General features: G+C 51.5%; 2 protein-coding genes and 1 long non-coding RNA gene across 13 annotated transcripts; 1 reads left to right on the top strand and 2 right to left on the bottom strand.

Annotated features, from left to right (window-relative positions):
- Positions 1-28,906: 28,906 nt before the first annotated feature.
- On the bottom strand, positions 28,907-46,764 carry KIF23 (kinesin family member 23; the record flags this gene model as incomplete). 9 transcript variants are annotated; one of them, XM_083850650.1, is made up of 24 exons in its annotated part: positions 46,719-46,764; positions 46,551-46,617; positions 45,995-46,123; positions 44,279-44,384; positions 43,454-43,590; positions 42,786-42,895; positions 42,024-42,197; positions 41,056-41,097; positions 40,526-40,638; positions 40,255-40,376; positions 39,655-39,757; positions 39,251-39,330; positions 39,046-39,165; positions 38,362-38,521; positions 37,634-37,801; positions 37,271-37,428; positions 36,631-36,804; positions 35,763-35,942; positions 35,083-35,388; positions 32,957-33,187; positions 31,829-31,911; positions 31,467-31,548; positions 31,274-31,344; positions 28,907-29,704 (listed from the first exon to the last, which is right to left on the bottom strand). In XM_083850650.1, the coding sequence occupies exons 1-24, from the start codon at positions 46,727-46,729 to the stop codon at positions 29,689-29,691; spliced, it is 2,943 nt and encodes a 980-aa protein (XP_083706776.1). In that variant the 5' UTR covers positions 46,730-46,764. The 9 variants fall into 9 exon arrangements, with proteins under 9 accessions (XP_083706776.1, XP_083706775.1, XP_083706774.1 ...); XM_083850649.1 differs by having other exon boundaries at positions 42,024-42,194; positions 46,551-46,620; positions 46,719-46,759; XM_083850648.1 differs by having other exon boundaries at positions 46,551-46,620; positions 46,719-46,759.
- A 2,274-nt stretch (positions 46,765-49,038) lies between these two features.
- On the bottom strand, positions 49,039-59,463 carry PAQR5 (progestin and adipoQ receptor family member 5). 3 transcript variants are annotated; one of them, XM_083850657.1, is made up of 11 exons: positions 59,390-59,463; positions 59,263-59,295; positions 58,798-59,098; positions 56,547-56,599; positions 55,975-56,145; positions 55,678-55,805; positions 55,405-55,610; positions 54,731-54,857; positions 51,712-51,808; positions 51,214-51,355; positions 49,039-51,046 (listed from the first exon to the last, which is right to left on the bottom strand). In XM_083850657.1, the coding sequence occupies exons 5-11, from the start codon at positions 56,023-56,025 to the stop codon at positions 50,799-50,801; spliced, it is 999 nt and encodes a 332-aa protein (XP_083706783.1). In that variant the 5' UTR covers positions 56,026-56,145; positions 56,547-56,599; positions 58,798-59,098; positions 59,263-59,295; positions 59,390-59,463; the 3' UTR covers positions 49,039-50,798. The 3 variants fall into 3 exon arrangements, with proteins under 3 accessions (XP_083706783.1, XP_083706785.1, XP_083706784.1); XM_083850659.1 differs by having other exon boundaries at positions 58,794-59,098; positions 59,263-59,403; XM_083850658.1 differs by lacking the exons at positions 58,798-59,098; positions 59,390-59,463 and having other exon boundaries at positions 59,263-59,345.
- A 166-nt stretch (positions 59,464-59,629) lies between these two features.
- LOC310905068 lies at positions 59,630-60,527 on the top strand. The gene is made up of 2 exons (XR_014588754.1): positions 59,630-59,770; positions 60,202-60,527. It is a non-coding gene; the product is annotated as an uncharacterized lncRNA (long non-coding RNA).
- Positions 60,528-60,948: the final 421 nt, after the last annotated feature.

Here is a 60,948-nt window from a genome sequence, read left to right on the forward strand (position 1 = left end):
TTTGTACCATGCAGTAAAAATAATGCTTCCTAAACACTGGTGGCATCGGTTCTTCATTAAACGAAATATCCTTCTGCTTTGATTGGAAAACCCTGGACGTGGGATTAAAAGTAACAGGGGAGGAGAGCAGAGAAAGTCCTTTATAGGTGCTGCTGCCGCAGAAGATAACACGGAACACGTTCTCGCCTGAAACGCGGGCTCGCTAATTAATATTGCGAATTCGGGCAGAAACCAGCGTGGGTTTTGGGCAGAGCTGGGTTTGGGGTGTGTGGGGCTGTGTGCTGTGCCCCCACACCTCCTCCGGCCGTGCCCCCAGACCCCCACGGAGAGCTCTGGCAGCACGAGCCAGATCATCGCACTGGCTGCCGCGTTTGGAGGCATAATTGGCTTTAGCTTTATCAGTGCAGATTTGATTATTTAAGAGATTTTTTTTTTTCATTGAGTAATTATGTTCTGCTGAATTAGATTTCATTAAACAATGCAGTCGTGATGACAGAAACAAATACATTATTAATTTCATAATCTGGTAGCTATTTCATTCAATTTGCAGCATCGATACCGAGGGTTGCAGTGGAAAACCAACCACAGACGTGCACAGAGGGAGACTTGGCCCAGCCAGGAGCTGCGGGACGTCGCACGCAGGTGACATCCAGACCCCAGATGTGCCGCGGCCACCGGGCACTTCTGGGGGATGCTGGTCTGCATCTCGGAGGCGTTGCTGGAGCTAGAGCTGGCTCAGCCAGCAGAGCCCTCCTGTCCCAAATCCTGCAGCCGTGCACATCGCTGCGAGCAGGCACAGCACCACCACAAAGCCCAGCGCTCCCATAACGCCCCAAGAACACTTGCCATCAGGGCTCGAGGTGTCCGAGACGACACCGCTCGAGAAGGACCAGAGGCGAGGGCTTCCCCAGAAGGGCTCAGCCCCAGAAGCCTTGAACACCAAGAGAAGCTATGAAGCTCCGGGTGCTGCTGTGTGCTGGCTGCACACGCACATGCAGACAGCCCAGTGCACTCCTGGCAGCCCACTGCCACATTTCCACCAGTTGCAGCCCACCCACTTCTCTTCTACAACTATTTACACCTCCTGAACGGGCTTTGGCAGCGGGGTGTAAACGGAGCATCCTCAAAAGGCAAAAGCCACATGTCAGAGAGGGCTGGAGATGTTTCTGGAAGGGGAAAGAAACATCCCTGGTGTGAGCCAGGAGCCCAGTCCCCGTGGCCATGAAGTTAGGATCCCGTGCTCGTTGTGCTCAGGTGGACGTCCCAGCCCACCGCTGCAGTGCGTGCTCCTGCTTGCTTGCCTTGGGCTCAGGCCATCATCATGCTGCATCGATCAATGCGCCTTCCTGCAATTAAAGGGAGCCAAAAAGAGGCATCCTACCCAAAAATGCAGTGTTTGCCTGAGCAGGGCTTTAGCTGCAGGTCTGCACCTTGAGACGAGCCGTGCTGCCCTACCTCCAGCCATTGGCATTCCTGGTAAAGCCACTACTAAAAAAAAACCAAGACACTTAAATTACATATTAATTTGATTTTCCACAGGGTTTCTAGGAAATGTTTTCAATCAAGAAGTAAATTCAGATTGTAATAAAATATTACATAAATATTTACATCAGCCCTGGCTTTACTTTAAAAGGAGGGATTTTTTTCCCCTTGCACATGCTGCCAAAGTAGTTAGCTGGCAAGCCTGTGAAAAAACAAGGTCTGAGAGTCACTTTTTCCCCTTGCAGATCCATCACGGAGCGATCAGGAGGTTTATTTTTCCCATGTCTCCCCCCAGATTCCATCATTTCCCTTCCTAAAAGATTCCATGTGTATCCCGAGCACGCGGTCGCCCAGGTAAGGCAGAGACATCAGCTATTTATACAGATTAGATGTGGGGAGGAGGGGAGGGAAAAACGTCTTCAAAGCTGCAGCACATTAAAAGGAATTTATTAGATGTGTTGTGTGGGCAGGATGCCAGCTAAATTTAATATGGATCTATATACAAAGAAACTGTCTAGTTACACAGAATGAATATTTAATCATGCATGGATCAAGCAATTTCACAGAAGTAATTAAAAGCAGGCTTTGTTTATTGCTAAAAATTATAGCTACCCTATTGACCTGGTGCTGGAGTTCTTTTGCCATATTGAACATGTTACCTGCTGATATTATGTTATTAAATGGGGATTAAGACTATTTTTTTTCCTTTGCAGATAAGAGCTCTTAAGCTATCTTGTCTGTTTGTGCACAGCGGAGGGGGGGAAGGAAAGCCCCACGATGGAAAAAACAAGCCCGCACGAATCAGTAGGGTTAGGAAAACACTCGTACCTACAAGGGGAAGGCAGAAAACGATGAACCAATTAAATACCCGATGGATTTAAGTCGGATGGAAGTCCGCAGGTCCTTGCCCTGCTTTCCATGGGAAGCGGCTTCCAATGACCCACCGGTGCGGCACCGCGCCACGCCGTGCCCGCGGCCGGCACCCGCTGCAGGTTTTGGGGATCCCGGCCTTGGGGCTGAGCCCAGGAGCAAGGCGAGGCAGAGCCGAGGGTGGGCACCTCCGCCACGGGGAGCAAAATCCTTGATGCTTCACCAGCCGCTTCCCCAGGGCGGTGCTCAGCAGGGCAGGATGCTGCTGCCCAGGCGCGTAGCGCAGGGGCTGCTGCGGCTCCAGCCCTCGCTGCTCCAGAAAGCCCTCCCTTACCTCTCCCCCTACCATGCGAGCAGCTTTTCCATAACAGAAGGAGGGCTTCCAACAGCTTGTAGACAAAATAGCTGCTAAAGCACAGCAGCTTCAGCAAGCTTCAATGTGAAAGTACCCCTCGAAATGCTAACTTCGCTTAAGAGCGTAAGAAAAACGAGGAGCTCAGGGTGCAAAGGACTGGAAAAACAAATGAAAGACGTTCATTGCCAAGGCTGAGAAATACAAGAAGCAAGGAAATACGCCCAAGTGGAGAAGTCTTAAACCTCGATTCGCTTTCAGAGCCCAGGCTGCCAGGCCTTGGGCGTTTTCAGGCTTCCTGCTCCTGATCCACCTCTCCCGCACCCCTGTGCAGCCGTTCCCCTCGACAAGCCGCTTGTAAGCTATTAGCAGATGAGGATATTACTATTTTACCCTTACTTTGCATAACTCTAAACGACAGAGCAAATTGCCGCTCTGTGAGAGAACAGGCCTGATGTATTTGGGCTGACAGCGTCTCTTTCCATTATGATTATTCATCGGGCACGGGCGGCTTCGCAGGGCGCTACCCGGGGCCGGCAGACGCGGCGCTCGCGGCCCGGAGCTGCTCCCCATCCCAATAAACCACCGCGTTTTCCTGCCTCAAAGAGTTCACGGAACAAAATAAAAGCCAGGGGTGATGACATTTATAAGCACTAAGATGTTAAAGACAGAAAAAATACTACCATGGGTGAAAGCTTTGAATCAAATTTTAATAAAAAGCTGGAATTCTGGCCAAGAGCTGCTCAGCTGGAATATTAAGAAAATTCACGCCCTCTACTAGCTCTATTTTTGCTGTGGGACACTTAAAGACACTTCCAATTACATAAATGCATACATATAGATATGTGTATCTATATCGAGGGACAGAGACAGAGATGGAGATGAGGGGAGAGTTTTATTCCCTATCCACCCGATCCCTATCCGAGCGTTACCCCGCAGCACTCCAGCTGACCCCACTAAATCCTGGAGCCTTAGACTAACTGCTTAACAGCTTTGTCAAATAAAACTGCAGCGTGATCCCAAACCCCTGGCTGCTTGTAGCCTGACCCTGCCCGTCCGCTGCCCGGTCCCCTCGCGCCCCGTGGTGACACGGTGGCTCTCGGCTTGGTGGCACCGCCGTGCCCACTGCGCTGCATCGGGGCAGGTCAGCGGCGTTTCTGATCCCTCGCCACGGCCAGAGGCTTCGGAGAAGGAGGATGAGGTGCCACCATCCCTGGGACGGCGGTGGGGCGGTGCTGGGATGCCGCAGGGCTGATGGCACGGAGCAGGAGGAGCTGGTGGCGGTTCGTTCTCCTGGGGCGGGGGGGGGGGATCCGAGCAGGGCAGAGGTACCCTGACCCGCAGGCGTTATCGTGTCTATCCCGCGTGTTAACATCCGCTAATCTGCACATATGAAAGGGAACTCGAATCACAGGGCGTAATTAAGATATGAATTCTGATTTGTGGGAAGAAGGGGGGGGGGGGGGACACGGCCTCTCAAGGTCAAAAAACAAACCTAGACAAAAGTGTTATCTCCAGTGTTGTGCAGTTGATTGCATTATCTGCATATGAAATGAAATATAATTAATATTTGTCATGCATAGACTGTTGCTGAACTCCCCTCACCCCCACCCTCTCTTCTTCATTAATCTCTTAGTAACATCCAGAAAGTTGTATGTGGTAATAAAATACGAAAAGCCATCTCCAGTGATCTGAATTGGAGATAAATCTATTCTCTTGTCAGCAAGCCTAGAAGGCAGAAACTGTAACTTCCCCAGGAGTCAGCGACCTAGCTTGCAACAATTTGCTTAATTAGGAGAAAACAATATTTTTCACTAAATTGGGTGGCTAATGTATATCATTATAATCTGCCAAGGAAGTGGATTTGCCCTTATCCGCTGTGCCAAGAAGACAGCTGAACGTTGTATTTACCTAGAAAGTATCCCTCAGCCCTGTGTTAAAGAGGATGAGAGACAAATTATTCCTTCATGTTAATGGCTGATGGTTCTCCTACGGCGCGTCTAGAGGCCTCTCAGGTCTTACTTCTCTAAGACATAAAACAATGATTTGTCCCAGGTATATTTTTCATCAACCCCATAAAAACTTCCAGTTGATGTTAATGGAGAAAGAGTTTATCTCCAACGGGCCCCAGACAGACTCGTACCAGGGATGTGCCAAGTACCCATTAAACAATAAGACATAACAGGGCATGTGTTGGAGGGCAATAAAGACACACCTAGCTGGGCTAGAGCGATTACACTGCTGACGAGAATGGCTCCTTTCAAGCAGTTTTACGCTGAAGATGGGCTTGGGGGAGGAGGGTTGCTCCTGCATGGATACAAAAAAGATTTCCCCAAACCCCTTTTCTGTAGGCACCAAATCTCTTATTCACAGTAACAGCTCCTGCAGCGAGACCTGCCAGCACAGCTCGGTGCCGCTGTCTTCAGCTCCTCCAAAACGAGAGCGGAAAAGGCACCAGCTCCACCCCAAGCGCTCGCAAGATCTCTTGAGTGCACACACCGAAGGTGCACAAAACCCAACAGCCAACGTAAGTGCTGAGCACGTGAGGAACTCAGGGCTGGGACTTATTTTAAAACCCAAACTTAAACGTGCCGCCGTGGCCCATCACCTGAAGGTGCACGGCTTTTTGCACAGACCACGAGCAGCTCAGAGGCTCCACGCACCATGCGGGCATGCACACGAGGCTCCCCTGAGGGACCACCCTGCCCACCACAACCCGCCCTCCCCATCCATCCACCCACCCACCCACCTACCCACCCATCCATCCATCCATCCACCCACCTACCCACCCGTCCGCCCCGAGGCATGCAGGAGATGTTGCTCCCGGCATGAGGAGCAGCAGGAGGGCGCTCAGCAGGTGCAGGGTGCTCAGCAGATCCCTCCCCTGCGAGCAGAACCAGCCTGTCCCCACCAGTGTGTTTGGGCTCTCTCTGCCCAGCTCAGCACCCGTCCGGTACCCAGACAGGGACTTTGGGGGCGAGCCAAGCCCAGCAGAAAGCCCTGCTCGAGGTCTCCAGCAAGCCCTCCATTCCTTCAGCCTCCCCGACCTGCCTGCTCACAGATGCTTTGCAGCACTAAATCCTGAATTTCTGCATGGGTTTGTGTTAAGATGAAGTTTAGCAGCTCTCATTAAAATTCCCTTGCCACCTCGATCCTGAGCACAGCTGAGTTTTACCTTTCATGCGGTGTTCCCTGGTGTGGTGTCTCTGCACTAATTAGCAACCTTCCCAAATATATGCAAAAGCCCCTTTTTTTTTTCCCAGGCTGTGATTTTTCCACCTCCTCTGCCTTCGTCTCTCCACCACAGCTCACTCTCCCCTTGCACGTCCCCAAGCACACACTGGTGCACCTTCTCTCAAAGGCAAAAAAAGAAAAAAAAAGAAAAAAAAAAAAGGAAAAAATTAAATGTGGATACATAGCCAAAAAACTGTAAAGACCTTGCAGGAAATCAGCTGGGGACTGAGCTACCCAGGGCCTGCCAGCCTCAACGCCCACCTTGGACTGCACGGCTTGGAGCAGCGTTCGCAGCACTGCACCTTGCCCATGCCTTGACTCCCCGGCTGGGCGTCGGTCTGCTTTATTTGGAGCTGAACGGATCTGAAGTTTCAGCTCAGGTCCTGGCTCTCCCGTGCCCTGATTCCACTACGTCTTTTCCCTCTCTTCTTAACAACTTTTATTAGCTCAGCAGAAACCGTTGAGGCTTGGAAAGCACCACTGTGTTCACCATGGCGCAGACCTCAGAGGAGACCGCACTTTCCTAAAGTTTACTTTTAACTGTAGCTTGCGGCTCAGAAAACTCCAACTTGATTACTAATTTCTCCTCACTAAACCAGTCAAACCCTGTTTTCCCTCCTGTTTTATAACAACTTTGTTTTTATGCTCCTTCCCTGCATTTACAGCCTGCACTGGCCTGGCTTCACAGTGTGCAAAGTGCCGCGTTTTTCTGGGGACGCTGGTGTGTAACCAGCACCTTGCAGGTCTCCAGCTGTTACCAAACCCAGCCCCGGCGCATCACTTACAGTGCTCATTGCTGGGTAGCGTGCAAAAACAAGGCTGGTGGCATGGGAGAAGAAATCTCCATGTCAGATACCCACAGCCAAATTCGCAGCCAGTCCTGGTCTTCGTGCACCCATGCTGGGGAGCTCGCCGAAGGCGGCCACCTCCAGGTGCCCCGCTCCATGCAGGGGCAGCCTGTCCCGAGCCTGTCCCCACGCTCCCAAGGTCAGAAAAACACCACACGCTGCCTCCAAGGCTAGTCACTGCCATACCGAACCACACAAAAGCAGCACAGGGGTCTTCAGGGGCTTGGTGTGAATGGAAACTAAGGATTTTCCATGGCAGACTGGAGAGCACATCCCTCTCGTGCCATCTGACATGGCTTGGAGAAGCGGCAACTCAAGAGCCTCTCGTTAAGAGCAAGCACCATGAGGGCTAGCTCTTCCTTTCCGCTGGGCTGTAGTTTTGTAAGGCTCTGTATTAAAGATAAATCAGCCCCAAAGAGCAGCCCTGGTCCTTGCGCCCATCATCCCATCTTCGAGCGCACGCCGTGAGGCACCTGGCTGCCAGCTCCACAGCCAGCACCACCACAGCTGGACGAAGTGAAAAGAAAATACCCAAGTTCGGGAGAGAAACCAACGTGAGAGCAAGGAGGGTTCACGCATGTGGATAAGCGGGATAATGAGGGAGGAAATTGGAGAGGAATTCCTTGGGATGGAGCGTGCTCCTAATGGGTTCCCTCTGCCCCGCCGGAGCGCAGCCTCTCCCCATCTGGATCCAATGCCGGTGCTATCGCAGCGCGGGGGTGCCAGAGGCAGCAAACGGTGCTGAACCACTTTGTTCTAGCAAAAAGAAGTGAACCGCACTAGCACAAGCCCAATTGGAAATTAATGAAGCTCCTGGATCCCTCCCTGTGTAACTGCAGCTTTCGGGCTGACGTCCCAGCGCAGCCGAGCCCGTGCAGCAGTGGGACCGCAGCCACGGAGCCTCCCCGCTGCCTCCGCTCCCCCGGCGCCCACCTCGGCAGAGCCCGTGGCCGCGCTGGAGGTGCTTTTGGGTGCCAAACGGCACCCGAAGGGGCTGCCTGGAGCAGGACGGGTGTCGCTGCCTGCTGGAGTCAGCCCAGCTGCAGCAGGGGGGGGGACGCGGGCCCCCCGCATGGCAGCAGGGACGGGCACGCGGCCGCTGTGCACCGCGCCGTGACATTCGTGATCCGGGCAGAGCCGAGCCTCTGCCAGAGGTAGGAACTTGGCATTTGCACAAGAGCAGCGTTTCTAGCAGCGAAGTGGCCATTTTCCAGAATGCCATTATTTCTATTTTATAATGTTGCACGGAGGCCAAAGAATGGATCCGCGGAGTCTCTTTGGCACCAGGGAGGTTAACATTTCCCTTTTGGCACTTGTGCATTGATAGCTGTTAAGTGCAGGCTGCTCCTAGGCCAGAGATACGCCTTTCAATAATCTCTTCCTTTACCATTTCAAAGCCTCGACAATAAGTATTGCTTCCTGGCAATTCACGTTAGCAAAGCAGTACGTGCTCTGCCTGGGAGACAATGCGCTCCGAGCAGGAGAAGGCTCTTTGCTGGAGCCTCGTTGTTGCTGCTTTTGTGGTAAAGGAGGAATTCATCTGCTATTATATTTTCATCTCTTTGTCATCTGTTGGTATTGGAAAGCATACTCCCCGGGCTTGCTGGACACCACATGAGCTAGTTAATGTTAATAAAAGATTAAATTAACTATGGGATCAGAAAGGCTTTCAAGAAACATATAACATTATATTAATCCCAGACACGCAGATTATTGCGTGTATTAGTGGATTTAAATACCGACTTGAAACTAGAGAAGGAAGAGGACTGCGCAATATCCGAGCCATCCAAGCATGCCCATTACCCGGGGAGGAAATAAATACCCCGGGCCCCCGGAGCCGTTGGGAGAGCGGGGCCAGGGCGCGCTGCTCCCAGCCCTTTGTCTGCCATTAGGCATCGATCCAGCTCTTAATGAGGTCAACAGGAGCCTCTCCACGGCTTCAGCAGCCTTTGGACCTGGCCCTTAATAGCGACCGCAGCCCCGAGGAGCGCTCCGGGCTCGGCCACGCGCTGCGACCAAGCCCCACAGCGGGCAGCGGGAGCGCAAGGGGTCGGGGCACGGGGGCTGCTGGTGCCGGGCTCCGTTCCCCAGCTCGGTCCCACGTCTGGAGCCAAACCCTGAAAACCTTCTCGTGCAGCAGCAGCGGCGCAGCCCCGCGCTCAATAAAGCTCCCCGCCGCGCCGCAGCCGCAGCCTGGTGTGGTGGCTCCTTACGGCTCGTGGCTCTGAGCCCTGGCCGTTTTTCTCAGCTCTGCCTTTCCTCCCTTTGCAAGAGCGAGGGATATTTCTCAAAACCACCCTGACTTCTTCCTCCAGGGTCAGCAGCAGCTCCGCCAGCAAAGCACCTGGCTCCGAGCACGGGGCTGGGAGAGGGCACCAGCCCACGCGAGGCCAGATCCTGCTTTCCCCACGCAGCCCCTGCAAAAGCCACAGAAAACATCGCCCAAATGCCCTCACTTGCCCACATTTACGGCACCCTTATGGCATTCTTTTCCTCTTGGACCAGTAAAGGCATATGGTAGCCAAAAGCATCACCAGTGTAATGGGCATTAATTGCTCCTAATTTTGATTATCTCTGCTGCACAAGAGATATGCAGAATACTGTTAAAATACCAACATTTTTTTCCAGCTTATTGTTTCATAGGCACAGAAAGGAGACAGCATTCGAGGCTCGATTTTTTGGGGCGTGAATCAGTCGGATGAAAGCGCTGAACGGGCAGAGGCAGGGAGAGGAGACCTCGGCCGGCAAGGCACATCTCACACCCATTTTCTGGTCCCTCAGCTTTTCCTTACCCCACTGAAAGCGAGCGATCATCTTTTCACGGTACGGGATCAGCGCAGCCATTCCCCTGCCTCTCCGCCAATGGAAAAATTAATGCTGCGAGCCGTAAATGAGCTGAAACTTGGTGACGGTCCAGAAGATGGCTTTCCATCATTTCCCCGTGATGGATTACTTGCACAAGCAACAAACAAGCATCTAAACTCCTGTGCCACACTGACATCTTATGGAAAAAGCATTTGTTACAATTGCAGGGCTGGAGGAGCAGGAGAGGCACCCGACCGGGCTCTCCTTGATGCCCCAGGTTCAGCACAAAGTGCCGAGGGGAATTTCAAAAAAAGGCCCTATTTTTCTCCTAAGAAAACTGTTTCTGGTTACCATAGCACAAGCTGTTCAAAACCCGAGCATTTTCTCTGCGGTTAAAGCAACGTGAGGCCACGGGAACGGTCACATCCTCGCACAACCTGGAGGAGGACTTGTAGCTGCAAATCTGGCGTTTAACCTCCGGCCTCACCCGTTTCCGATGGTTTTATGAAAAAAAAAAGGCCTTTGGTGGACTGATCTCTACAGCAAGGCACAAAATGGATTTGTTAGAAATTAATGAGGGAAGCAAGAGGGACTAATGAATCACCAGGCACGGCTAACGAGGAGCACAGGGACCGCTGGCGCACTGCAGCCTGCTGGCGATCGGCATGGATAGGAGGACGCACATCGTACAGAAGGGTGCTGAGGGTGCTGAGCACCGCTGGGCTGCCAGCTTCCCCAGCAAACTGCGCGGCCTGGAGCCTTCTCTTTTTTTTTTTTTTTTTTTTCTTTTTTTTTCCCCCTCTCCAGGAAGTAATCTCACTGCAAGTTTTTGGGAAGCGCATCTGAACCTCTTGGCTCGCTTGCAAGGTCACTGCTTGTGAGTAAACAGCAATAATCCCCGATGTTTAGCCAGATCACTGGTAACAAACATCACAGTGAGCAGATAAAACGGGGATGCGTCACCCCCGGGGGAGCCCTGCTGCCGCTCACCCAGCCAGCCACTGCCAGCCCCCCGGGCTTTAACGCCCGCCACCTGGAAGCCCCATCCCACCGGCCAGGCACGGAGGTGCCCTGGGAGCCAAAACTCCTTCAGACAAAAGCTGGCAATAAAACCTTTGTTAAAAAGCCTTCACCAGCTCAAACACCGCTCCCTTTTTTTTTTTTTCTTTTTCTTTTTTGCAAACGACTGCTGGGAATTAATCCTCCCTGTTACCTGCTGTGGCCACGAGCAACGCCATCACAAGTGTCCTCTAGATAAGGTTGCTGCCACTTAATTAGCTAATATTTGCACAGCGGTAGGAAGATGTAGACAGCTTCCTCGGCGCTAAGCGATGCCATTAGGCGATGATCCGTCCCTGGCTGGGTAGCAGCAACAGAGCAAGTGCCCACGGCATGGCCCGGGAGGCGCAGAGCCAGGGGACCCCCGCAGAAAGTCACCGCTGCCATCCCCAGGGGCTTCTCCTGTCCCCGAGCAGAAAGGACAAAGGGTGCAAGGGGAGATAAAACACAGGCACACGAAGCCGCTTCCACCTGCTCAGGCACCCGGTGCATTTCCCAAGGCACCTCCCGGGCTCTGGCTTAGAGACACGGACAGCGTGGGGAGGGAGCAGGGAGGCTGGACACGCTCACCCCCCGCTTGTCCTTCCCACCCCGCTGCTCCCAGCAGCCAGGGGCTTAATCCCCAAACCACTCCGTGCCTTCCCTTACACCACTGCAGGTCGAAACCTGGGGAGACTGCAGGCGCGTTGGAGAAGAGCTGCTCCCAGTGAGGCACTTATTAAAGGCATCCGCGGCGTTACCCAAATCGCAGGGAAGGCAGCAGATCCGAGGTGATGACCCGCGCCAGCTTGGTTGGTGCAGAAAATTGTGAACTGGGAGAACTCCCCGGGGCACCTGCAACAAGAGGAGATGCACCACAGAGGATGTCCCACGGGCTGAGCAAGGAGGGCACTGGTTTAATTAATCACACAATTCAGGTGTGAAACAGGACAGTGAAAAATCCTGAATTTTCCTCTGCGTTGGTCCAAAAGGAGGACCTGGGAGGGACTCACCGGTCTCGGTTTGCCTCCTCGACAGAGGGACGGCCGCCGGGAGCAGTGCCTGCTCCCAGCTCTCAGCCACGAGCAGCTCCAGGGCGCACGTGAGTCACTCCAGGGCCTGGCTCGTGACGCCTGCGGAGCACCGAGCGATCGCAGGAAAGCTCTTGCGAAAGCGTAATCAGGCAATCGTGTTTTTAATAAGAAATTAAACCAAACTTGCTCGCGGCTATCCGAGGTGGAAGGAGCTGTGCCAAACCTCGCCGCGGGTTTCTGCTGGGTTTTTTACCCCGGGTTCAGCAGGATCTGGTTCTCTCTGGAAATTTCAGAGCGCTGAAGCAAGCGGGTCTGGTTTTGGTTTTACGTAACGCGCAGCACTGGAGCAGGGCTGCCGCCCGCAGATGTGCGCGCTGGATGACTGAAGCCTCGCTGTAATTTATGCGCTGGTTTGGGAACCCGCAGCCCTCGAGGGAGCTTGTCAGAGCCGCATGATCCGCCCCAGCGCCAGACCTCGCGCTGGATCCCCGCCGCGTCCCGGGGCTGCGCAGCTGCAGGTTCCTGCGCTCGCCTCCGCCCCGCGCCCCCGGCCTGCCCCCAGGCTCGGCGCGGGTTGTGCGAGGCCAATTCCCAGCTATCGCTTCCAGGTCTCGCGCGAGACGTCTGTGGGCTTTACTTATTTATTTTTGCTAACTTCGGGATGGCCTCTTGACGCGATCAGCTCCTCACGTGCCACTTGGCACCGAGACGCGCTCGGCGCGTCCGGCTGCCAGCTGTGCGGGGACACAGCTCCCTAAAAGCCCCCAGGGCCAGGGGGCTGCTCTCCTGCTCCCCCCCAGCTGCAGCGCAGGCAGGACGCCGGCTCGCTGCACGTCCCACGTGTCCGAGTGCACCCTCATGGAGGTTTTCTGGAAAGCTGCACCTGGGCACGGCCAGCGAAGCTCCGCGCTGCTGCTCGCACGCCCGCAGCCCCTCCGGTGCAGCTCGGTCACCTTTTCCAAGTCACTGATGGGTAACCGTGAGTTCACCCAGCCTCTCCTGGCAAGCTCCCTCGGATCTCCGCTCCAGCCCTGGCGATGTGGCATGCAGGCTCTCGTCCATCTCAGAAGAGAAAAATAAAATAAAACCAGATTTCCATGGTGTTATGTGAAGGCACATCTTGGCCCCTGCCAGCGCGGATCCTTTTACAGCAACTTTGCTTCATCCGGGCTTCTTGGCAGGTCCAGCTGGGCTCAGTGTTTACACATCTGGATCCATTTGCAGCACCTCGATGGGACTCCAAGGAAAACAACAATAATTCAGCGTGGCACAGAGACAGGCTCCAGCACCACCACCTTCAACAGCCGGGGCAGGCAGCTCTGCGAGGAGGGTCCTGTGCTCGTGCCCAGAGCAGGCAGCAGCCTCTCGCCCCCCCCGGCTGCAGCATGGGACTTGTAGAAAATGCGTCCTGATACACGCACAGATCCACAGCACCGGAGAGCCCGGGTGCCTAACGGGACAGGGGATGCGATGTGCAGGACGATGCAGAACGTCCTGGCTGGACGAGCGCCCGCCGCCACGCTCCAGGAGGCGCAGGACAAGCAGCCCGTTCTCTCAGCTTGGTTTTTGCGGCTTTTGCTTGCACAAGGTGCTGGATTAACAGCCCTGAGTCTGAATTCCTGCAGCGGCCCGGAAAGGAAAGCAAAGAGTGCCAAGGCAATCCTTCCGCGGGCGCCGCCGCAGCCGGCCCGAAACCGCTCGGCTCGAGCGCAGGGGCAGGGGGCTGCTGCTCCCCGAGCTCTGGGCACCCAGCGGCAGCGAGGACGGGTGACAAAGCGCAGTGCCCTGCACCAGCGTCCTGCCCCCGGCACAGCCCAGGGCACCTGCCCAAATCCTGCATCTCCACCCGGTAATTCCCATCCTTTGGCACCTGGCTGCCAGGCAGGGACCCAACCCCCTCAGCCTTATTCCAGGTATTTTAGCGGGACACAGATTTAGGGGCACAGCCCCTTGCTCTCTCTCGATAGCTTTGCTCGCCTCACCGATGCCCCACAGCTCTCAGTCCCACGCAGCGGTTGTTATTTCTATATGAAACGCTGCGTGAGTTTTCTTGGTTTTGGCAGAATTTCCTCCCCGTAAAACAAACAAGCGTGCCAGTATTTACCAAAAGTGTCCTGAGCACCGTGTCCCCAGCAGGGCTGGCCGCAGCGCCTTGAATGAGAGCCAGCGCCGCTCGCTCGCTCCGGCTGACCGGCACGGCTCGTGCCTCCTCCCGAAAACCCGGGGACAGGTTTGGAGCTCAAAACCCCACAGCTGTGAGCAGTGCTGGCGCAGCGGGTCCCGGTGCCTGCTGCCTCTGCACCACAGACGGGGCAAGAGCAGCAGGGGTGAGCTATAACCCAAGCAGCAAGGCAGATCCCAAACAGCAACAGGTCTCTCTCCTCGGATGGCTTGTCCTTTGCCAGCATTTCTGATCGTCTAAGCTGGAGCTGGAAGACCACAAGATTGATTTACGAGACCCGGGGACCATAGAAACCCAAAGGCAAGCCCTGGAGCGGCTTGGCCAAGGCAGCCACTGACTGCATTAGCACCTCGCTCGCAGCCAGACCACACAAACCCAGGCCGCCGCATCTCCCCGGCCGATAACCCCAAGGGCCGTGGATGGCTGCAGGGCACAAATCCCTCCCTGTGCCAGGCCCACGGCACCGCCAAGTGTGGGGGCACCCTGCGGACCCCACACCCTCCAAAGGGGTCCCACGGCCGAGGGCAGCCTGCAGCGCAACGCCTCCCGAAAGGTGCAGAGGAGGCAGAACGGGAGCAGCCCCAGCGCGGAGGTGCCCGAGTTGCCGCAGCTCTGCCTCGCGCGGGGAAGGCTCGCCGAGTCGCAGTTTATTTGAGAGCGTGCTCCTTCAATGTCCTTTAAAGCACTTGCCTTCTGATTCGGAAGGGAGACTTTAAATAAAAATTAAAAGGCAAACAAAAGCAGTGTCTCCACTTAAAAGCCCTTTAAAGGCTTGGAAATGATTAATGTGTTTAAACTATAAACTGTAGCTGTTTTAAGAGGAGATAAATATGAGATCAAGACTTCTGACTACACAAACAGTGCGAAAGCGTAAGTAAACAGCCATGACAAGTTTAGCACTCTCGTGGCGACGGAGTTCTGCACAGAGCACGTGTGCTTCGTGCCACCGCGACCGCCGGGGCACGGCGAGAGGGAGCCGCAGGCGGACGCCAACACGAGCACCGCGCGGCCCCGCCGCCGTCCAGGAGCACCCGGACACCGGGGCTGGAGCAGCAGGGCAGCCGGGCACGGCTCCAGGCAAGAAGCAGAGAGCACCACCACCTACATCCACTGGACACGCCGATGGTTATTGCGCAGGGCTGGCACAGAGTGCCCCCGCTGCTCGCAGAGGTGCAGCGCCGGTTCCTCTCCCGCTGCCCAGGACAGGGCGACGTCGCGGTGCTGAGACAAATTCCTGCCCAAAGAGTAATTGCTGACAGCCAGCAGCTCCTCAACGCAAATCCAAACGCTGCCTGCCCCAGCCCTGCCTGCCCTGCGGCTGGCACCTGGTGCCACCGCGGCACCCACAGAGGTGGCCACCGGCACCTGCTCGGCCCCTCTGGGGAGCGAACAAAGCGTGCAAGAGCATCAGCACTTTTTGCACGACAGCGCACACCCGTCAGGATCGTGTCCTTAGAGTGCATGGAGCCCATCCTCAACAGCATCACACGAGCGTGATGTTTGATATGGGAGAAGGGGTGGTAAGGGGGACAGGCGGACACCCGCGACCCGTGCCAGGAAATGCCCACATGCCCAAAACACAAAACCCGAGGCACTGGTCGGCCTCTTTTGTATTAAAAATGCAGCGGGGACAGAAAGACCTGAGCGTCTTCCGCCCCCCTGGCAGGACCACGCTGCTCTGCTCCCCAGCCTGGCGATCAGGAACGTGTTCCTCCAGCCTCGGCAGGCGGTGAAACACTCCGTATGAGGAGGAAGGGAAAGCAGCAGTGACAAAGCCGTTTCTGCCACAGATGAGTAAAGATCCTTGAACTCCCTCCAGAACCGGGCACCGCGTCCTCCAGGGAGGCTCGCAGTGCTCCGCCTGGCAGCTGAGCGCGGAGCCCACTTCTGAAGCATCCGAATGCCATTAGCACGAGCTGCCTTGCTGCCCATCTCGTTCCGTAATTGAGAGCTGTGCCCTGGAAACACCAGGATTTACATTTGGGTCTTGCTAAATATCCCAGCACAGCGATGCCACGCTGTCCCTGGAGCTGCCGTGCCGGGCTGCTCGCTCTCCGGCTGCACAAAGCAATCCTCAGCGACCTTGTGAGCGCTGGACCTCCCTGTGGGGCTTGAAATCAATTTCTCCCCTCGATATAAGAACTCCTCACCCTCTGTTTTTCCCCAGGAGAAGCACTAAAGCTGCTCCATGTAACCAGATCCGCTCCCTAAGCCCGTTCTCTCCAAGCCCCTCCACGTGGAAGTCCACGCGCTGGAGACTCCCGCTCTGCTGGGCTCACCACGACCCAGACCCAGGCTCTCTGGTTTGCCGTATTTATCCTGGAAAGCCACACGCCGCTCGAGACAGAGCTGCTGGGGACAAACAAATGGCACAAGAGATGATGAACATCAGATCTGAGCGTGGGGAATCTCCTTTACCAGCTTTATCACAAAGAGCATCACGCAAGAGATGAAGGCTGGGAAGAGCTGCAGGTTTCTGGAAACCCTAGCATTATTTCTGCCGTGTAACACACAGCAAAATCCCCAAACAAGCCCAGCAGGAGTGTTTTGGGGAATTGTGCACAGAGGTGTGATGAAAGGGGCTGACACCGATGCCCTTCACTGTGCCCAGGAGTAATTGTGGAGAGGGAAGGGAAGGGAAGGGAAGGGAAGGGAAGGGAAGGGAAGGGAAGGGAAGGGAAGGGAAGGGAAGGGAAGGGAAGGGAAGGGAAGGGAAGGGAAGGGAAGGGAAGGGAAGGGAAGGGAAGGGAAGGGAAGGGAAGGGAAGGGAAGGGAAGGGGAAATGCATCGGACTTCTCTGCTGAAAGATTCCCGTGGAGTTCAACGGGCCATTTAGCAGGTAACTGTCACTTCAAACGCCACGGATTATGCAGACAACAGGAGACAAGCCAGGGTAATGCTGCTCGTAATCCTGTGTATGTTCAAACAAGTCGACGGCTAGATAAATAGACTATTTAATTAAACCAACAAGCCATCGTTTATTTTCACATCACAATAGGTTAAATGACTTTTTATTCCCATTTTCCATATCAACAGAGCAGACTTTTTGGTAATAAAAGCTAAACTCTAATTAACAGCTGGTGTGGTTGTACTTGGCAGCATTGTGAGTAATTCAGCACAAAGCAAACACATTTACTATAAATGGCTTTTGATTGCAGAGACCAAGGTAATAGATGTTACGCCAGTGAGCGCCAGCTACCTCCTGGTTATTGTTCGGAGGCCTTGCGACAGGACCAAGGGCGAGCTGAGAGCGGGCATTGTCCCGGCCGGGAGGATGGAAGGGGGAAGACGTCTAAATTAGGGCCCGGCCGACTTCAAAACCGGCCCTGGCACAGGGGCAGAGCCCGCAGACGGTGCCAAAATCCCCGTTTGCCCCTCGGGAAAGGCAACCCGCGCCGCGTCCCGCGCCCCGGCACCACCCGCGCACGCTGCCACCGACGGCTGCCCCCCCCCCTTCTTCTTGCTGCTGCTCGTTATTTATGCAGAAATATCGACAACAGCTTCGAGTCCCCAGCCAGGAAAATTATTTGAGATCAATCTCGCGTGCTCCCCCTCGCCGCTTCCCCAGCGGGCTGTCTCTGCGGTGATTTAAACGCCGCGTCCTCACCCAGGGCCGGTATCGATCCCCTGCTCCGACAGGCAGGGCGCACGCACCCGATGGCAGGAGACAGAGCGGGGGGCCCATGATTTGTCCGTCCCCCCTAACGTGGCAGCTTCCCCGTCAGACAAAGTCGCCCTTTATCACGTCGGAGCAGAGGGGAGGCTTTATCCTGGGGTGCCCCAGCAGGGCTTCGAGCCCCCATATCGTGGCGCTGGGGAGAGGTGGAGCCGCGTGTGGGGTTTTGGGCACCCCCCCGAGCTCCTCTCTGCTTTCTGCTGACCTTGAAGGCCGTGTAAAGGGGAACGTAATTCTGCGATATTTCACCGCGCTGAAGGGACAGCCGCCCCCGGATCAGGCTCGCTCCTCTCCTTCCTGCTAAACAAGCTCTTATTTCTCTTGTCACCTTGCATTTGCCCGGCTTGGCTTTGAGAACGTGCCAAGAGAGAATAGGGACCTGCATTCAGGAGAGATTACCCAGCCTCGACGAACAAGGCAATGCTTTTAGAGTGACATCCGCTCTGCTGATTCAGAAAGGCAAGCTCCGTGATGACAGTCAACCCGGAAAAAAAAAGGGGGGGGGGGAGAAAAAAAAACAAAACCAAAGCACCACCTGCATTTACTTTGTGCGACCTCTAGCTCCGTCTATCGCTCGTGCAGAATAAATACAGAGGGGAGAGAAAAACACCGTGTCCTAAAGCAAACAGCAAGGACAAGCCTGATGAGAGTATTTAAGCAGTTATTAGAGAGCGCTTGATTGCAAACCTTGTAGGAGCCCCACAGAACATGTGATGTTTGTTTTACCGGCACTTAGCAGCTGTCCTGTTAAGGAAGAGAACAAAGTGTAGGTGTTACAAAGTCAATATTGTTACAGGAAGGCGTGTGACAAAGGTCCACGGAGCTGCAGTTAAATGAAATCACTTTCTCATTGCGTTTATACAGCTTAGCTGAAGTTTATATTATTTCCCCGAATTACTTTTCCAGATGTGTACGACCTAAAAGATTAGGATCATAGACCCAACATGATTATTTCCACCGATGAGATTAACGTGGCTTTCTTTGTTGTTGTTTTTTTCTTTTTAAAAATCTTAAACAGAAGATTGATTTTTGGATTGATTCGCGTTCAAACAGCACAAGTTGCTGCCTCGGAGCCCAGCCCTGCGCCAGGCACGGAGCTGCTCTGCCCCCCTTCCATTTCATCCCCGCCCCAAGAAATGATCCTTTAAGCTGAAATTCATCCTGTTTATCACTGCCAAGAGGTGAACTGAAAAGGAAAGGCCACAAATCCCATTGGCACCTCCTTGGATGACCGGCCACTAAATAGCAACCCTAAGAGAAAAAGAAAAACTATTTTTTTGCAGCTGGACCCTTAGGGCCTTAAAGCCCCTACTCGCCTGCGACTCCAGGCCCTAAGGCAGAAATCGTCCCTAACCTACCTTGAGTTTTATTTTAACACTTCCCTTTGGATTGCCAAACTTTCAGTGGCCTTTGCCAGAAACGTAGGCTTGCAATAAAGAGAAACTCGCAGAAACACCCATGCCAATAAAATGAATATTTTTCCACTATTAAAATTTGTTATGGGACCGTGACTCCAACCACGTAGAAGGAAGCTTTCCTTGCCTTCGAGCACCCCGGGCAGGGCTCCTGCCCTGCAAGCAGCAGCTCCGCGAGGGACTGCGGAGTCCCGAAGCCATCACACAGCACCCAAGAACAAAAAAGCACAGCCCCCAGTTCCTGCTTCCTTCGTGGAAACCCCCATGGCAGGGCCCTTTGAGCTGTGTACACTTAAATTCTGCTCCGCTGCTGCAGCCCCAGCTTTGTGCTTCCAGGAGGGAGGATAAACTTTATCCTTATTGCAGCTATTAACCTCTGCTTGCGAGGACACCAGAGGTAAATGAGTAACTTTTCATTTCTTGGGTAACAAGAAAATACACAATACTGTCGCCAACGCACACTGAGAAGTGATTTTATTTCCATGTGTGAGGGTAAACACTTTTTTCCTTCTTTTAAACACGCTGGTTATTTTTTTAAGCAGTCTCCCAGTTTGCAAATTTTCACATTTTTATTAGGTACGTATATCCATCAGGGGCCTGGCACCCGCCCCAAAGCAGAGGCGCATGTTTTAATTGGTAAGTTTGCTCTCATTGTAAAACCCGGAGGTGTCAGAGGCAGAGCCCGGGAGGAAGGTGGAAAGCCAGCCTTGAAAGCGAGCACCACCCCCCGACCTCTCCTCTGTTCTGCACCTCTGGAAACGCCGTCAGCTAGAGGCTGCCTTCCCCTGCACGCATCATTCGGAGATGAAGCTGGCTGTAAGCGGTGCCTAGAACAACACCGAGGCTTTTCCAGCACCTGCCCTGCCCGCAGGGTGCTCGGCCCCCCGAGCACGTCTCACCTCCTTCTCCGTGCTCTGGGCACCGCAGCGAAGGGCGCCGAGATGTCAGGGAGCTGCTTCGAGAGACGCGGGAGGAGAACCGAGAGCCCGAGAAGCCGAGCGTTTGTTCTTTGTCCTGGCCTCGCTGCATTTTCCTCCTTTCCTCCAGCCTCCCCCCCCGGCCTCCGTAAAGAGCAGCTCTGCCTTGTTTATAAAGGCAGCGTTGACATTTTGTTATAAATGGTAATGTCAATTCGATAAAGTTAATTACTTATTATTTGGAATCTCGTTTGCATCGAAGGTTGGATTCATTAAAACAGCCCAACCTGTGTTTAAACAGGAGGGTTGGAAAGCACCTGGAGGGGCTGGGGCAGCGCGCGAGCCCAGCCCCGCCAGCCCAGCTCCCCGCGCTGCGCTGCAGCCCCTCTGCCAGAGTTTATTGCCACAACAGATGAAAGTATTAACGTACTAGAGCTAAGAATTCCCAATGCAATAATGCATTCAGCTAGTCCAAGCTCGAGTAAATATTTACTTTGTCTTATTTTTCAACTGAATTTCTTAAAGTGGCTGAGGAATTATGCTCTCCAACGCTGCTCGTTCCGACTCCACAGCAAAGCCCCCTTCCTGCCTGCACCCATTTTCATATCTGTATCGTTTAAGTAGTTTTATTATTGCAACACTTTTGCTATTGGTTTTTTGTATGGGTTCATTCTAACCGTATTTCTTCTAACGCCTGGAAACCCAAAGCCTCGGGGAGCGCTCACGCTGCCAGCTGCATTCTTCAATTCTCAGCCTCCTATCGCCCACCCCGTCCAACAGCCCTCAGGTGATTTGAGCCCCTGTATTTGGCATACACCGCACGTTCATCACACACGAAAGCACACGTCCAGCAGCAGCCCCAGCGCAAGGCCGGGGGCTGTGGCAACATCTCCCACAGCAGCGCAGGGCTGGGCCTGTGCCCTCCGCTCCGCACGAGGGCTGCGTTCGGCCCCTCCTGCCGTGCCCGTCCCTTTCCACAGCGGGCACCCGGGAGCAGGCCCCATCCAGGAGCGGGTCCTGTCGCACCTTTCAGCCTTCCTTCCTCAGAGAGAAGTCGCAGACGGAGGCCTGGGGGCCCTGAAGGGCCCCTGAAGCAGGATTCAAGCACAAGCGCCAAGCCCAGACCCTCACCCGGAGGCACCCTGCTCTCCTTCCCCTCCGGATCTAGGCACAACGCGTCTCCGAGTGAACACATCTTCTCCCCAAACCCTCCACGCTGAGCAGATGCCGTTACTAAACCACGGCCAGCAGCACATCCAGCAGCACACGTCCTTAGCAGGCACCCCTCTCTCCTCACACAGCTGTCTGAACAATTTGGAAGATTCCACGCTGGAAAAAGTCCGGAAACAGGGCACAAAAAGAGAATCGCCCTCGGTTTGCAGACCCAGGCAGGAGAGGTTAACGCCTGCGTAACTCGCTAGTGAGGGAATGGGATTCTCCTCGTGGCTCGGAGGCAGGAGCAGTCCCTTCATCCCTTCTCCATCAGCACCTAGAAAGGAACCCAGGGGAGGAGGATGCCCATCTGGGACCCCCGTGCTCCTCTTCCAGCTGCCCACGACAGAAGTTTTCCCGTTTCTCCCCTTTTTCCACGTCCTCCCCGCGAGGTGCATCAGCCTCGATGCACGCGTGCTGTCAGCAAAGGTCGCTGCTCTCGGTGCTCTGCGCGTAGGAGCCTCAGCACGCCAGGGAGGGCTGGATTCGGGCAGCCTCCGGGCAGACACGAACCCCACCAACGTCCCACGAGCCAGACCAGGACAGAAGCCAGCTAGCTCAGCACTGGGAGCCGCCTGCCTTCCCTCCCGTTTGTCCCTACGTGCTGCCAAGGCTGTCAGACCCGACGAGCCGGGCGCTCCACCGAGGAGACGCATTTTACTTTGGACACCTTCGGCTGTCAGCGGCTTCCACAAGAGCGGCTTTTTATCTTCTTGCGCCAGCCAGGAGCGTCGAACGCAAACGTTTAACCTGCAATAGCTGTGCGTTTCCAGCAGCACGGAACAGAGGCGCGATCCATCCCTCCTACATCCATGCCCCGGGGAATTGACGTGCTGGGCGCACCACCAGCACGCGATGAAGCACGTGGAAGGTCTTCGTCGTGCCGGTCTTCCCCGGCGTGGCACGAGGGCACGGCGTGCCAGGGGCAGGCAGGGTGCTCCCCGCAGCCCCCCTTTCCCTGCAGGATCTCCCAGCAGCCTCGTTAGCAGCTCCTGGCATTTTTCCCGTCGTTTTTTGAAGGTTTTGAAGGCCGAGTCCCCAGCTGCTGGCGGCAGCACAGCCCGGGCCAAGAGCACCATCTGCTGCCCCCCACCGGCTCCGCGCCACCGGTCACACCGGTGCTGATGGAAGCCACCAGGGTCACCCCACGGCCTCCTGCCCCAAACAGCCCCGGTTCGTCCTCGAGCTCTTGCTGCTTCCCTGGAACCCCTGGAGCCAGGCAGGAGGCAGCCCCCGGGCAGCGCTCACCCCCTGCGGGGCTGCTCCCACCCCGGCAGCCCCGAAGGATGGAGCAGCAGCGGGGGGCTCCCGCCGTGCCCCGAGCCCCCCACGCGCCCCTTTGCTGGGTGACGTGGCACAAACGGCTGCCAGGACTTGGCTCTGTGCAAGGGAAAGACAAATCCAAGCCCCAGAAGCTACCAAAGGCTGCGGAACCGTTTCCGAGCACAGCAGAAGGGCCACTTCGCTTAGAAACACCGCGGGATTCGAGATTTACCAGGCAAAGCTGACGTTACTTACCGTACGTGTTCTTTGTAAAGGTTAAAGCTCCTCGAGCCAATGAGGGTTTAGGGACTTCGCCACGACCCACTACTCCACATGCTCATTTAATTTAATTTCTCTGGCTTTTGTCTGCAGAACACCTTCTACCCCTTTCAACAGCAAAGAGCCAAAAGCCCAAAGCTAATATTTATGCCTTAGATCTCCTTGATGATGCAATCCAGTAACAAATCACTACTTAAATAATCCAGCCGTTTAATCATCCAGAAATGTGTAGAAATAAGAGGATTAGCCTTCTATCCTAGGGAATTGTATTTTATGGGCTCTAGGTTTTTCCTAATAAAACAACAAGAACAGCTCATGGCATTTTCAAAATAAATCCAAGAATCCAAAGCTACAGAATAAGCAAGCTGTTGGAGCAGGAAGGAGAGGCTTCTTCACTGCTGTCTGAAACAAAACTCCTGCTAACTAATTAAAGGAGTTTTCATCTGACTTGCAGATTAAGTTGTGCGTTTAACTCCTGTATTTCGTCTTGAGGAACCGAGCCGAACTCTTTGCAGGGGGCTAGCACGGCTAGGAACTGATCTGCTGCCTTCTCCCGGGCGCAGGCTGCCTGCCTCTGGGGCAGGGGAGAGCGGCTCCGGCCAAAGGAAAGGACAAAACTTCTTTCCTCCAGCAAACAGCCGACATTCTCCCGCCACCCCACCACGAGCTCTGTTCTGCTCATCTTTTTATAGGCGCTCCGTCCACAAAGCTGAATATAATCAGAGACGATATAATTTTAGCATGCGGGAGGATTATTTTTAACAGCATCTGAACTCCCCATAAATCAAAGAGAGACAGTGGAGGCAAACGCTATTTCTGGGAAGCAGGGAGCAGCTCGGTGGAAAAGCTCGTTCCTTATGTGCCGTTCGGGGTGGCGGAGCAGAGCCCCGGGCCCCACGGCTGCCTGCGGGGCAGCTCCTGCCCCGACGGGGATCGAGGGTCACCACTGAGGCTGCTGCGGGGAGGGAAGGTTCCACGGGGGGTGTCTGCGTGTTAGCATCTGTCCTGTTTGCAAGGGATAAAGCCCCGTCCTTCGGAGGCAGACGCTGCCAAGCAGTCCCAGACAGCAGCAGACACGGGCACCAGCCGTCTTTCAAGCCCGCTGCCCTCCCCAGAAGAGGAATGTTTTCGCCTGCAGCAGTAAGGTCAAAGGTGGTTTTCATCACCTGCCCCGGGAGGGGAGCACAGCAAGGCCTCGGGCGCTGTTCCCAGCGCTGCCCCCGTCCAACACCACCCCGCTTTACCAGCACAGGCGCTGCCGTTTGCCAGCAGTTCGTCTCCTTCTACAGTTTCAAGAGGGTTGCTCATGCCTGCCAGGATTATTGCTTATAATTATTCATGCTGCGCTACGAACAGCAAGCCTTCTCTCAGAAGAATAGCAACTCCAAGCCTCATTCCTTTGGGCAATCTACAGCTTATTGCTGCAGACTCTGAAGAGGCAGCTTTCCACCTTCGTACCCGGCCCCTAGGTACTAATCGCACACCCTCGCTGCCAGGGGGCAAGCCGGGGAGCTGGAGGCTGCCCCTCGGCCGTGGGCCACCGCAGGGCACCAAGCATCGCCTGCCCCACCAAAAAACAATAGAGGCCACACAGGCTCTGCAGCCATCTGAGTTAGACGCGACGGAGGAGACCACAAAAGGGAGTGGAAAACAGCTGAAAAAAAGAGAACAGTTCACTGAAAAAGCATGTTACAAGCAAAAATAAGCACTAGAAGTGGCTGCGTCTTGGGCACCCAGCAGTAGCCGCTCCCTGCTCCCAGCCTCTGTTCTGGGGACGCGCTGCTCGGAGCCAGGCGCCTGCATCCCTGTTGTAGCACATGGAGGAACAGCAGGGAGGTCTGATGGGGAACGGAGCACAACTCCGGGGTGATGTCTCAGCTCGGCGCCTGTCCCCGCAGCCCATCCTGCCTGCCCAGCACCGCAAGGACGAGGCAGCGGCACCCAGCGCCCGCTGCTCAGGCCGCAGCGCTTGTCAGACGCTGCCTCAGCGCGAATGTGCTGCGCTGACTTCCAAGCAAAGGAAGATTTCCACCTCAGACAACCCCCGTTAGTCCCCAAGCAGTCAGTTTTGTTGGCCATACCTTTGATCCCTGTCTGCAAATAGCTTCCACCAGGCAGCCCAGCAGATCTGCGGAATGACAGGCCCTGATTGAGAGGCCAGGCTGAGAACAGCTGTAGCCGCTCGGGTCAGGGTTGGAGCATGTTAGCATGCAAGTGTGAAGCACGCACAGGAGCTGCCAGGTCCAAAAGCAGACAGGCTCCTCCGTATCAGCTTTTTCATCCCCTGCTCGCTGGCAGGCTGCCTAGCGCGCGCAGGCTGAGTTCAGCCAGAACGCTTTTCACAGGAGCAGAGTGCAGGCACCTCTTTTTTTTTTTTTTTTGCAGAGCACTTGGCAAGAAGAGCCGGCAGGCTAGTGAGGTAGGCAGTAAAATCCTGTTAACTTCACTGGGAAGAGTTCAGCTAATCCTACAGGCTTCTGGTACTTACATGCTTAGCAGTGATTCACTGCCACAGACGCAAAGGGGCAGAACATGACCTGGAATGAGATTGGTGTCCTGAACTTTCATACCGTACCTTGACCTGTTTTGAGACAGCAGATTTCAGCCAGCCCTGGTTCAAGAACAGACCTACTCCAGCTCGCTGTGAGAAGTCTATGATTTCAGGGCTGAGCCTGCATATTATTCTTCTGCTTTTCATTACTCAGCAGAGGCTGCAGCCAATTAATGCCAAGAACATCCAAGCAACACAGGCAACAGAGCCCAGAGCCTTCACCTTTTGCCAGTAGGAAACTCTGACGTTTCAGAACTGGCAGGCAGAACGGGCAGCATTAACTGCAGACTTCAGCTTATTGTGGGAGCAATTTGTTACCTCAAAAGGTAAACACGAATTCAGTTGAGCGAACTGCATTTAAAACAGCATTTGTCAGTAATTCCAGGGAACTTAACTACACGCAAGCTGACCAAGATTCTCCTCTGACTCCGGGCTTGCTCACAGAAAGCACAGAGCATCCGCCGCTCATCAGTTCTCTCCCAGAGAGAAGCTGACTTGAAGTACTGAAATCCCACTAGCTTCTAGCTGCACAAAACAGAAATCACAGAAACAAGACTCGGAACAAAAGCATCGAAGAGCTGCTTTCACCAGCAGGCTACAAGCCCCTGCGAAACGGAGTGATGCATCCCACTGGAACACGCTCTGATCCTGCTTGCCAGTGGAAGGGCTGGCAGAAATAAGAGCCTGCAATAAAACCGAGAGCTCTAAGAGGAAGATCCTGGGGAAAATAAGTTACAGATTTTCCATTTAAATTACAAAAAAAAAAAAGGAACCTCAATTTATCATGGTTTTGCATCACACTGGCTGCTTTGTTTCCAAGTACAACTGAGCTCTCCTCGCAGCAGGTTCAAGTCTCCTAACACTGAGGCTAGTGGGGCAGCTGACTCCTGCGCGCACACAGCGAACGGAGCCAGAGCCCACCACCCTCCAGGCAGATATTCCTGCTGCCTACAGTTAGTGGCACCCTAAAAAGACGTCCTCAGCTTTGGAGCCCCTGCTTGGGCAACAAATTCAGGGCTACCCCCTCCAAATCTCACCCAACAGGAACTTGGGCTTCAAGTCTCACTCCATAGGGCTTACTTTCTTATCTGCTTTGGGTAATATTAGATGCAATCAGTGCAAAGCTTAAGGGAAAAGTAAAGGCAGGCATAAGTACGCAGCAAAACTGAACAAAAACACGGATTTCCAGAAGATTAAATTTTTTCCCAGAAGCCCACTTCCTACACAAAGGCTTCTCCAGCCTCGCTGACAGTAACTGGTAGAAGCTGGCTCTGGCCAACATCAAGCAGAAGGCCTCATTCAGCTATTTCACAGAGGAGCATTGGTACAGGCAACCCTCCTACTGTGTGCTGCTGTTTGTTTTAACGCTTCCCACTGAATGTCAACGGAGACTAAAGAATGACAAGTACACAAAGATACCCACAATAAATGCCAGCCCTTGTTAGCTGAGTAAATTGTGTGCTTAGCTGAGTCTTAGAGGAATCTTTGCAGAGTAAACACCGCCAGAGCTATGTACTAGAGTAAATATGTGAAGAAGACGCAAAGACATGAAGAACGACTTCAGAGGAATGCAATTGAGTGGCACTGAATGCGATTCCTCTGATGGAAAAGTGTTGCTAGAACTGGGCCAGGACACAGCTTGATATGCAATGAAATCCTACCGTCGTTGCTAGTGGATGAGCCCCTGTGTCTTCTCCTTCCCCCAAGCTGACAAGCCTCGAGTTCCACCCAGAGGAGCGCTCTGGGCTCTGCGAAGTTCTGCTTCTTCCCAAACACGAACCCAGAGCAGCTTGCAGAGACAGCCCTCACGCATCGTTAGGTTTTGCTCTTTAAAATTGCCCACTCTGCCCAGCACAGGCTGTAATACCAGCCTTCAGGTAATTAAAGATGCCACTATTTAAGACAGGAGGGATGTAGCGTGGCTGCGTTGGCTGCACAGGGGTGCGACTTGTCAAGACTTCAAGTAGCACAGCCCAGCCTTCGCCTCACCTTTGAATTCTGCTCAGGGGCACAACGCAGCGCTGTTAGCTCAGACCTCATGGGCAGCTTAGGTACATGAAGAACAAGTCACGGGCTTGACACAACTTGTTCCCACGCCGCCACCGGCCTCAGCACTGTCAAGGACACACATCCTCCTTTGCAAGGTCTTATATTTGCTGTTGATTAACCTTTATAATGGGGACAAGTTGGCTGCAGCAACTATTTCTTCGTGCTTAACAGCATCCTCATTCAAAACAAGAACTTTTGCTTTACAAGAGCTTTTCTCAGTACATTGTGTGTCAAGATACAGAACTCGGGAAGGACTCACACACTCCAGCCACACATCCTTTGCCACCAGATACAAAAGGCAACATTTGGAGAGCTAATTCTGAATGCCTCTTTCACATTGCTTTTGAAGCAACCTAAAAGAAGCCACGTTCTGCAGCTAAATATTTTATTTTACAAAGTTCTGAATATTCATTTCTCACGTCTCCCTCTCGGGTTTCCCCAGTAACACTTCAACGATTTATGCTGATGACAGAATGATTCAATCAAAGAGATAATGTCTTTGACAGCTTGCTCATCATTAATAGTAGATTAATTATTTTAGTGCTTGGGGAGGAGTTAATTTAAACACCAGAAATAGGAGCACGGGCCTTATTTAAGTTTCTTTCATTGTTACTGCTGTTGGCCGCCCTTCCCATCCTCCCACCGGGTTGCAGTGGATAAGGCAGGAGATGGGTGGCAGCAAGGACACACTGCACAGGTTAGCAGTATCCCAAAAACTCACCAGTGCCAAAAGCCAAAAGGAGGAATTTGTTGCCACGCAGCCCAGGCAAAAACCTCCCTCCCTGCGGGGCACAGGATTCAGGCACCAGCACCCGACAGCGGTTATTTCATACCACCTAGTGGCACCAGCTCACCATTACAGCTGCAGAGCTCCCCACTGCTCCCTTACTGATGCAACGTGGGATTCGCCTGTTAAAACACACAGAAACCTCTAAAACAAACCCACGCTTTTTCAAGCTGCTTTTCCCCCTTTTTCCTTATGTCATTTATGACTTAAATGACACGTCTTCGGATAGCGCTATTAACTAGTTACAAATTAAATCAAAGCAGGGCTGTACTCCAACCAGCATCCTGAACATGCATTTAATAGCTGTGTGCGTCAGGCATGCAGTTATCTCTGCTTGGAGCTCTTCTAGCTAAGACTTCTTGTTTCCCAGACCAAGGTGGAAACCCTCTGAAACCACTGCACAGCACTGCCTGCCCAAGACAACAGATGGCAGAACAACTCTGCTACACATTTTCTCAGAACAAGTACGATCAAGCCCGCTCTTAGCTACTTGAACATTAATACTACCATAGAGGACAGCATTAGCTCTAAACCACTACCAGTGCCGTACAGCTTTCTGCTCTAGCTGTGGGCCAAAAAGACCCGCGGAAAGGCTTCTTTTATCTTTCCAGGATAAAGCATTTCACAGACCACCTGAACATAAAGCTCAAAGTTTCGAGATCTTTTAACCAGGCAGTCATTCACTCAAAGCAACCAACTGCCCTTAAAAGCAGTTTGCAGACTCGAACATAAGCTTGTCCAAAACACATCTTGGGATCCAAGCAGATTCCTTGGTTTAAATTCCAGAAGCTTCCCAAAAGCTGCGTTCATTCATAGGTCTTTGCGTAAGATAGTCGTGATGCTGCAAAGCTTACCTTCGTTTCTGTAGCTTAGTGTACTCCTACGTAACAAGGTCATGGTTGGTAAGAGCCATTGAATAAAAGTATTTATTTTAATATGCTTGCAGAGCCACACATACAAAGTTCTCACCATGTCAGTGAGCACACTACCCTTTTACCCCACATCTACAGATGTAAAATATTTAATTACTAACTCGCACTACAAAATAAAGTAGCTATGATGTCAAGACATCATTACTCATCATCTCAATATTCTTGCTCTGTTACTACGAAGGCGGGAAAATTGAAATTGTTTTCACAAGCTGATTTGCATATTAAATAATCAAAGGTAACTCTTCCAAGAAGAGATTCATATTACCGAGCTGTTGCTAGCTAATAAAATATGAAATGGCATAGGAACACTCTTAAAGTGCATTACTGCATCTAAATAAATAGCAGCGTTTATGCCTCTTCAAAACAGAGGACCTGACAAGGAAGGGGTAGTGACCAGAAAAGAAGTAGATTATATAAAAAGCTGAAAAAATACCCAAGGCAAAAGCCTTGCGTCATTAGCCTATAAAGATACATCTTAATAACAAAAGCATCATACATACAAGACAGAAGGTGTTCTTCAGAAGTCCACAGCACATAATGGCAGGAGCCCTCCCACCCACCCCTTCTACTGAAGATATATGCACCCACTCATATGCTTCTTTGGGATTGCAGACAGTATTTCCCATTTAGCTACTGCCATTAGCACAGGCCGTTATAAAAATAGAAGCCTGCAGTGATAACAAACCAGTTAGTTTATCACTGGTAGCAGATAGCATCAGTCTGATAAAATCAACAGGACTCCAACGCAGCAGTACATTACGTTCATGGCTTTCTTCGCCTAAAAGAAAATAAAGTCAAGTAACTTTCAGATTTTCCACGGCAGTAGTTTTCCAGAACAGCAGCCTATTTACCTATCCTGTTGAACGTATACATATCAGACTTCCTATGCTAACAAATGCTACAAGCAAACAACTTATTTATCAAGAAGCAGTTGTTTTCACACACACACCCCCCAAAAATAGCCATGAGCTTAAAACAAAGCTTTATTTCAGTTTAATGAGTTTAAATAAACACAAGCCTCAAATCAATATGCAAACTAAGTGATTTACTACCACTTTACAAAGCTGTAGCAAGGCTGCAAGTAGTAGCAGCCAACCTGAACGGGTCCACTTTCCAGTGAGAAGTGGAATAGAGTATATACTAACACGGTGACAGCCACATTCATGACCTTAGCTCAGAGACTACTCCCATTTCAGGATACTCCCCGAAATACCTTTCCACTCTAGTTTTAAACTCTATATCCAAACAACACACACCGCACAAAGCAAGTGTAAGTTTTACTATTTCAATTCTAAATGCAATCAGTTTGGTTCATTTTGGCCTCGCAAATACCTCTTTGCCTCTCCAGCCCTCTCTCCTGCCCGTAAACATGTCTTGCAAAACTGCAAGTTTTCTTCCCCCGAGTTGAATAGGCGGCTTCCAGAGCACTGCCAGCACCTATCTGCAAGAGGCCAAGTCTGGATATCTTCTGTTCTGCAACACCTAGTTTAGCAAAACTATCATATCCAAAGCATTTCTTTTATAAGTGAAAGATTTTATTAGATGTGGGGCTCAAACGTTGTGCACTAGCTTTACAAACTGCATGACCATTTCAACTTTTACTAGAAACTGGGGCTTCTGATTTGGGACATGTGCTGCGTGATTGCCACTCTGACCCCACCATGTTAAGGAATGATAAGAGAGCCCTGAAAAATTCAGTGTTATCTACGCATTTGAAGAGGAAAATTTCTTCTAGCATGACTAAAACCTGTGCTTCCTTAGCAGATACCTTGGCAGTTGCACAGCAGGTAGCAACTGAAATATTAGCTACTTTCAAATATGCTGTTGGGTATATCCCATGATTGCCTCAGCTCCCTCTGTTCCTTCAAAATGAATGCTAGGGTATTCGTAACCTTTAATTTCAATTTATCTGAAGGTGCAAAAATGAGTACATTTTGCTACAGCAGCATCTGATACAGGCTAGAGAGACTAGAGGAGGATACAGCTTAGAATTTTGCCACTGCCATCGCCAAACCTGTACCAATTTTGGCCTGTCAGGCATGCTGCAGCCCCATTAGTGAACTCTGATTTGCTGCAGAAGGACAAGATCAAACCCTGATATCCTGCTCACTGCAATGAATATAGAGACCATGCAAGAACATGTCTTCTGGGTGACAGCCCCCTACAGATTCATACAGTCAGGGTTTCCAAGAACTGAACAAGCCTGTTCATCTTAAAGCATTAAAGGAATACAAATCCCAAACCTAAAGCAGGAAGGGCAGCAATGTCATGGGGGAAAAGTGTTATCTCACTTTAGATGTTGCCAGGGAAGAGCACAATACCCAAACTAGAGAGGAAAGACACTTACTTGGGCTGAGCATGATGCTGATACCCAGGTCCAAGGGCAGATCCTGCCCTCATCTCCACTGCGACGGAACACTGAGAAGACAAAGAGGCAGTTAGTCCTCTTGCTAACCCCACCCTAGCTCTCAACATTAAAAATCCTCATCCAGAGGAAACATGACACGTTCCATCCTTCCCCCCCTTCCTTTGTAGCTTACTCTGGTTTCCACATCAGTCCATTCAGAGTCTGCAGCATCCTCTGGTGGATCAGGATTGGAAGGTGACGATCTCCGCTTTCGACTGAAGGATGAGTATTGGGGGAAAATATGTTACTGGAGCATCGTGTATTTTGATAGATTCCCATACGCAAGAGAATACATTTTATACTTTCCAATGAAATACGTGTCTCTCAGCAACAGATCAGCCTTACCAGCAGCTCCAGTACCCGAAAGCTCCTCCAGGTTACTTTTATATGATTTCAGGTTAGACACAACATTCTGCTATTTAATCATTAGGACAAGAATCAGTTACTTGTGCACTACTGAAGTAGTGTCAGAACCTAAAGTTCAGAACAACTCACCCTGTTGGAGATTCCTGCTTCAGAGTCTCTATCTCTGTGAACTGCACAGCCTGTCCACCACCCCTTGTTTTGAAGACATCACCCTGGAAGCCAAAATCATTTAACAAGTTACAGTTACTAAATCATTACGCCAGCAACAGTGCCAGTTTCCACACAAAAACTTAAGTGCTTAGAACAATAATTTCCTTTCAGTAGCCAGTAAGCATACATGCACAAATACATTCTCCCCCATTATACGTAGGATAAGGCACAACGAACATCTACCCTGATGATCATGCAAGATACACAGAACAGTCACTATGACAGGCTTCTGTCTGTTCAACACCTAGTTATTGCTATAAGATACGCAGAAATCGTGTCACAGGCTCAGTTTCAATGCTTCCATTCAACAGCACTAACAGGTATGTTACCTCTGTGAGGCTGCTCGGACCTACAAGGTTACCTTACAGGAGTGAGGTTTTTTTCTTTTTCTTTTTTTTAAATAAAACTCAAAAGAAAAAAAGGCAATGTCAAAAGGCCCGTGACCAAAGGAAAAATGAACCAAAAGCTACTTGCTACGAATTACAAAGAGCTCTCAGTTTGCCTTAGGTAAGCACAGTCAGCATTTTGGGACACAGCCACTGTTAGTGTTCAAAGCCTAGGTGATCTCACCAATTTGCTTGTTAGTTGACTAGTAGGAATTACATTCCGGAGCATTTGAGCATCCATCACTGCTGCAAGCTTACTTATTCCACTAATGGAAATCAAATAACAATGTTCCAGCAAGACTGACTCCACAAGATCAGCTGCAGCCACAAGCCTAAGAAATTTTCACTATAAATGGATTATTGTGTTTTACTGGGGGGAGGGAACGACGTGGACACACGACACACCACTTAATTACTTTCAGGAAAAATGGTGACTGAGAAACAAGCTTATAATGGTAAATATAAAGTAACAACAGAGTTCAAGAACAGCATTTTCAGACTCTAAAAGCTCCCTTGAATCCAACTGCACAAAGCTTCCAAATCCGATCTCCTAGCACAGCGAGTTAAACATACCCTCCTGCACGCCTGCAGCACAAATACATTGCCAGATACGGGATTTGACAGGGTTATCACGAGTTCACCACAAAGGTGTTTGCGTTACCTTAATTAGTTTTGTTTCAATCTCCCCATCAGAGGCTAGCTCCTGGTGCGTCAGCATATACTTGTCACACTTAGCTAGTGCCTTTTCGCTTGCAGCCGCCACCGTGATGGCATGAGGGACGTGCGGCTGCATGACCGTGTCAGTGGGCAGATTAGAAGGTGGCTTATGATCTACCCATCTCTCCCCAGCTGAGCGCGACCGTCTGTGTCTGAGGCGAACCGGAGGTGCGTTCTGATCAGAGTGGAAGAGAATCAGAAGAAATCAGCACACAGGAAACATCTCAAAGGATATCATTAGCAGAGTGAATTTCCCAGGTCTGGTTAAGATGCGTTTATCTGAAAGTTCAAAGCTTCGTTCCCAAACTGCTTTCAGAATCCATCCTGAAAGGCAGCATTACAAAGAGCCCTGTAAAGGATTCTTAATGGTTTATTTCTGTGCCAATTCTTGTTTCTTGTACATTTTAGGTGCTATCCAATCAGTTGCATTCCCTACATAGTAAAGTTTCCACAAGAACATCTTTATTCTTTGGTAACGCTTCTCCTAAACTTCCAGGAGAAGTCTGATTGCTATAAACATATTAACCAACCTGAAAAAAGAAATTTGGAAATGTTTCCGCAGATTCATTCATGGATCAAGGAGTTTTGAGGTAGCAAAGGAAGCAGACCAAGTATGGATTTCCAACGTCTCTAAAGGATGCTAGGTCTCATAACACTTCTGAGTAAACAGAGCAGAGAAAAAGGAAGCGTCCCCTGTGCTAGTGTTATTGCTTCTAAGCTAAGCTGTTGGAAATCCATGAGAAGTGATTGAAGTTCGTACATTTTTAATCTTATGGTCATGAACATTTTCAGTTGCTCAGAAAAGCCAGAAAATTCAGGAAACTTGTTTAAAAAAAATTGGGTCTCTTCAAGACCTTTGAACAGGCATTTGAAAAAGTACTGCAGACTTATTTATACACTAAATTTTGCAGACCTCTGTAAGTCATAGTGAGGTTAGATAACCCAAAGCTATGAAAGCAAATCCCATCCGCTGTACTTTTATGTTATGAGCAGCAATTGGGATTTCTTTTAGCAATAGACTTGAGACGGGCCGTGCCCTTTACAAACATAAAGCAGCTCTTAAAAATTAGATGTGCACAGAGACATGTGGCTTTCAGAAAGAGTTTAAATTAAAATTGGAGAAAACACTCAAAATCCCCTCCTCCCCCTTTTAGTGGGCAAGTACTTATTTTTGTTAGCACTTTGGGGAAATAATTCTGCCAGGGTGCCTTAAAAGTTATGTTCTAAAGGGAGGACACTGCCACCAGTCACACGTTACTGTGGGAGAGACAACATCCCTGATGGCCCTGATGGTTCGTTTACTGGTTAATTGGAATAGCATCTGCTTAAACACCCATTTCATATTTTAAAGGGCTGGCAAGTAACAAACTTCAAAAACGTTGTCAAAAAAATGAATTTACCAAAAGTTTCCCCCCCTCTTGAGAAGCTCTCTCAAGAAGGCTGATTTGAGGGGGCAGGGTGTTGTACAATTCTCTTGGATTTACCTGAGCCACTGCGACAGAGCTATAACGTGATAGAGACAGCACCGATACAAATAATTTGCACACATCGATTTAATGAAAAGTAAGCAAAGCCCCCCGGTTTTAACGCAGACATGAAAATTTGGGAGAACTATTCTAAGAGAGCTAAATTTAACAGTTAAAGTGAGATATTTGCCCAAGCTCTATTTCCAGTAGACATTTGCATATATGGCTCATAAGACCACCATTTAAGCTGCCCAGACTATGGTAAACTGCAGGCTGCAAGACAGATTTGAGGAGACAGACAAATTAAAACAAAGACACTCATAGCTAGGAAAAAGGTCTAGCTAGTTCAGAGTTCCTTACAAGAGCTATCTACGCACTAACAGGAAAGAGACTCACTGCTTTTAAAAAATTTTTAAATGCCAAATTAAGAACTTAAATAGAATAATTACGAGACTAGGAAATAGTACTGTGCTATAAGAAATAAATTTAGGGAAAAAAAATCCAATCTGTTTTAGGTGTGCTCAATGTAAGAGAGCAGTTGCGATGAACTTTTGAGCCAGACTAAGCAATGCTACCTTTAGCTTTTGACGGGATCAGCACTAACCCTGCAGCATTGATCCTCTTCTATTTCTAGCTCATCTCTACGCCTGGGAACCTCAGTGACTCCAGTCCAGCACATCCCTCGCCTTCTGTCTGAGGTGTTATAGTCTCTACTTTGTTCTGGTTCTTGTTGTCTACTCCTTGCATTAGAAGTGCCACCGGTATGCTTGTGCGAAGGGGTTTTCTGCTCCCATTCCATAACACAGGAAGCCACAGAAATGCTGCTACAAGAATTAGAACGTCTGTGCACCTGGGGGTTGCTCACGAACCGCTGGCTGCTAGGGACTTGAGTAATTAAATTACTAGAAGGCTAGAGAGAATGGGAAAGAAGTTAGTGAACATACAGAACTGTCAACTCGTAAGGCAATCAAACAGTGTCACTCTGCATACTGTCAGTATTCAATTTGGCTATTTGAGCTTAGGGGTTTGGGGAGCTCCTGTGTTGCAGTGACAGCATTAAGAATCGGGTGTTCTTCCGGTTCTAGGAGCATTAGGAGACAGGAGCACAAATAAAGAACACTGATAAATACAAGAGGAGAAGGAAGAATTCAAAGAAAGCTTAGTCATTCAAATTCTGTGCTCGGGAACTATTTTCTAGCCACTAAAGAAAAGTAGTCTGCGTTTTAGTTCATTCTTATAAATAAGCTTGTCCCCATATGAAGGAGCATTTTAAAGGTAACTTACAGGTACTGGTGAAGGAGACACTGATCTCTGGACAGGCTTCTCTCTGTCTCTCTCCCGTGAAGGCCTCTCTGGCTTTTCATTCTTTGGTTCAGTAACAATGGCCTTCAGTTGCTTCAGTTTTTCATCTTTGACCCAAAGTTTGTTCTGCATTTCCAGCTGCTTTGCTGCTACACGACGCTCCTACAGAGAGGAGAGAGGAAAAGCATGAAGTAACATTATACAAAAACACAAGTGGTGCTGAAATTTTGAACAGGAAACAGTTTTTCCCCATTGAGATACAAACTATGGAAAATAATTATATATCAAGCTAAAAAGATAGACTTCCCAGATTATAAACCAGTACCATTTTGCTTCCTAAATTAGTGGCAAATTGAAGCATTGTCTAACTACAGTTCCATCAGTGGTCCTGAAGCAGAAAACAGTCCTACAGTAGTTTAATGCAATCCTTCGGAACTCCTTTGCTTATTGCTCATCAAGGGCATACCTGAGCAAGAGTTTACATGAGGATAAAGAGGAAAGTCCAATATTGGGCTTCTACTGACAATTGACAGAATGAAAGAATCACTCCCCAGAGAGCCACAAACCGAGAAGAACAAGTTCTAGATATTGAAGTAAAATGGAAGTACTCAGGAGAGCTACTCTAGCTGTATCACAAGCCCTTGAGGAATTTATCCTATCATACCACGTTTATAAAAGTTAAGATGAAAATGTCTGTTCAAGTCTGTAATTACAAAGACAAACTCATCTTCAATCTTAACGCTATTACAAAAGAAAAAAACACACTCCAAGCCCTCACAAAAACAAACTCCCCAGCTCCCCTCAGCATGGCTCCATTAGACAGCTCTAATATTTATGGCAGTGTACTTACACACTCCTTCTCCCATTTCATGGTCGTTTCTGCCACCATGCCTTGCAGTCGTGCCTCCAACCTACGCTTGTCAGAAGCCTGACGCTGCAATTTCTGGCTCTTGCTTTCTAGTTCTTGCTGAAGATTACGCTTGTCTTCTTCATAAATTGTAGCAGTTTTCTCTAAAATTTCAATCTGGAGGAAGAAAGGATGAACTTAGCTATGCACAACCATCTAAGCCCAGAACACCAGGTTAAGATATACTAGATATATTAGCTGTTGTACCAATATATAAGATAAGAAGTCCAGATTCCAGAAAGTTTCAGATTTTACAACTTTTAAGAAAGTTGCCCTTCTTAGTGTATTAGGAAAGGCCTTTGGCACGTAGGGACATGGTTTAGTGGTGGACTTACTAGTGTTAGGTTCATGACTGGACTTGATGATCTTAAGTGTCTTTTCCAGCCTAAATGATTCTAGGATTCTAGTAGGAAAACCAGAATGCTAGAAGTGTTCATTAGAAGTTTCCCACGAAGTACTTTTAACCTTGCCTCTAATATCCATCTTACAAGCACCTCTGATGTCAAGAAGTTTGCCAAACAAGAGACAGAAAATGCATGTTGTACTTCGGAGTTGTACAGCTTAGAGCAATATAGAAACTAACCTTGTATTCCAAAGTTTTAATTTTCTTCTCCAGACGTTCTAGCTCCATTTTCTGTCCTGCTATTGTTTTCTCTTTTTCAGACAATTTTCCTTGAATGTAGTTTTCCTTGGATATAACACTGGAATCAAATTCTTGCAGTGTAGTCTTAAACGCAAGCACTGCAAGAGAGACAACACACTTTACCTTCTCTCCCTATACCCATAGCATCAAAATGAGTTCTTCTCCTACCAACTTAACGCTACCAGCTACTCCATTACCTTAAAGTTTTCTTTTTAAGCTATCAATCTAGACAAGAGAAGAGATGCTGTAGTAGTAATAAGGGCATCAAAAAATCTAACTCCACATCGATGTTAAAATTCTTACCATTTTTGGCAAATTCTTCTGACAACATTTGTCGTAGCTTATGGCGTTTTTCCAGGACTTCAATAAGCTTTGGAAGTGTTTGATCATCATTAAGATCCAATAGCTCACATGAAGGCAATGGAGGAAAGTTCTGCAGAAATATCTCAGAAGCAGATTGCTCTTCTGTTTCTGTAAGATTCAAAGCCAAGAACGTCTGTCAGCAAGCTACAGAGCAGAAAATTTCTATTTGACAATGCATAGCCACAGATCATTCCACAGTATTCTAAAGCAGACAGAACTTAGGATAATTAAAACTACATGTTTTTCAGAATAGATGACAGTATTGAGAAAAGACTAAGTGTGATATTTTTGATTCACTCCCTTATAACACCTTCAGGCAACTCTTGATTTCTAAGGTGGGTCCAGAGCATTCAAAAATAAAATAAATCGAAGTTTCATCTTCAGCACAATTTCTTTTCCAGAGCTGCAGTAATGGGACCATGAATTCGACTCATCACCAATAAAGAATTACTCCGAGATTTGTAGCATAAGCCCAATTACTGCATAAGTAGTACCACTGTATGAAAAGAGCAGTTCAGGTGTAACTGTTACAGAGAAAGCTCACAACTAACAGTTTGATGCAGTTCCTTGTGTGCCTTTACGGCTCAAATAATTTGTTTTAAAGACATCTTCATCCCCTAAGAACAGCACAGGCCAGTGCTGTAAAGACCCAGAGTTCTTGTATTTACCTCCATTGATTGGGCCACCGCGCATCTCCAACTTCCGCGCGAGTTCTTCTCTGAAGGCCTGATTCCTAAAGCGCCGCCCTGGTGTTAGGCCGCACAGAGGTCTGTCAACAGGTCTTGCCACTTCAACTTCCTGAGTCATTTCTGCAAAACGCATGACTTGCTGCAAAAGAACGGAAGCAAGCTCAACAATTAAACTAAAGCAGTCCAAATTAAATTTGAAAGTGATACTTTAGATCAATAAAAGTTTTAGCAGAGACATTATCAAGCTATAATCTCAACTATTTCCCAGCCAGATAGCTTGCCAATCCAAAGCTGAATGTCTAAAAATCTTACCAGTAAGATCTTCCCTACTTCAGCCCCCAAGGAATCACAAACCTGACTGTGCAGGTGCCTTAAGTTCCTGCAAGTACTGTCATAGTGGGGATAAAACACCTAAATATGACTATTTAGACAGCTATAAGAGAAGCTTCCTACCTATATTACATGCAAGTAGTAGTTGTACTTTTTAAGTGGACAAATAAGATTTAGAGGACACATTTGCCCTAGAGTATTATACCTGATTACCTGAAGTGTCCAAGCAACAAAAGTTACCACTCCTGCCACCTACTAAACAAGTACAGTAATTCAGTTGTAAACACGAGACAAGAGTAGGTGAGGATGAGATAAGAACTGCAAGAAAGTTACCAAGCTTTCTTCGTAGTCCTCAGCTTTAGGATTAACGCATACAATCATACGCACTTTTCCTTCACCATCAAAATAGTTCTTGAAGAGATGAGTCAGCTTGGAATCTCTGTACGGAACCATCTTAAAGTAGAAGAAAGGTCTAGTAAGGTTACGTTACACCAGCTCTTCATCAGATCAAAAGATAATTAGATGACGGGTTGCATACCTTATTAGTTCCATACATCTGGTTTTCCCGTAGAACTTCAATACATGTTCTTAATGTCATTAGTGACTGATTAATATTACCTTAAAATAATGAAAAAAAGCTCTGTAAGAAGCTATTGGATCATGTTCAAATTATTTAGCAGTTTACTTAAAGATAAACCCCCTGGACCCTGAAGTCATATTAGTTAGATAATCATTCCAAATAATCTGAAGCATTCATGAATTTAATAGCTTCTATAAAGAAGCTTCTAGTTTCCAAACTGGAGGATTAAGACTGTCAAACCAGATAACTGAACATCATAACAGAACGTTCATTGTTCCTACAATTTCTTTACTAGCAGACAACACTAATGTAAACGTATCCTAGCATATAAAACTAACAGGCTTTCTAAACACGGCACATACCTGCTTCCCGCAACCTGTTCCCTTCAGCTTTTGTTCTATTAGTCCTTTCACTTCCAGCGAGATCAACTAAGGACAGCTGGCTTAAAGTGATCTGTTCTTTCTCCTGTTACAGACAAAAAGGGAGACAGATTATTAGCATTCTATTCCCTGCCTTCTAAGGGGGCACTGGAAGAAAACACGCACACCTCACGATCCAACTATGCACCACTTTTTTGTGTGTGAATAAGTTTTATCAAATCCTTTCTGTCTTAGGCCACAAGACAGATTGTAACAAGTACACTCACTCAAAGCCTCAAAGTCTTATATTCTTACATTCTTAATGTGTTTTGTTCAAAACAGAGGTGAAGAACAAAGGAACGGGCAGCTTGTTGACCATTTAATGCTCTACTTTAATTAGAGATAGGAGACTAACTTTGTTAAAGACTTCAGAAATTTCATAATTTTGATTTACTTCAGAACGAAACTTCTAACGATCAAGATGCATATTCCTGAGACAAGGTAACTGTTTCAGAATGCCATATTACAAGATTCTCTTTTTCTAATTTACATATACATACATACACACACAGCTCTTCTTTAATAGCCTGCCCCAGAATTCACCTGTAGCACATTATCTCCATCTGCATCCAGGGGTGCCTGAGCCAACTTTATTATGAAAACACTGTGAGATCGGCTAGATTCTCGATTCAGCTGAGTGTTTGCAATACGCCTCTTCTTTTGACCTGTTTAAAAAAAAAAAGCATTCCTTCCAGAAGTCTGTTTCATTTAACAGACTTGCCACCTAGCAAAGCCAGTTCTGTTTTCAGCATGGCAGCGTAAAAGATTATGAGTCTGTACTAGATGTAATAAGTTACTTTTCAAGATTATTTACCTTTCCAAAACACTTCAAAAGCTTCTTCTGTAGATTTCACCTCTACTTCTGTGCATCCTGTGACATACATATTGTGATTCTGGTCCTCACGAAGTATTTTGGATTGTGGAGGTCTTAAGGGCAAGGAAGGAAAGAACAATAAAACTGAGCGGAGGTGTATATAGAGCAGCACGTTATATCAAGCCAGTTTTCTTTTAAGTACAAAATTCAGACTGAATACGTCAATCATCTATACAGCAGATGTGAGAGGAAGTACAAGTACAGGGACACACATTCAGCAAGGATTAGTTACACTTCAGCTACTGCTTTAATTGAGAAGCCACATTTAATTGCAATTCTTGCTAGAAATCATTGGTTTGAACGGCAGCTATTGTTTTTCTACATGCATATGCTCATACAGAAGCAAGATGGCTTCAAGAGCAGTCTATATTTGCTAGTTAAGCAAGAAGAGATAGAGAGTCAGTCTATTTTCTGCTTCTACTGCAAGTAAATTTCACTTTTCAATAGTGGGAATATGCTTATGCACATACATAAAGTCACCATTTCGCACAGGAGTGTTGCAATTGTTCCACCTAGCAAAAAAACAGCGTTAAAAATATTAAGTCATTCAGCTTGTCTGAAATCATTTCATATTTAATGCACTGTAGCTTCCGTAAGTGGAAATAATCCAAGATTTTTCCTAGGCTGATTTCTGGACATAAGCAAGACACTGAACCCAATTTTAATTCTTTTTTAAAAAGCGTTCAGATATTCAAAATCATTTGAAAGCAGTACCCTGGAGACTGCTCTCAATGTTTTGGTGCAATAACTTGTTTTGCTCTAGTCAGTCTTTATAGATCAGCCAACTCTTTAATTAACACATGTACCAGTAGATATGCATAGTATTTTCTTTAATGGATTTAGAATCAAAAAATATGTTCAACTAAGTTTGATTTGCAGACTCTTTTCCCAAAAGTCACAAGATTCACTGATTTTAGACAGCAGCCAAGTACACACCTTCCCAAAAAAATTCAGTAATTCGCTTATGAGACTACTCATTTCTGTTTCTATGGAAATGACTGGCATTGAGCAAAGAGATACACAAGCTTACATCAACTGTAAAGCAACAATAGCAACTTTTGCCCAATACAGTTATCCAGAGAAAAATGTCAGCTACGGAATGGCTTACTCTTCAAGTTGCACTCACCAGCCAGGAACAGTACTTGCAGAACAGTATGAATAGACTTATAATCTCAGCAGGATACAACGCTGCCTAACAAATATTTACTTGCCTCCCACTATGCTAAGAAAGGGAGCACTAAGTCTTAGCATCAACAGAACAACCACCAGTACTTGGCACACTTAAATACTGTTGTCTGGACTCCTTACGCATCACCTTTTCCTATGTGATTTTTTGAAGCGATTCACATGAATGAATTGAGCCAGACTTGACAACAGCCACAAAGACAACATAGCTCTCACAAAAGCGTAACCAAAGCTCACGAATATTCATACTGACTTTGGTTTTATCAGCTCAAAGGGAGCTTCCTCCAGGAGGTCATATATGTAGTTGTTGTAGATCTCGATATAAGAAACAAAAACACTGTAGACATTATCTTCATCAACTTCGTCCACTTTGCAGTGATCTTGCACGTTTATCATATCAGCAAATTCTGGGTCCATTTGTCGCCTGCTGATAACACACAACAAGTGATTGCAATGGAGCATCCACGGACAGTTAACATGTCAGACAGTGACTACAGTCAAAAAGCAAGTCTACTGACAGGTGGCACGATCCGAGAACAGAAAAGCTCACCCTAGAAACTAAAACCAACACATCACTTTGCAGTCCCATCAGATTAAAAAAGTTAAAACAGATAGATTTTCATCCAGCAGTGCTGTACTTGGTTGCAGTAAGAATTTTTGCCTTGCAAAATTCCTGGATGGTTAGCATTTGGATCACCCACCATTCAGCAATTTTTTGCAAAACACCCTTAAGTTCACAGTATCACTACTTTATCAAATCACGGCATTTTATTTATCGGAAAATGGGTACAAAAAATAGCCTTATTCTGCCTGATTCTAAGTCTTAGAATCTAAATACTTCATTATGCAATTGCTCAAGCCACATGAAAAGTAATACACTAACATACTAACTTTTCATTAAGTTATTTTTCTTTTTTCAAAGGAAGGCTAAGGACACCAAGGTAATTTAAAATCACAATTCCAGACTAACATTTACGTTAAGTAATTTGTTCTGTGCGTTACAAGAGTTACTCACTTGCCAGATGGAGTTTTGGGAACAGGCATGGCATCTCTTTTCTGTCGCTCTAATAGAGCGTCTACTTCGCACTGAACATCCACACCATTCTTGTCATCAAGCTTAAAAACCTGAAGAGGGAACACGTTTAGACAACACAATGATAAACATTAGAGAACACGAGGTGTTACCCAGCAGAAGACAAGCGATTTGATCAGGCTGTCTGGCAATCAGCAAATACCTTACTAACGCCCCCTCACTAACACTCAAAGTGCTGGCTAATTCCAAGCAGATTTAACAGGTATTTCCAAAATACAAGATTTTCACAGAAGCTTCCAAGCTAGAATACTACCAAGGAAAATGCTTCCAGTATTACTTCAAATATATTTAGGTAGCAAAAAATCAGAGATGCCTTACCACAAGAAAAACTTAACAGCATCTCCTATATTATTTTAGACAAGGAATGAAACCTAGTCACAAGATACAAAAGCCACAGGAAACCAAGTAATTAAAGAATAAATGACAATTACAAGGACAGCCAGACCACAGAAATGGTCTTCTCTACCTCTTGAAATGTCCGTCCTAGATACCAGGCCTGCCTCTTCGGCCTTCTTCTTCAAATCTCATGGTTTGGTTTTTTAAGACAGGAGTCAAACATTTTAAACTTTTTAAAATGCAAAACTACTCACAAATCGCTTGGCCTGGAACGGTCCTATGCTGTTGAAGATCATATCCAAACACCGTGGGAGAAGTCCTCCGTCACCAGGAGATCCTGTCATGGTGTGTGTTTTCCCACTGCCTGTCACCCCGTAGGTAAAAAGGAGACCTAGGAGAGACAGAAGACTCTCAGAAAAGCTTGATTATATTCACACTCCGTCTGTCTTGGGTAAAATATACTTGGGAAAAATGATGACTCCTTTGGAGCAGCTAACAGTAAGCTACCCCAGCCCACCAAAAGCCATTCCTAGTCAATACCAACGCGTGCATCTCTCATTGAGGCACACTTCAACTACAAGTCACGGTACTTAACCTGTGTTCGGAAGTGAAAATGGAAGGAAGCCACTAAGCCCCACATGTGTAGAGATCTAATTTATTCTGGACATTACTGAGGGGATTGACATTAGCCAGATACCTCAAGGACCAACACTGAGACATCAAGCTGTGCCCAGGACAGATTGATTTGTCTCTGTGGTCAGTCTTTAGGTGAATAAGTCATCCCTTTCTGCAGAAAAAAGGCTTCTTCTGTTAACAGTGTACAACAAAGATTACTCCTTGACGCACATTACATGCACTCCATAACACAGGAAAATAAGTTTACAAGTAATGAAAAACAAGAGCAGCTCCCAGGGAAGTCGTACAGAGAAGCTGAACCACAACAGTTTCACTGCAAACAAGGTGTATACGTTTTTACCTAGACAAGCTAAGAAACCTTAAGACACGCAAAATCATAGCAATACCAAAGAGGTGCAGGGTAGACCCACAGAAGCGGTAGAGAACAACAACTACTTCCTTACCATTTTTCCCACGAATGAGATCTTCCACTAGAGGTTTAGCCACCACATCAAAAACGTCCTTCTGAACGACGAGGGTGCCAAACACCTCTTTGAACGAATACTGCGTCTGAAGCAAAGAAAATACAGCGCCCTAAACCTTCCGTTTCCCTGTCCAGGAGTCACTGCTTCAAAACGCTTCACTCTTTAGAACAGCTTTCCATCAGCTTAACACAACAACAAAGTCTACTTTAGGATCACACCGGTGTTTGAACGCACGCAGCTGCTCCACAACTATTCCAGGAATAAGCTAAGATTTGCAAAACAAAGCACAGCAACCGGCCAGTTTTTATAGAACTTAAGTCCTCAGTAACTGGAATGATCGCAAAGCCTGACCTCCCATGCCAACAGTTTTCGGTTTCAAATTTCTGTGTGAGCTGCAGTCATCATCTATGCAGGCACTGACCAAAGCAACACCCGCAATGGCCAAAGCCAGAATGCTCCAGGTTTTAGTCATCTTCTTTTAAGTTCATGTCTTTTTCCAGCCAGTTCCAGGATAGGTTTTCAATATATTTTTGATCACTCTGGCCACTTTGCATCAAAACGCTTATTCACATAAATAGTTGAACTAAGAGTTTTTGAACAAAGGCTTGTTTACGAAATTTTGAATTAAGCCTTTGCCCATTTTATTTAAGACTTTGAAGATAACTTTATATACTTCAAGGTTCTTCCATACCGAAATCGGAAACAAAGTATTCTGCATCCCAGCTAGCGCTCACTGCATTTTATTCACAGAAAGCCACAGACATTGTCTCATGGAGAGCTACATGGCTGTGCCAGGGACCTGTAATTAACTGTTTCCCAACCAAACGGTGCTCAGCACTACAGGGCTTCAGCTCCTCGTTCTGTGCATGTGACCTAAACCCTTCTTTCCTAGAAAAGATGACATTGGTCCAGTAACAGTACAAACTGCTTGGAATAAGCGACCCGCTACCTGCTTCCCACTTTGTGCCGTTTCACTGCTTGAATAGTTCAGTTGAAAGGGACCTGCAGAGATTAGGCCCAACTGCCTGACCGCTTCAGGGCTAACCAGAAGTTAGAGCTCATTAATGAGGGCATTGTCCAAACGCCTCTTGAGCACCGGCAGGCACGGGGCATCAGCCACCTCTCCAGGAAGCCTGTTGCACAGTTTGACCACCCTCACGGTAAAGAATTTTTTCCCTAACGTCCAGCCTGAGCCTCCCCAGTGCGACTTTTGTTCCTGGTGTCCCCTCATCAGTTCCCAAGGAAGACATTGGCACCTCCCTTCCCTCTTTGAGTACATAACCTACAGCTTCCCCAAACCCAGTACATGCACAGACATTGCCCAACTTCAGTTAAGGATAAATCACCCGTTAATTTCATTTATGCCTCGTTTTGCATAGAGCTGGTTTCTGTGAACCAGCCCTTTGCAAACGAGTCCTTCCAGCAGTCCGTGGATTTGACAGCTTTTCTTTTGTCCTTTCACGCTCACCCCTCCACCCCACAAAAGAATCCTTATGTGTGCAGAGGATACATCTGATGGCCAAGGAAATCGTGCCTTTTTACTCTAGGCAGGCTTCTGAATTTGGAAACCGGCTCCCCGAGCACACAAACCACACGGGAGCTGCTCTGCGAGCTGTGGCGGACCCCGTGAGCCAGCAGGGAACCCCGACAGGGGGAAGGGGCTCCCGCCCACCCCCGGCAGCCCCGGGCCCTTACCTCCCGGTACTCCCCGTTGCGGAACACCCTGTACCCGTCGGGGGGGTGGATCTGCACCGTGGTCTCGTTGATCACCTCGATGCAGCACTCCTGGTCCTGGCGGCTGAGCGGCCGCACCCTGCAGTACACCTGGGGGGGGGTGTCAGAACAGGGGGGGGACAGGGCCCGGCGGGGCGCTCAGAGTGGGACCGGGGGAGAGGACCGAGAACCGGGGGGGGGGACAGAGATCGGGGGACAGATGGACCGGGAACCGGCAGATGGGGACCGGGGGGGCCGAGGCGGACCGGGAACCGGGAGATAGGGACCGGGGGGGGCGGGGGGAAGGGACGGACCGGGAACAGGGAGAAGGGTACCGGGGGCGGGGGGGCGCACCGGCAACCGGGAGAGGTGGACCAGGGGGACGGACGGACGGACGGACCGGGAAGGGGTGACCGGGGCCGGGGGGTGTCTGGGGGGCCGGGGGGGGAGTTTCTGGGGCCCGGCCCGGCCCCGCTCCGAGCAGCCCTCCCCCGCCCTCCCCTCCCGACCCCCGGTCCTCCCCCCCCCCCGCACTCACCCCCACGGGATCCTTGGGCCCGGGGGCGGGCGGCTTCTTCAGCGCCGGCCTCCGCGGCGTCTTAGCCCTACTGGGAGAAGGAGCGAGGCGTGAGGGGTGGCCCGGGGCGGGAGGGGGGGGGGCGAACCGGGCCGAGGTAAGGGGCTGAGGGGCCGGGGGCCGACTTACGCCGCCTTCATGGCGCGGGGGGCCGGGGCGGGGGTCGCGGGGCGGGGGTCGCGGGGCGGGGGTGTGGGGGGGGGGTCGGGGGGGGGTCGGGGCCGGGGCCTCCCCGGAGCCGCTCTCGGCGCTGCCTCCGCCCGCGCGCCCGCTCGGATTCAAATGCAGCCAATCAGCGCGCGCGCCGCCGCGTAGCGTCGTTGCGTCACGGGGGGACGACGCCCGCCCCGGCCCGCGGGCGTTGCCGTGGTGACGGCCCCCTCCCCGGGGCGCGGCCTGCGAGCGCGGGCGCCCCCCGCTGGGCCCTCGGGGCCTGCGGGCCCGGCTGCGAGGAGCGCGGGGTTGTGGTCACACAAATCACGGAACGTCCCCAGCCACCAGCAGCCCCCCCCAGTCCAAGCCCTGGTTCCACACAGCGCCACCCCAAAATCAGCCCCTGTGCCTGAGAGCGTCGCCCAAGCACTTCGTGAGCCCCCCGCCCCGCAGCCTCCTGTGGGTGCCTCAGAGATGGGGGCACCCGGCACGGGGTGGGAAGCGGCCCCTACGCACCTTGCCTTACACCCCTGTGGGGCTCTTCAACAGCCAACAAACATTTCCTTGAGCCCAGATTAAAAAAACATTGTTGCAGCGCGGGGCCTGGGCTCCCCTGTGCATGGGAACCTCTCCTGGAAGGCTGCGGGGGCTGTTCTTGTGTTTGTTTATGTGCATAGTTCAAATAAAGGTTTGGGATCAGGAAGGCAGGTCTAATCCAGCAAAGCTCCCCATGCCAGGGCCTCTCTTCGTACCCGGTGGCTGAGCTGCTACCTGCCTGCAGGTCGCTCGGTTAATTCCTAGCCCCTAGGAAATGCTTAGTGGTGGAAAAGGAGGCAAGGGTAAAGAGCCCGGCCAAATGAGCCCATTGAAAGACCAATTTCCTGAGAAGGAAACGCACTTCTAAATCAACTGGGGAACTGGGGCAAAGGATGAAGTAGCTTGGATTTTAACCCCGGTTTGCAGCTCAGAAATCCTCCAGTGGGCTGAATTCAGTCTCACTTAAACCACTGACTCCAGCCAAGTTCTTCATTTTAGTGTAAATTAACTAAATAACATTAGCTTGCCCATTTTAAGAGAAAAAAAAAATCCAAAGGAATCATGACAATAAGCTGTTTGGTGTGCTGGGTAACCTTCAGTTCTTAAACGGTGTTTTACAATATATCAGACAATTTTTTTAATGTTCCCATAAAACATATCAACAATATAAGCAGTTAAAATTAAGCTGTGCAGAGAGTGCTGCAATGTCAGATGCCAGGGCGATAAAGACGTGCAAGACAGAAGGTCTGCAACCGAGTGTGTGTTTGTTTTCAGATGTGCACAAGTTCCTCTGTCTCTGTAGGTGGAAAAAAAGGCTAAAATAGCTCTGTGCTGGTTACCCGATCAAGTGGCAGGAGCCAGGAGTCTAATCAGCCTTAGAGATCACAAACCTCAGCGACTGGGGGTAGCGCTGCAGTCTCAGCCGCTAGGGAAGGAATAACTTCCCTGCTGTCCAGCCAGGCACCAGCAGTCTCCTGCACACTGCCCCTCATCCGTGCCTCCATCCTCACCTCACTGATGGCTGCTTCACCCGGGGAGGACTTCCAGAAGAGAGCCCCACACCTCCCGCTGCAGGCACTTACACCTTTATTCCAGCTGACTTAAATCCCTGCTGTGTGTTATACTGTTATGGGAGAAAATGTGTGCCTGTTGGATTAAGCATTTTTCAGAAATATTCAGAATCACATTTTACATTAACCCAAAGGAATTTGATAGACCTAAAATCCGGCCAACTGCCCTGCTGAATAGGCAACTGGCAGTTTTCTTTAACTTCTACCTAAGGTGTAAAAGTTAGATCAGCAGACTGCAAGTGTGGTAAAACGCACTTTGAATACCATTATAGTGGTTGGTGTGGAATGCTAGAGTTCAACATAAATTAAGATTAAGTTGAAGAGTTTACACAGCAAACAGGCTCGGGTTGGGCACGGAGTTCAGAGGTGAAAACCAAAGAGGGATTCCAGCCAAAAAATCGCCCTGAAAACCTTTTCCAGGGAGAGCCGTATCATGTACATCGCGTACCTATTGAGTCTGACCCTCCTTCATATCTGCAATATCTGCACTGTTGATCAGTGCAGTAAAACCTCAGCTGAAGAGCAGGGTAGTGATGCTCTCTTAGCTTTGTTCCTAGTGGTAACAGTGGCGTTTGTGGCTTCAGGCCGGCGTGCAGCTGGTGCAAGGCCCCGGTAGAGCGGGGTTTGCACAACGTACAGGGAGTGCAGCCGCAACAGAACAGCATGTTCCGACAGATAAATATCCTGTATTGTTTACAACTTGACACAAAGCTTTTATTTCTTTATGTGAATAAAATGAAGTACATTGAACAGCTTTTTGAAGGCCTGTCTCCAACTGAATAAGAAATCTGGCTTGGCTATGCTGCTCCAAGATCATACCACATCCACTCATCTGTTGTGTAAGGTGTGCGCTGGGCAGAGGGTCTGTGCAAAGGGCTGCAGGGTCCGGAGGGATTGTGGCAGTATAGAATGTAGTGCTATATTTTCAGTGTGGTTTTCCTGCAAATAAGTTCACCTCAAGAGCACCAGAGAACTTCCCAAATTCAGAAGTTAAACAAACAACTAAGAAAAAAATTAGAGTAATTAATGTAAAGTTTACAGAGCTTAAATCATGTCTTGCAGATAGAGCCAGATTCCTCTCCAGTTACACATACACACAAGGTAAATAAGCTTTGCAATTATTAGCAATTATCTCTGAAGTGATTATTTTCACAGACAGAAACGGAACTATCCAAATCAGGTTAGAATACATCAGTGCCATAGTTATATTAGTTTCCTCTTTTAATGAAATAAAACTTTTGAATAAACAATTACGTTCCAGTGCTTATAAATATTAATATAAATCTTGGTCAGCTTTCAAAAGAAAGTTTGCTTTCAAAAGACTTAGTTGTCCCATAATATCTTTAACGAGCCATTGTGTTGTCACTCAAAAGTGCATCTAGTATACCTTGAGAGAGGTAATTATACGCGAAACAAGTCACACACCCGTATGATTATCAAGGAGCTTGATAACATTCCATAGCAGTCGTCTGCATCACATGCACCTCCTGTAAGGTATCGGGTAAAACCAACGTGACAGCCTCATCGGAAGCGTCCCCAAAGCCCTCAGGAGCTCTCCTGGAGAAGAAGCGATCCCTTTTGGCGGGCTGCTTGCGCCGTGGAGCCCAGCCAGGCACGGGCACGGCCCCGTTGCTGGAGCCGCCAGCCCCGGGGGAGCCGCAAACACTTTTCTGTGCAAGAGAGACCAGAAGGCAAGGAGGGGCAGAAGTGCCCCCAGCCGTAGGGTGAGAGCTGAGTTCTTGCACGGAAATTCACTCCCCAGGACTCCTCTATGCACTGCAGTTGGACAAAAAGGGCTGTTCTGGAGGAGCATCCGCATGGAGAGATCCCTTGGAGTAACACTTTCCGGATAATTATCAAAAATAGCTATTTCAGTAAAATTTAAAGTGTAGGCACGCCCTGGTCTCCCTCAGTCCCATATCGGGTAGGCACTTGGGTTTAGTGCAAGGCCTCTGATATCTGAGTTTTGGCCTCCCAGATGACAGCACCTGCAAGGTGAGGGCCCTGGGCTCAGCGCTCGGGACGCGGCGCACAGCACGTTCCCTTCCCTGCCATCGGGGTCTGCTTCAGGACCAAGCCACCAGCAGGGACACTCGTACCCCCGGTGCTCCCCCCTGCCCTTGCCTCCCCACGTCCTCCATAAGGCAGAACCGATGAATGCCTATTGCTTTGGAAAGTATTAGCACTTATCTCCCTTTTGCAGGAAACGTTAAGATTATTTTAAATATTTCTGGTGGTGAGAGACCAACTTGATTAAAAGCATTGCATAATCTGTTCCCAGCTTTAAAGCTATATGTACAAAAAACAGTGCAATATGTTCCGCTCTCGAGAAACCATAAATAAACTTTTTCTCCTAGAGCGTACGCAGATAAACTCCTCGTTCATCCCATCCACGTGCTGTTTAGGCTCTGGCCTGCGGAGCGGCACGGATGCCACCTAGACCCGAAGCCTAGCACCCGTGCGGCTTGTCTTTGTGCCCAGGCTCGGGCATGAAGCGGAGGGACGCGGAGCAGAGCCCGATGACGGCCAGGCCGATGGCCATGCAGGTGCCCATGGGCACCAGGGTCTGCAGGGCGGAGGGCAGCAGCGAGGTGGCCAGCAGCCGCTCATGGCGCTCGCTCATGTCCATCATGATGGCTTCCATCTGGAAGTGCGTGCCCAGGATCCCGCACACGTGGAAAACCTGGTGGCTGTGCCCTGCAAGGAAGCCAGAAGCACTGGAGAAACTCCCCAGGTTTCCCTCAAACACAACCGCGGGCTCGGCAGGCCTCCGGCGTGGGAGCCGTCGCCTCCTGGCGTCGCGTTTTTAAATATTTCTTCTGCTTAACGAGCAAGCAGCGCCAGCTCGGCCTGCCGGCACTCACCGATGTAGTCGAAGTGTCCCGGCGCGAGCCTCTCCGGCAGGTGAGTGGCGAAGATGAAGCAGGTGAGGAAGGCGAAGGCGGTGTGCTTGTAGTGCAGCGCGACCGCGGGCTCGGCGCAGCTCCGCGCGGCGCACAGGTAGAACTGAGCAGGAGGGCAGCGGCGGGGGAAAAAGGGAGAGCACCACGTTCCCAAACATCCCATCGGCTGCCCCCGCCCCACACCTCCCGTCTTCCCCCACCCCAGCAAAATGCCCACCCCGCGCCGCTGACCCGGCGACTCGCAGCCTTCAAAGAATGCCGCGCTTTGACCGGTGCAGGAAAAAAATAACCAAATCTCTTTTCCTGCAGGAGTTTGTTTTCCCTTTTTAAAAAATAAATAAAGGCGGACGTATTTTCCCGAGTATTCTCAGAGCGAGGCGGAGCAGCTGATCTTTCCAACCCTGCAGCAAGCGAAGGTGCGGGCGCCGCGAACGCCGCCCGCCGGAGCCTCCTACGTACCCTGTAGAAGAGGGGAATGCTGTCGAAGAGGTAGGGGTACACGAAGGCCAGGGTGCGGGACGCCTTGCTGAGCCGCGGCCGCTCCACCTCCAGGAACCTGCGGGAGAGCAGAGCAGGCATCTCGCACCACGCAGCGGGGCAGAGCCGGCTGCTGCAGGCGCCGTTTGCCCCTGTTCCCGTTACTGAATCGCACCTGAGCTGCGGCGGGGCGCACGGTGCCCTCGCCCGTTATTAAAAAATCACAAACCGGAGGGGAACGACCGCTCTGCCTGCCTGCCTCCGCCTGTAGGTATGGTTTAGGGTGTACCAGGAAGCAGCTTGGAAAACAATCGTTTTTGCACCATCTTTTCGTGCCTGATTTGGCTTCTTTTACCACTGTTGCCCACCAGCCGCTGAGAACAGGGCTTGTTGTTAAACAGCTGCTGCCCCTGCACTTTCTAACTGAGTTTTTACTCTCGGTTTTTAATCCAAGCTTTCAGGGTGCAGGAATTCCCTCTTTGCTTTGGAAGGCGTCGCGGGTACTGCAGCGTTCCAGCTGCATTTGTGGATGTTCGCTAACTAAGCAGTGTTGCAGCGTGTGTCTGAGGTGCACGAAATGTCTCCGCATGCTTCTTTTTTACATCCTGACAAGACTTTGCAAGCGTCACTTCAGAGAATGCACGGAGAAAGTTACTGAAACCAGAAAGTAAATTAATTTAACAAGTTACTTTTTTTATGAAATCCCGGTTATAATGGAGCAAGAAGCCTGTGGGTTATATTCATAGTGCATATGAGGAGGAAAGCATGTGTCTGGGTGGGGAATAATATTCTGCATTGTGTTCCACAGGAAATTAATGCTGTTGAAATGTTGGAATAGCTGAAATCATGAAATAATTGAAGACTTAGATCCCCCACAAAAAAAGAATTATTAAAACTGGAGGAAGAGCAGCAGGGCCGCAAGCCAGGTGCCGAGTCCCCAGCCTGCTCTCGCCACCCGAGGAGCACAACTCGGATGCAATCTGGAGGCAAAAAGCCCACGGAGAGGCGCAGGGCAGGCACCGGGATGCTCCTGACCACCACCCGTGGGCAGCTCGAGCCCAGCCCCTGCCCGCCTGCCAGAGCCACCGGATCTATTGGTATGACCCCAAAAACGTGTTGAAAGCGCATCAAAGACAATAAATGCTCAACAGCTGCCAACTGCGCACGGGCTTTCATCTCAGTCCTCTCCCTCTTGGCCTTCTGCCACGGCTGGTGGCTCGCTCAGCCCTGGGAGGGAGGCGTCCGGCCGATGTCAAGACGCCTCCTGCTCTGTTTTCACCCCTTTCTGCACTACCCCCCGCCGCGTTTTCCTGCTGTGGTTTCCCCGCCTGGCACTGCTCTCTGCTCGCCCGCTTCCATGCCCTCTCCTTCGGCCAGGTCCGGGCCCGAGGGGGCCGCGGGTGCCGGCGGAGCCCCCGGGCGCAGGGCCAGGCGGCGGGGGGACACTGCCCCATTCAGCCAGCACGGCGCGGCTCAGGCGGGCTCTGTTCTCCCCATGAAAAGCCCATGCAGGTTTTTCTGCTTTCCTGCACAAGTCGGCGGGGAAATGCCAAGCCCACAGGCATGAAAGGAACCTTTTGTGGGGCTGCTCATCCCGCAGGGCGGGGAACGCGGGCGGGCGCGCGGCGAGGGGAGGTAGCGTCGTGCAAAGGGCAGGCACCCTTATTTCACTCCGTCTGCGTGGGTTTCCCTGCTTGGTGACTCCGTGTTCTTAGGGCAGAGGTTAGGGGCTCGATTTCGGGTCTGTTCCCTGCTGACGCCCCGCCTCGGGGTGGCCCCAGCGCGGCCACTGTTGCCTTTTGCTGATTTTTTTTTTGTGCTGACATTTGACGGATTTTTCTACTTCTCTAACAAAAATTCCCGAGTCCCTAGGATCTGCAGTTCTGTCGTGTATCAATAGTTGTGTGGTTTCGACAGAACTGTACTTAAAGTTTCGTAGCTGAAGGATGCTGACAATTACATTTGAGGACGAAGAATTAAAATAAATCCTGGTTAATCTGGAGCTGATCTCAGGTTGCTGATATTTCCTGGTGGTAAGTACGAGGGTTAGCACATGGTCAGCGGGCTTCCTTTGCTAAGCCCCTCTAATGAGACCATTAAGAGACGCACAAAAATAAGAGGGGAGGAAAGAGAGGGAAAGAAAGGAGAAAGAAATGAGGACAAAATACCCAGCCTCAGCTGGCACGACCCACAAAGGGACCCAGGAGCGACCCTTGGTTTTGCAGTACTGCTCAGTACTGCTGCCACAGCTCCAAACCCTCTGTCCCGCGGGGCTACCCAGGTAACCCGCAGCCCAAAGGGCGAGCAGATCCTTCTGTTCCCGGCACAACAGCGGCCAAAATCGCAGGACCCGCAGGGAACACCAGGAGGTACGAGTGCTTCGCACACCCAAGCCTTCGAGGAGGTACCGACCACGAATGATCTGGAACCAAACTGCAGCCGGAGACCCAGCACAGCAAGCACAGCTGGAAACCATCTGAGTACTTTAAATATTTTTTAAGAGTTATTCAAAACAAATTGTCCAAGCCGGCTCAGGAGCAAAACACCACACACGTAACGCTGCCCCTGCTTCAAAAATAACGCAGCTGGCTGCGGGAGGTCGAGGTTCCTCCGCTGCAGGCCGGTGGCACGCAGACACATCCGTGCACACGCGGAGCTCATCCTCAAAATGCAGCACGTGCCCGTGGCTCGGAGCCGCCCCGCTCGCAGGTGGCGGCAGAGAAGCCGCAGCCCAAGCACGGCTGGAGCTGTGCCTCCTCCTGCCACACCACGAAAACACCTTTGGCACTTCCCCGAATTAAAGCTGCTCCGGTTGTTTTCATTTCTGTTTGCCAGCCTGCCCCAGTGCCAGCAACACGGAGCAAAAATCCTCTTCTTCCCATTTCCCGAGCGCAAGGCTCAGGTTGTTACAATAGAGCCAGCAGTTCAAAAGCTTCATTAATAGCACTAATTAATGATTATGCTGTAGCGATCGCGGCAGATAAAGCAGAAGGCACCGTACCTGGAATAGCAGGACAGGCTGGTGCTCACCACGGTGTTGAACACGGCGATGGGGACGTAGCAGTGGTGGAAGGTGCTGCTGACCCACTCGGCTGGGAAAACGTACGCTGAGTACGCCAGCGCAGAACCTGGAAAGGGAAAACGTACCGGGAGGGTGCTGCTGCTGCTGCTCCCCCCCCAGCTCCCACAGGTTACCGGCTTCCCTGCCATCATTTGTCTTTGATGTGTTTCTTTTTTCCCTTATTCTATTTACCTGGAGCACCGCAGAGGGCCACGCCACCAGGGCTCTGCCCCGAGGACAGCCAGGGATTAAACCCAGCCCCAAATCGTTATTTACGGCGGTGTCACGGGTGCTTCACGTCCCCCCCCCTGCTCTGTGATCACCGCAGCACTTTGTGTCACGCGGATCCATGTCCGAAATGTCTCACTGAGCGCGGCTGGAGCCGCCACGTCCCACCGAGCGCCCTCCCTCGCCAGCACAGCAAAACCCCGGGCACGGGGGGGTGAGCGGCGCTGCACCATCCCCATCCCATCGCCAGCCCCGGCTTCACCTGGCGCCAAACCCCAAACCCCATTTCTTCGGCTCTCGGGCCGGATGTGCTCTCCAAAACCACCCGCACCCCACCGAAATCCTCACGGGCTCGCCGCCCCAAGGGTGACGCCACCCGCCCTTACCCAAGCTGTACATGCTGAGCGCCGCGTAATCGAAGAAGTAGCAGATGTGCCTGGCGCGGGTGGACATGGGGCTGAAGGTGTGGGCGCAGCTGGAGGCCAGGGGGTAGATGCAGCAGGTCAGCAGGTAGGCGAGGAGGGGCCAGGCGTGGGGGTCCCCCGGGCCCCCCGGCCCCCGCAGCCGCCCCACCAGGGTCCACACGAAGTACCTGCGGGCGGAGGCGGTGAGCGTCGCGCCCGGCGCGTCCCTGCCCGACCTCCCCCGGCGGCACGTACCAGGCGGGCACGAAATGCGTCCAGATGTTGAGCGTTTCGTTGGTCATTTGGAAGACGCTGAGGAGGCAGTCAGCCGCCGAGCTCCGCGGGGGGCGGTACCCGCAGAGGATGCCCTGCTCCTGGTAGCCCTGCAAGGCAAGGAGCGGTGGCGAATCCTCCCCAAAGAGCCGGACGGGCAGTCGAGGTGCCAGGGTTCAGGATCCGGGACCGATGGCCACCCTGGCACGCTGCTGCCGCTTGTCACCTCCCCAAATCCCACCCAGCCTCGGGCTTAGGGGCAAGGAGCTCCGCTCTGACCTTAGGCACTTGGTGGATGCTGAGCAGCCGGGGTAACTTGAGGCTCAGCATCGTGCGGTCGGGACGGCGGCTCCGAGGGACGACGTCGGCTCGGCGGCCTCGGGGACGAGCCCCGGCGGTGCCTCACACCCTGCCTGGACGCATCGCTGCCCGGCCAGGCACCAAGTGGCACTGGGGAGGTAAAAGGATGGGGATGTGGCTGCCCCGTGACGGCCAAGGTGATGTCCCTGTGCTCCGGACGGGTGGCCTGGGGGGCACAAGTGTTCACAGGGACGCGGTCCCAAACCCGACGGTGCCAAACGCTTCTTTGGGGGGGGGGGTTCCATGGTGTGGATACTGGGGCTGGGAGATGGCACCCACCCCTGCAGGGGTGGCCTGGCAGCCAGCCTGGGGCTTTGTGTGGGGACCCCCCATTGCCACCCGTACCTGGGAGGAAAAGGGGTGAATAGGGCAGGGACAGATCACCCCAGGGATGTGGGGGGATGTGGGGGGGTGCCCGGACTGGTGCCCCCACGTGCTCCCCACCAAACACCCCGGGGGCACGGAGCAGCCACGGCGTCTCCAGCACTTACCCACTGATGGCCCCAGCAGCGCCGCCGCTCCCCTCTCCGCCTCCACCCCTGGGCTGTGAAACCAAGGTGAAAAAAGGTCCGTTTTGGGCAAAGAGCAGCACCGAGGCAGCAAGCAACAGCCCTGCTGTTTGCCCCGCTTGTGCCCGTGCCTCCGCTCCCTCCACGTAGCTCCAGCTTCACCGAACGGAGCTGGTGGCAGCTTCAGCACAGAGGCACTGCAGGGTCCTGCCCCAAGCCCCTTGCTGCCCTTCCCCACCCCTGGCACTGCCCTTCCCCACCCCTGGCACTGCCCATCAGCTTCACCTGCCCGTGCCCTGCCTCTGTGCATCCCACGGGCATGGGGAACACCGTGGCATGTGGGAGGCGGGAGGTGCCCGGGGAGGGCAGCGGCTGGGAGGTGGTTAACAGAAGGGAAAAAATTAACGAGGCAAGAGAGCAATAAACCTGACACAGAATAAAGTTGGAAATGCCTTTGGTTAAAGATTAGACTTCAATCTTTAAGACCTTCTCCTCGGCTGCTGCAGTACCGGCAGTGCCCCAAAGCAGCCCACCCGTCCCCCAGTGTCCCCTGTGGCTCCTCGCCCCGCGCAGCCCCCAGGGACCCCCTCCAGACCGCCAGGGGCTCGGAGAAGCAGGGCCCTCGCTGCTTATTTGCATTCCCCACCAGCAAAGGCCACCCTGGCACAGAGCTCTGCCTGTTCCTGTCCCCGTGGCACGTCTGATATAAACACAAATGAGGGCGACAATGGGACGGAACAAAAATACTTTCTCTTATCTGGGCGAAGGCGCGGGAGCCGTGCGAGCTATGCGGCGAGGTCGGCGCCCAGGCACGCCGCGGCTCTGCGGGGTCGCAGGGTGCAAACCCGGGGACAGGGACAGGGGCAGGGACAGGGAGAGGGATGCCCAAAGCGTCTGCACCCCGGATGGAAGGAGAAGCCCAGCGCAGGCGTGGCGGCACACCAGAGATGAGGAGATGAGCGCAAGGTGCCCGAGAGCCTCCCTCTCAGTGCACGGGGCAGCACCCGCCGCGTTCACAAGTCCTCCAAGCTGGGAGCAGCACGGGGTGCTGCAGACAGGCCTGCGGGGTGACAGTGACCTCGGCAAACCAAGGAAGCGATGGAGAAACGCGGGTCCCCGGGGACAGGGACTTGGCCCCTGGCAGCCGGGCTGCTCCCCGCTGTCCCCGCGGGGGCCCTCGCCCTCCGCCCGCAGCTCCCGTGCCAGCCCCAAGCACGAGCCTGTGTTTTTAAGAGCAAAATGAGTCACCCGAAATCCAGGCTGCGTGAGCAGCCCGGGCACACCCTGCAGTCCCATTTCTTCCCGCTGCCTCGGCTGGCTTTTTTCGACGTGGGCAGCGTCGCCCCTGCAGCCGCGGGCAGGGGCAAGGCAGCGGCTGGCGGGACGGCCGCGCATCGAGCCGCGACCTCTGCGAGCGGCGGCTTTCGGAGCAGCCGGTTACGAACCCTGGAGGCTCACCCAGCTGGCTGCAAACACACCCTCCTCCTCCTCCTCCTCCTTCTGCTCCTTCTCCTCCTCCTGCTTGTCTTCCTCCTGCTCCTCCTCCTCGTCCCCACGGCCACGCACGAGCCCTGTACCCGTCCCTGTCACCGCATCCGCCCTGCACGCGCGTGAGCCCGGAGCCCAGCAGGATGCGGCCGCGTATTTCAGTGGAGGGAAAAATATTTTAGCTGTTAATTATTAACTTTTACGGCTTCCTTATGGCCGCACGGGAGAGGGACCGGTTGAGCTGCAAAACAAGCGCCCGGGCCCCTTGGGGTGCTGCTCCCCAGGGTGAGCATCGCGGGACGCGCCGCTGCTGGCAGGCCGTCAGCTGCTCCGGCGCGGAGACAAGCGAGCAAGTTCAAGTACACGCACAAGCTCAAGGCTCTCCCAGACAGCTGAGACTCAGGCACGTGCGTGAGCTCCTTGCAGCCCTGGCGCTCCCACCCCTCCTCGTCCAGCTGGTAAAAGGCTTCGGGATGCAACTCGTACGAACCGCAGCCACGAGCGGCAGCGGCAAGGCGCCTCCCCGGCAGCACCGCCGCTCGCCGCTCCTTCCCACCTCCGGCTGCCTACGGCACGCGTGAGAAGCTCCCGGCCGCCCCGCGCACCCCACATCACACAGACCCCGTCTCCCCCCGGCTGGAAACCCCCCCCCCAAAGAGCCTGAGCACAGGAGCACGGCCGGCAGCGAGGAGTTGCCAAAAGCTGCTGGAGGCAAGGAAAGAGGAGCGAGTGTGCCCGTACTTACGGCGCTGCTGCCGGCAGCGGGCTGGGCGCTGTGCGAGCGCCGGAGCTGTTACTCATCTGTGTACAAACACAGCCCGCATGGCTGGGCCGGGGCCGGGCAGGCTCGCGGCTAGGGAGGCGAGGCAGGAAGGGCTGGGGAGCTCTGCCAAGAGCCGGGCTCGCAGCAGGCACCGGCAGGACGGGGACGGGGACAGGAGGGTCCCACCCGGGGACGGTCCCCGCTGGGCGCAGGGAAGGACGTGCGGAGGTCAGCCCGGCCGGCTGCACGCCGCGATTAGGAGCGGATTAATTCTGGCTCGTGTCTTGGTGGAACAGGAAAAAAAAAAAAAAAAAGAAAAAAAAAAGAAAGAAACAACAAAACAAAACCGGAAATTGCTGCGGCCAAACTCCGTCGGATCGCGCTCTGGATCGGCTTCAGTGAGGCCGTGAGGAAGCAGAATAAGGGCAGGAAAAAATATTAACTCACAGGCTTCTCCGTGCATCTTCGGCTCCCAGGGCCCTTTAGCACCGGAAAACACCAGAAAGTTGCTTAACTGTCTCCAGGGAGACCGTAAAAGTTAAAACCGTCACGGGGATGGGGAGGGAGGTGCTACCAGGGAGAGGATCCTCGGCCCACGCCGCGCAGCGTCGCTGCCCTGACGGCTCCGTCCCCGCGCTGCACGGGGCCGCTCCCGCAGCCGCATGCGAAGCCCGGCGCGTTTCCCCTTCCCCTCCATAAAGCCTCTTTTTTTTTTCTTTTTTTTTCTGTGTCCCGGGCAGCCGCGAGCGATGTTTCACAGTGAGCGGAGGGTGGGTTAAGGGCTGTGAATCGCTGCCGAGCGATGCGTGGCCGTTCCTGGAAGCAGCCAGCAGAACCGCGTCCAGAAGGAACGCATCGGCCTGAGAGCCCCGGGGAGAAGGGCTAATGGTGGTTTAAATCGGGTCGTTTTACACCAGCCCTTCCCAAGCCTGGGCAAGGAATTCCTCCCGTGGAGGTGAGTCTGTGCCAGCAGAAACCGGTGCTGGGGAGCTGGACCTAGGCAGCTCTGGGTTTAGGAACACCCCTTCGCCCAGATGAACGGAGTAACGCCGTCCCCAGGCAGCGCAGGGAAGGTTTCAGCTCAGCGCAGCGCCGAGGGGAGGCTGGAGCGGGGATGGCGAAGCCCTTGAGACGTTTTTCCAGCCTTTCTGGCGAAGCAGCACAACATTTGGATTTGCTTTGGGAGCACGGGGAGGATGCGGCCGTGGCCGGGCTGGGCGCAGCCACGTCTGCCTCCAGCTGCGGAGCCCCCGGGGGACACTGGGGCCACCGTCCCCAAGGGGCCCAGCGCAGCGGCGCGCAGCCGCCCCCCGTCTGCCTCCCACTTTTGGCATTTAGCGTGCGTTTTAAACCATTTCCTGTGCTTCTGCCTCTTTTCTCCTCCAGACCATTTCCTGGATGTTTCTCCGAGGCGTCCCCAGCCCGCTGGGACCCTGCGCCCACGCCGCCTTCAGGGGCAGCCCATGGGGCACGCAGGATTTGGGACATCTCGGGGGGGAGATGCCCCCGCCTCGCGGTGCCCCCGTGCTCCCCGGGGTGCCCAAAACCCAGCTTCTCCTGGGTGGCACCGTGCTGCCCCACAAGGACCGAGGTGAAGATTTCTTCTACTCACCCCCTGCCTGCCCGGGGCTAAGCCGGAGCCGGTCAAATGAGCCGGAAAGGATGAAGTCCGCTGCTGCACCGTGATAAACCCAGGAAAAAAAACTTGAAAACGACTCCTGTTTTTTTTTTTTTTTATACGATCGCCGACACGAACCTATCCAGCCGCTCAGCCCAGCGCTCTGCTTATTAGCGCTGGCAGCGGGGAGCTGCTCGCTGCCAGCCCTTCCACCTCGCAGCTCTGCCTTAACGGCGCTGCCAGGGGAGGTTTCGGTCGGGAACTTTGACCCCGCGCCGGGCAGCGCGCACCCGCACGGCGATGGCACCGGCCCCGCAGGCTCCCTGCTTCCCAGCCCCGCTCACGACGTCGGCCCCAGCCCCGTGCCCGCCCCGCAGCCCAGCCTCGTGGTCCCAAATCCGGTGGGTTTCGCCCCGCCGTGCTCGGCAGGGCTGCGGCAACGCAGCGAAGCCTTCCGGCAACTGGTGCAGCCAGTTGGAAACCAGTGGAAACTTCCCAGCTGTAAATGGTGTTTT

The sequence above is a fragment of the Anser anser genome, assembly GCF_964211835.1.
Source record: "Anser anser genome assembly, chromosome: 10".
Lineage (NCBI taxonomy): Eukaryota > Metazoa > Chordata > Aves > Anseriformes > Anatidae > Anser > Anser anser.

Excerpts from the sequence above, each read along its gene's own strand:
- PAQR5 (XM_083850657.1), bottom strand. The coding sequence starts at position 56,025 with ATGCTGAGCCTCAAGTTACCCCGGCTGCTCAGCATCCACCAAGTGCCT. Across the intron at positions 54,858-55,404 it reads GCTCAGCATGTACAGCTTGG|GTTCTGCGCTGGCGTACTCA; the intron begins GTAAGGGCGGGT and ends TTCCCTTTCCAG. Across the intron at positions 51,809-54,730 it reads AGCCTGTCCTGCTATTCCAG|GTTCCTGGAGGTGGAGCGGC; the intron begins GTACGGTGCCTT and ends GCTCTCCCGCAG.